Raw genomic sequence first — 72,089 nt, forward strand, 5'->3', positions numbered from 1 at the left:
AGAGACATTGGATTAACCTTGAGCAGCGTTTTTATTCCGTTGAACACAACTTTTGATCACAAAAGAGCCAAGGTAAGACCTAATTATTGTCATGGATTTGAAAACTGATGTTGTTTATTTGCTATGTTCTGGCTGCTAGCTCAGTGAATTATTGCCTGCAGTGATGGGGTGTATATACCCATGGATTATGTGGAATCTCAGCTTTCAATTGATGTGTTGTTTGTGCAGAAAATATTAATTATAAATGATTGTTTTTGTGAGTTATGAGCAGCAATAGCATTAGTCCGTCTTTGCTAAGGGCTCATTGAAAGGCTTCTTGTGGATTTTTTTTTTTCAATTTTTGAAAAAAAAATTGTGTGTCAGTTAGCTGAATTTCTTCCCGTCAGCTGGGTGTGGAACATTAATAGTTTCATAAATGACACTTCAGAGATCACACTAGTGCTAAAATATGTCGCATTTTCGGACCCTTCGGCGGGTCCGTGGGGTTTAACAGGTTAAGGGGAAACCCAAAAGGATAACTGCTTTGCCCGAATGAATCTATGCTAAGATGCTAGAAGAATTCAAGTGTCCAATAAAAAGACTGATACTTAGAGGCTATGAAATTAACTGTACAGACATAATATTTACATTATATTACTAGAATTGCTATAAAAAATCTGTTCGCACAGTGTTGGCCATTTACATATCCAGCGAGTCGTGCTTGTGTCCACCTGACAAATGTTTTTCCAACATTCACTCTTCCTAAGAAAGACAAGGTAAACTTAACTATGTGCATACAAAAAAAAAGAGGAATAGTTTCGGCGAAAACTAAAAAGGTACCATGGGGTCAGATTAGAATTTTCCAAAGGGGGGTTCGTTTAGCATGAAACAAGTGCCGGTCAAAGGTCTTCATTGTTATTATTGAGCTTTAAAACAAATGAATAACGACGATATAATGATATATAATCATCAAATACACGGAGCCTGTCTCTTTTTCCTCTCTTCTGACAGCGTCAGTGTCTGTCTCATGCAGCAGCTGATCCTGTAATGAGTGACCCGACAGTAAAAATGAACATATTTATAACTAGTTTAGGTAGTTTGAGAGGTAATTAAAATAGCTAAGGGTGATGATCTGACTTGAAGTGTGTGTTTTGCTCCCGCTGCATCACAACGGCAGGAGCTGCGTGTCTCCGTCCTGTCAGATTAGACTTCACTCGCGTTTATGTCCATATCGAGATAAAGATAAATAATCTGAATTCAAGGAGGAGCTCCTGTAGATGTTGCACAAAGAACTGTAGCATGGTCAGTAGCGACTGGAGCACGATAGCAACCCTGCGGGGGAGAGGCGGGGCTAATGAAAACGAATGACCGTTGAAGTAAAAGATATGATTCTACACTGTATTGAAGTAAACATGTATTATTTTGAATTGTATTTTAGTGAACATGTATCGTTTGAACTGTTTTATGTAATCACAACTCACTGACTTAGAGATTCTGTGTGTCCCACACCAACATCGCTTCTTATCATCCCTAAAAGCCAGATGCTGTTTTTAAGTCGTTAAAGACATCGTTAAATAGGTGAAGAACGCATGGGAAGGGAATGTGGTGTAGATAAGGTGGAGATAAACGTTGACTTTTGACCTGGTGAAATTTAGGATCTCACTCTCTGTTCGGAACTCTGATTGACCTCGACCAGAAGTGAATCCAGCCAATCAGGACACTTGGGGGAGGTGAGCAGTTTAAACAGCTCCTCCCCAGGGGCTCTCTAATTCGCTGTCGAATAAAAGGGGAAGGGAACAATTCAACACATCTCCGCCCCAAAATAGGGATATGAATACTGATGTTTTTGAGTGTAAAAATGCTTTTTGGTTTGGTGAGTTGGTTGGTCCCGATATCTGTGTCCGAATCGCATCACAAACCTGAAGTCCAATTTCTTTTTGGTTTGATGAGTTGGTTTGATCCCGTCGCATTTATCTGCATCGCATCACAAACCTGAAATCCCGGAGTACCCGGAGTACTCTGTATAACTTGTATACTTGTTCTATTTCCTACCAGTAAACTCAGATAATTGTTATAACTTTTGATTCCGGTGTTTTCAATTCCTTTCTTAATTTAATAGAGATCCAGCCTCATCCAACGAACGGCGCGTAGCAGAGGTGTTCTGCTCCAACACCGTATAGGCGACTCCACGGCCCCGTTGGACCCCCCCCAGAGCGCTCCGTTCCCAGATCTATCTGCGGGGTCTGTTTCTACGTTTCCCTTACGGCGTCGTCGAGCTTAGAGGGCTATACGCATGAGAAATATGCGGATTCAACCCGTTTTCGTCCTCGTGGAGCCGGGGCCTCAAGGACAAGTTAAACAAGAAAGTAGAAAGAAAGGGAGGTGATAGAAAACTATTTCTACTAAAAAGTTAGCAATGATTGAAAGTCAGTGCTAAACATTTCAGATGTGTGTATCTCACACTGCACTGTAACTTTTATTCATGTATCTTTGCTTTTAAATGAGTGTTTTTAAATGTCATTTCATAATATGTTTCTTAATGCTTAATTTTCTTGTTGGGAAAACTATGAGAATGAAGAGAGGTGATTGAAGATGAGAAATTATTGTATATGTATGTATAAATGTAAATGTAAGTAGGAATAACTTGCATAATGATTTAAAGGACATCATTGATCAAGTAAGGGGTGGGAATTAATAAGCATTTGCTTCCTCCTGCTCCCTTTCGGACACATATGATTTATTATTATTATTATTAATATGAAGACTTTTTTTTGTTGAATATATAAATATTATCATGAATGTGGATAAATACTGTATTTTAACAATACGGTATTCTGTTTTTCACATTTGTTATTTTTTATTTGTTATTTTTTTAATCTGTTAGAAATAAAGATTGAAATGAAAAAAATGAAATGAAATGAATGCTCTTAATGTCTTTCATTTTTGTAAAGCACTTTGAATTGCCTTGTGTTGAAATGTGCTACAGTATATAAATAAACTTGCCTTGCCTTCCTATAACTCTGTCTTTGGTCTCCACCATCTCCTCAATTAAACATCTGGCTCCTTAGCTGCTAAATGCCAATAAATCAAACAGAACACCCATCAAAGGAAAGTTGGAAACATTGCTGATGGACACGTTGCGCAGATAGTCCAGAGCCATGTCGATGCTCACTATTTTCTCATGTGTTTGATGCTAGGCAGTGTACAGAGTGTCTTTCTAGCCTTTTCACAGCCTTCACCTAAAAACAGCACTGATGAGATTACCAAGAGTAAACCAAATCAATACAGTAGTGTGCCTGAAGACAAAAAGCCTAAAGAATATAAACTGCGCTGTAAAGCTGAGAGGAATTGCAGAATTGGATGACAATAACCTGTTGATTAATCCATCCTTTTCACTTGCACTTGGTTATGTCATCCATTGTTAATTCAAATATATTGATTATAGCAGCTTTAAACCAATAAAAAACACTACGGTTTCAAAGTGTTGTGTTGACAACAGTGGCTAGAGAAACTTGTTCTCCAGGCCGTCAAAAACAACATCCCAGTCAGCCTATAGGCCCCTAACCAGTTTGCCATTATCGACCTGATTACAAACAATGACCCCACTTCACAAAGGGAGGAAATGAACAATCTTGCAGTGGTGATCAAATAAACAAGCTACTGCTTATTGTATAATACAATACATAATACTTGATTTCCTCAGAATCAGCATTACAATCCAGGACATCATGATCCTCCCACATCTCCATCTTCCATGGTGAACTATTTATTTGAAAAGGCAACATTCCCCTATACTGTATACCAAGTTATACACTTTTACAGAGGAGCAATATAACTCATTCTGACTGGGATCATTACAAACTAGCATGGGACGTGCACAGCGCAGGACGGGAGAGCTCTGCAGCGAGTGATTAAAACTGCACCGAACATCATTGGAATATCTACATTGAATCAGTGACTTTCAGGAGAAGAGGTGCCTGCTGAGAGCCCACAAGATATTAAAAGATAAACCAAACACGGCCACCGCCTGTTTACCTAGCTACCGTCTAGCAAGAGATACAGAAATAACCATTGCTGTAGCACCACACTACAGAGCAGCTTCTTTCCTTAGGATGACTTTATTTCCTCTTTCACTCCACACTATACAAATCAGTTTTGCTTTTGAGTTCTTCTTAAGAGGCGTACCTGTGTCATGGTACATTTCACAGCATTCAGGGCCAATGAAAACAAAACTAGTCTCTTACAGCCAGAGAAAAACAAATATTTGATACAGTGCAAAACAAACTGGGCTTTACCGAAATAGCAGCTTTATTGAAGGAAATGGCCATTTCTGCGCAGCGTAATGCACGAGGCCAACAAGCCTTTTGGTCACTTACTAATAAAGAAATAATTAATGATGGAACAGCTTTAACTAACTCACAAAAGGTTATGTATTAAAGGTGGGGTAGGTAATTCACTTCAGAAACACTGTTTGTTATATTCCATGGAATGCTCTTAACATCCCGATAGCAATGAATACATTAAATGCTTTGACAATAAATACATAAAAACATTTCATCTGTGGAAGCCGTGGCGCTGTAAAAAGCACGACCAATTATCTGCCTCGGCCCGCGGCAGATAATTGGATGGCCTACCTGCCTGTCAGCCTTCCATCTCGTGCACAAATTTATCTCGTGCCCTCATTGGTCATGTGCGCGTTCGTGTGTGTTGGAGGAGGGGCTCTGTAAGGAAGTCTGAAGGAAGGGGCAGATGTTTTCTTCGGTTGTGTACTTTCAAATTCTAGCGCACTCGAGCTAGTTTCTCCATTCTTACCTACCCTACCTTTAAGTGTATTTAAAAAAATAAAAACAACAACATTAGATGTACTGTTATAGGATTTTTTTTTAGATGCACTTCTCTTTGATGTCAAGATATATTTGATATTATTTTTATTCTGACCTGCTGTTATTTATGACAGAAATGACCTTTGAAAACACACATGTGGTAGAAAATTCAGTGCGACAAACTGGGTCATGACTGTGTTGCATGCACAGTAGACATTATTTTGAAGCTTCCTCTTGTAGTGTTATGTATTATAACACAACACGTTCACCATGAACTGAATAGAGAATGATATTACATACAGTGAGGCTAACACAGGCTAACTGAGCACACTGAAACCACTGAAACCTGAGGAAATTCAAAACCGCAACCACTCTGAAAACAGATTTCTTGTGAAATGCACATCCTGCAGTTCTTCAGTTTCATTCTGAAACATAATCCTTATTAACTCTGGGTGTGTGTGTGGGTGTGTTCCAGCTAGAGGTGGTGTTGGGTGTGCTGGGGAACATTAGAACGCTGCAGTGCGAAGACAACCAGACTTATTACTGGGAAATAAAGGATTTTGTTACGAGACGTGTCATGAGATGTTATCAGTAAAGGTGGGGTATATGTGATTACATTTAGTAAGGCAGAGGATCATTTAGAAGACTTTTCAGCAGAGGGCCAAGCTCATGTGATCTGTGCCAAAATGTCAACAACAACAACATATCTGGGATTTTCAAGAGACATTTATGGTTATGCTTCATTTCTATAATTCCCCATTCAACATAAAATGAGGGGTTAAACCTCTATCCTTCATTGTTAGTAAATACAAAAAATAAAAGGCTTGTGTTTTAACTGACAAAATATATCTAGTAGAAGTAAAACACTATATTAAAAACATCATAATCGCTCCTTCAGTAAAGAGCTGCAGATACACAAATTATAATAAAATGATCTGGAATTGAATATGCATCTGAAATTCAACACTGACTTCCATATTGAAATTCTCATTGAATTGTATTTACTGTTAATTAACTATTAGTATGACTCTAACTCAAGTCTCAAGTTATGTATTTCAGTGGAAAGCCTGATGTGAGAGCCGAACATTCCTCAGCAGATTTAAACTCATTTTGAAGCTCTTGAAGTCAAACAGAAAGGAGGTGAAAACAATAAAGAGTTGATATCTCCAAACAGACCTCTGCCTATATTGCTTCCCGCACCTTTCTAAATCCGGCAGCAGAATAAGTTCCAAGAGAAGTTTCCCTTCCACATATTTTCAGTTCTTTTTTCAATGATTGTAATATCTTTTCCACAGGTGCATAGCCTTCAGATTTAGGGCAACCAGATGATAGATGAACGTGTTAGAAGTCCTATTTTCTGCTGTTACAGGTGTGTGCAGATATGTTCTTGCTGTTCCTTGTCTTGTTCCGCCTTTGCTTCTGGGAATATGTGTGTCTGCTGTTACGTTTTGGCAGCTAAAACAGAGTTACAGTTTGTCCTGCCCACGCACAGCCAAGGTGCCAATCTGTTTTGAATCTGCTTTTTTCTCTCCAAGTGATAACTGACTTTGATCCCAAATCCTGGCATCTTGAAATATGAGTGTATGTTAGAAAGATATAGAAGGAGCAAGGGCTGATTTCAAACCCTCATCCGTCCTATTTAGTCTTATTCTGAGCATAGTATCGCTAAAACAGGATAACTCTGTGGGTTTCTTTGGCATAACATCATATATTTTTGTAATCTTTTACCAATTATATCAATAGGTTGCAATATGATTGAAACAGTACTTCTAAAGGGAAGCTGCAGCATGAAGCCTGTTAGTCTACAAAGTACTTTAGCAAAGTCTGCTCTACACTTGCCAGTAATTATATTTTTGGCCTCTAGAGGGGACTAAAGCTAAATGTTTTCTTTATGATCATGCCTTCAAACTATGTTATAATAAACTGATGACAAACACCAGTATAAATAGGCAGATTGTGTCCACTCTGACAGTGAGTGTATATGTTACAACATAACTTTACTTGTTAATAAATTATTGGAATAAACCTTTGATTCCAAATAAATTCAACATTTGATATCAGTCGTTTAGGTATTGGAATGAATGCCATTGTAACAGTCTCTAGTTAGAAGTAAAATTAGGTTATTTCAATGATGTCAGAGTTTTAAAAGGATATGCCACCATAACAAAGTCATAACGGCAAATGGAAAACATGTGGTAAGGGACTACTTTCTCTCTCTCCGCCCCCTCCCACCTCTCTCTTGTGTTCTTGTATTTTAAATGTGTTATTTTATACCTCGGGACTGTGGGAAACAGTATTTTGATCTTTCTGTGTGTACAAACACATTTTGAGATTGACAATACAGTTGACTTTGACTTTGACTACTTGTATTGAAAATAATTAATAATATTGTGCAAAGTCTGTCCCATGTATACAAAGAGAAAGAGAGAAAAAAGGAGCACTGTTTGAATAAAATGTCAACACAATATGTGGCCAAGACATTGATTGACTCCAGTTCCGTTTCTTTTCCTTATGATTTCTAATGAGGATCTTATTTTTTCTCAGTATTCTTTGTCAAAAATGGCATAAAATGTTAACTAGGAAGTTGAATTTCTATTTCATCATTCTCTCTTCTTCATAAGAGAACAAATCTTTTCATGCCCTCAAGCAAGTTCTTATCACTTTGTGTGCAGGCCCGGCTCTAGCTGCAACACTAATTGTTTCCCTCTGCTTTGTCAGCTGCTTTGCCTCCTTTAAGACATCGCTGTGCTGACATCGTACTGTAAGAAGTTCCATAGTGTTACTTTTTGAATACCCTACCACCACAGTGATAGTTTTACAGCTTATTTAGATTGACCATGTATTAATATTGATCAGAGGAGCTATAAAGGGCCGGTTTATGCGATGTGTGACTTTTCAAAATGCTACCTGGTTTACTTTCAATTCATGTGCGAGCATTAGTCTCCAAATGACAACCCCAATGGGTTTCATGACTATGTATTCATCGGGCACGATCAACGTCAGGAAAGTACAAGCAAGGCGGAGGAGATCAATCCTAACCGACAATAGGATCCCTTTTATTAAAAAAAACTTGTCTCCTTTCCTGAAGTACATCCAGAGCTGAGTCTTCTTTATATTGGAGTCTCCCTATACCTCACTGAGCGTGATTAAATAGCACAATATCCTTTCTTCTCTCCTCTTTTTGTGTCTCCCCCTCCCTCTTCTCTTTTTATATTCTATTACGTGTTAATATTTCTGATGTTGTTGTAACTTCTTTTGGTATCCACTTTGGTAAATTAAAAGTAAAAACAAACAAATATATTATTGGAGGGTATAGAAAAACCACAGAAACCTCCATAGACAGACAGGGGAAAGTTAAAGGTCACCTATTATGCAAAATCCACTTTTTCATGTCTCTTATACATTAACATGTGTCCCCTCCCCTCTGTGTAAAGAGAGTCTGAAAGTTTCAGGAAAAAAGATTTGCTCACTTTTTGTCCTGATCCATTTATATAAAAACCTGTCTGAAAATGAGCTGATTACCCTAACCCATGAGCCACTTTGTGATGTCATAACGATGTTTTGGCTTAGTAACCATTAGCCAATAACCAACCAAGGTAACCCCCCCCCCCCACCTTATCACCTGAATCTCCTCCTAGAGCAACATTGTGTTCTTTTTAACCAAATATCTCTTAGAGGGGCGTGGGGAGGGGCTCCTTATTTTCATCTAAAGTAACAGACAGAGAAGCAGCACTTTTGAAACAGAGGGGTTTATGGGATGCTGCAATGCATGAACTGTTTGGTATTTCGAGCCAAACACTTCACAGACATGTTTTGTATATATCTGAGACCTATAATATATTGATGTAAAACAGTATCATAGGGGACCTTTAAGTAAACTGTTTACCCTTGCTTTGTACCGAGTGTACCACTTGTAAGGAAAACTATGTCCTTGATTGGTCCTAAATGTGGCTTCGTCTCATAATAACCGAGCATGTCTCCCTCTGTTCCCAGTCCTGCGTGGAAGAACAGTAGAAACTATTTGTTTGGCTGTACCCTGCGAGACTGAAGTCATTGTTTCATCTGACAGGCCGCTTTGCTTGTTCTCCGTAACAACCTCCCCCCCACTCCTGTCTGCAGCAGGAGCCCTGTGTAATTACATCCAACCCGATCCGCTCTCTCTTACGCTTGATATCACTGCTGACATCGACTTGCACAGCCCCTCCTCTCTCTCTCTCTCCCTCTTTCTCTCTCTCCCCATCGAGTGTGCAGTCCAGCCTAGACTTCAGATGTGTGTAGTGCAGCCGAGCAGATGGAGAAGATGAGGGTGAGGCAGAGGCAGGGATGAGAGAAGGGGATCAAGTACGGTAGACAGCTGAAGAGGGAACTGTTATCCTTAAAAACGGAAAGCAGAGGAGGAAGCCTGACGGAGGATTTTAAATCAGAAGAGAAACTGTCGGCTGAGTCTGCGAGGTAAGTCAGCAACAAGTATGAATCTGAGGCTTTGCATGTGACAGCACAACAAATAAAAAATTAGTAAACATCCAGACAGTAGGACAGATGTTTTTCCTGTGACGTAATACGGCACTAAATTAAGTAATGATACACAAGGAGATCTGTAGTTGGGAGTGCTGCTTCCTCAGACACTCAGGGGAAGTTATAAATTGTTTGTGTTGAAAAACAATCCTCCTCAATCTTTAAAGGCTCCTCTCCGCTGGATGAAACACTCTTTATCAAATCCACCTGTCACACACAGCAGGGTTTCCTCTTAGGGTTGTGGGTCTATAAACTCCACTGAGGCAGGGAGATCTGATCAACAGACCCGACTGATTGATAACAGGTGAGAAGGGTCTGGGTGTGATAGTGCTGTCAAGGTTTCCAGACAGCTCAACGTAGACATGTTTGGTGTTTTTGTGGAACCCAGAGAGAAAGAGACAAACAGATTAAGAATTGACTGAGAGGGAGAATGAGGTAATTCAGTCAGGGACTCATCTCTGTGAATCACAAGCTTTTCCTCACAGGATGTGCCTGCACTCACGCTCTTCGCCACTTATGTATTATTTCAGAACAAAACCTCTGCAATGAGAACTAGGGCCACTTTACCACTGGGTTGTTTTCCAATTGCACATTAAGGCCAATTGTAAGTCAATATACAATATATCTGTCAATATTTGTTGAGTTGTATGCTAACTTTTGTATTTCTAACAGAATTGCATCCACTCGAGAAGAGAACGTTTTTACAGCATTAACAGTAATAGTAAACACAATTAAATGTTGGCGTCTTTATTGCATAGAGGAAATTGCACAGAGATGCTCTTTTGTTTTAAACCAATCCGTCTCAGCATGTGACCAAGACTCACTCTATAACTCAAATGTCAACATGAGAATATATTTGATCAATTCTCAAAATAAGTGATATATTTTCATTTTTAATCATTTGCAACTTCTATATTCAACTTGCCACAAATAAAGTAACCTAACAAATATTTTGGATTTTTAAATAAGCGCTGGCCACTGACAGGTACGGTAAACACTATTTGTCGTCTGTAGCATACGTTTATTGTAAACTTTATCGCACTAAAAGATTATGTAAATGTCTGGATATGCTAATTTACCAAATGGGAAAATAATGGGAGAGAATTTCAATGGTTCCTGAGATTGTGTTTCCATATTTGCATACGAGCCGCCTGAAGTGCAGATGATAATTTGAAGGGTTACAAAGAATTAGACCTGTGTGGTAGAGAGGGATAGTGCATTTAAAACAAAAGGCATGCAAAATCTGATTCAACACAGGATGTGGGCTTATTTTGGTGAAACACTAGTACACTAGTACACACTGCAAAGTGTGGGTGACTGCTGTGTGGTTGGAGGCTTGCACAGAACCAATGGGATGTTGGCCTGTACTGACCCCCACCTGTTTCCCATTAATCCCATTAAAGCATTGCCGTTTCCTAGAACTGCGTATTGTTTGTGTAAGTCTGTGATCAATTAGACTTAATTAGGAATATGAAGTGTACACATTTAAATAACAGGGCTTCTAAACCTGGACTTTGACACTAAATGGACACAAAACAAGCTAATAATGGCAGTGGTATTTCGGTTTTGCAGATTGCGTTTTTGCTTGAATAGGAATACAAATGTATTATTTTCTGTAGTATGTCTGATAATTGTAGAATTACATGTCTGAAATGATTCATTTCATTCATTGAAATGTAATTTAATGATTATTTACTGGTACAGGATATACATCCCCAAGACCAGACTCTCTAAGGAACTAAACAGAGGTGAAAATTGAAATGTCATACATTTTTTTAAATGGACTTTATGATACAAAACATCCTTTGTTGACCAGCATTTCTCCAATCTATTAGACCCCGTCTGTGACCTGATGTCTTTTTCAGTTTGGTCACTAATTTCAATTGACAGTAAAGCCTAAAAAATAAGCACTGAAAGGTTTCTGTGACTAGTTTGTCTTTGAACGGTTTCTCATCACCTGTTCAGATCTAGTTAAATAAAAGATCCTTGACGCAGCCATCTCTCTCTGCATGTGATGAATTTGTATATTTAAGGTTATATAGAATTAGTTAAATATGTTGTTCTGATGTCCCATCTCTGCTTGTGTTCAATTACTACCAAATGTTCTGTTTGTTCTTCTTTTACAGTTGGAATTGGGATCTTGTTATAGTGCAAAGGAGAGCAGTCAGCATTTCCAGAAACTGCTGCGGGGCTCATCTGTATGGTGGAGCGGTGGTGTGTCACCTTGAAGAAGCTCAAAAGAAAAACGGAGCCTGGAGGAGTGCACATCAATCTCTTAAGTGAAAGCTACAGACAGACTTTCCTGCTGTTGTCGAATCTAAATATTCAGCAAAACACAATGTGCATCCTGCCAAGGAACAGTCCCTTTCTACAGTTACAATACATATTGATTTTCCCGCCTCACATTAAGGTATTAAAAAACCTGACAGGAATACAGTAAGTTTAGTCCATCTGTGGACATGAGTAATCATAATCGAATGGATTCAAGCTTCTTCAAATAAGTATTAAATACGTTGTTGATGCTCCGTCTCATTTCATAACAATACACTATGGACATTATGGAACCAACTTGAGATCTAACATCTAAGTTGACCGACACTGCAGTCCAGGCCTTTACGATGGAATCTGAAGACAGCGTGACAGGACTGTCCACAGCTGCGTTGGTGGCCATCGTCTGCAACGCATTAGTTGCCATCCTCCTACTTCTTCTCTGTCTGATCCTCTACCGAGCCTGCGGGGTCCCCTCCAGCCCGGAGAGGCTGTCGGTGCTGGCTCCGATCGAGGGAGAAATCCAGCCGGGGAACGAGCACAAGTACCTGTTGACCTCCTGACTGCAGAGCGAAGAGTCAAATGTAGCAACAAGCGATCGTCTCGGTGCACACCTCCACTGGAGAGAGGACTGAGGGAGCAACGGGACCTGTTAGTGGTTCTTATTCAAATTAGCTTCTGGTCTGAGTGGCTGTGCATCACAAAAATGGCGAGGATGAATTATGGTGGAGTGAGGAGACACTTCTTTCAACCATCACTTATTCGATCATTTAGCATGGAGGAATGGCGATGCGTTCAACACACAGTTCGACAAAAATTGCATGGCCATAAATATGGATGCTTGATTCAAAAAGGCCAAAATAATGAAATGTTCCTTACACAAAGAGCGAATAGCATGTTGTTTTAGGTTTCTAAATATATCCTCTTATTCTCGAAAAAAAACAAGAACCCCAGTATATTGCTGAGAGCATGGACTTGAGCTTCTGTGTGTGTGTGTGTCATTGTCACTCATAAATACGTGCGGCATAGCGCCCTGCTGAGGGTGTTACATAAGGACTGGAGAGGCTTAGATGAGATTTGTTTCCTCTTCAACACGGCCCTCACACTGACATCTGCTTGTGGCTGTACGTCATGGCCCACTCACTCTGGACTGAATCACAGGACGGACACTTAAAGGGATCAATCATGTGGAATTCTACAGATGGCGAACAGAAGCTGTGCACGTTTTCCCACCACACGTATACTTAAGCATTTAATCACGATCACTGGAGATGCTACTTCAGACTCAACAAGGCATGTTGTAGAGTTAAAAAGATATTATGATGTGTATGTTAAACTTTACCTTCAAGGCTTTCAGCTAACTAGAGTTACACACTGATGCTGCAATTACCTTTGGAATTTGGAAAGCTGGGAATAAAGCAAACCCGAGATGACTGCGTTTCAGTAAAGTAAGTTGGAAAACAGAATTCAAGTTAGCTTAAATAGCAATACCAGATTATGACAATGAACTTACTCCAAATCTAAGACGATATCCAGTGTCGTATCACAATATTGATATATTATTGACATATTGCCAAAGCCTACTTTAAGAGGCGATCCAGGTGAAATGTCTCACTACCATGCAACACAACAAAAGCAAGCAAGTAGTACATATGTCTAATAAAGCTTCTGCTGTGTGTGTAGAGAAAGAAAATGTCCAACTTTGCCAGTCAGAGTGCCAACATTGCACTGTGACTGACAGCAAGGTACATTGCGTTATTACAAAAACATTCATCACTGAAATATTTCTACAGGTACACTCTGGGAATACTTCTGTTGTTGCCATGACATTGTGACCTCTGATTCTAACTACTGGACCAAATTTCCATTCAACCCAAATATGACAAAACAATCAACAAAACTTAAAATAAAACCAACAGTTATTTGCCCAAACCTGCATAATGCTTCTTATTACCACAGTAACAAGGTAACTGGTGCAGCTGAAATCTCATTTGAACCCCAATGCCAGAGTAATCTGTTACGCATTGTCTGTAAAAAATAAGGTGATGGAGCAGCCATCGAAGTAATGAATCACACTTAAGGGAGAGAGAGCTGCATGTGTTCGCAGGAAGATGTGAAGGGCAGAGGATTTCTCTGTAGCAGAGGGGGGAAGAAAGACAGCACTGTGGCAGCATTTGATTCCAGTTGAGCTTCAGAGCACTGGGTGGTGCTTTACTGAAGGACAAGATCATTAGGACCGAGAGGAATGGAGGAAAAGGCAAAATAAAGATAGAGACAGCCATGACTCAAAGCAAAGATGTAGATGGGATATTCAAAGGCTTCCAGCTGGACCGCTGCCCAGGACGGCGTGTGCCATCCAAGATAGTTTGTCTGGATATGTTCCATAAATGCTTAATCTATTACGCTCATTTATGTCTAACTCGCAGTAACTCACCCCCTTCACTTTTTAGCTTTATTAACTTGTACAATACATACTGAACGTGTTTAATACATCCTGCAGAAGAGGTCAATCAATGCATTGGAATTCTAACGTTGCCTGTTTGACATGTACTGCAGTATGAATACATGCATTATTAACTGAATATAATTAATGTATTGACAGCTTAAGAGAGATGACATGAAAACCTTTTTAATAAACTCATACAAATCGTTTTTTCTTGAAATGCTGTTTAATGTTGCACACACTGAGCAACTGAACCGTCTTTCTTATGAACGACACGACGACCGTGTTAAACTGTGCTTTGCTCCGGTTCCCTCAGCAGACTGAGGAGCTTCTCCATCTTGGCTACTTCCATTTCTGAATCCTTAGGCTGATCCTGACCCTTCTTGACCTACACACACACACACACACACGCACACACACACACACACACGCGCGCGCGTACACACACACACACACACACACACACACACACACACACACACACACACACACACACACACACACACACACACACACACACACACACACACACACACACACACACACACAGTGAAAGGCAGTTAAACAGAGGAGAACACAACACAATCAGGCAGATATTGAAATGGATGTAAGGTCAATGGCAGCAGAGTGGTTATATTACTCCATTATATAATCATTTCTGTCCACCACATTGTCAAATGTTCTTTTAAGACATGGCGCTACTGCCTAAAGGGCCCATCAAAGAGATGTTACATTGTGTGGTGTGTTGTGATTATTGGTGCATTACATACTCCTGTGTGTAGAAAAGCACATTTAACGGGCCGTTATCAAAGCTCATTTACTTTCGTTACAGGTTTGGACTTAGTTTTCTTGATCTTAATCAGGAACTGTTCAAAAGAGGCAACACGCATTACAGCTTGTACCACTGAATTACTACAACTTACTGGATATACTGTACAAATGTAATGGATTTGTAGTAATGCCATGAACAAGAAGGTTGTATTTACATGACTATAGCATTTGCAGAAGTAAGTTACCTATAATGAACATGATTAGATATTATTGTTTATGTAAACACAGAAAGGAAATTCTAAGGTAAAGAAAAGTAGAGTGAGGTGCAGAAGTCCAAATCATTCCAAAACTGCATGAAAATAGGCTATAGCACTCAACAGAAAAGTGGATTACCGTTTATGTAAACAGTGAATGTATTGGACTGCCCCGCTCTCACAAAGACATCCAACAAACAGGCTTTAGAATGAGAAAGGAAGCAGTCCACAGTTTATCATCCAACTGCTGAAGGGATGCATCAAGGTGATTCATGTGTGCTACATTCAAAGTCAGTGCAAGATTTAAACCAGGCTACTTGAAAATATTTGAATACATGTTAGTTAATACAAATCTCAAAATGTGTATTTGTGTTCTGATTTATTCTCTGAATTATTGGCTGGTCTGCCTACAGAGGCACAACAATGCCAGACTTGTTTTGTTAGAGTAAAGTAATGCACACAGATGGGAAGCTCCACCTGCGTTATGAGACCCAGAATGTAGCTCATTTTATAGCACTCATGAATACAAATGTTATGATAGATGTTATATAGACAATAATACTGTGTGTACAAAAGTGGTTCGTGCTAGTGTCGGGGGGGGGGGTCAGATATGACCTGCGTTTATTATTGAGCCTAAAAACGATTGATAGGTAGACTATATAAAGAATGACATCATCAAGATATGTAGATTTGTGTTTGATTGATTAGTATTCAATTAAAAACAAGCCCTGCCTTGTAGAGTAGTGCTTTAAGCTAAATAATACAAAAGCGTAAGCCGTAAATCTTAACAAGGAATTTGCAAAGTGTACAAGCCTGTGCCTGGCTTATAACATTTTAAATTAGGCGTGCTGCTGCCGCCGACATGAAATCAAGTGCTGTCACTTGTGCACTTGTAGCATCGATGAGAGGGGCTGTGGCCTTCAAATACACTTCAAATTGTGTTTAGGGGGAATTATAACGGAAGGGAATTAAATGTGTTGGACTTCAACACATTTTTCCTGTCAGAGTCAGGTATCTACCGGCAAATTGAAACACTGGAGTACTGGGAAATAACTGTTCAGTTCAATGGAGAGCCCTCAGAGCATTTCTGAATATATTTTGGCAATGTACATCTGTTTTCTGACACAAAGCTCAAAGAAATTCATTAAAACAACTTTTGCGGGGCACCACAGACACACGATGTCAAGCAGACTGGTCCGGTGAGTGTAAGCAAGTGAAGAAGCTGGACTGCCTCGTCAGAATGCCCTTCAAATAAGTGAGTACAACACAGTTGAATTGTTACAGTCTGGATTGCCAGGCCAAAGTTCTTGGTATATTAATGGGCCACCATGCCAATTGTGCAAGTTTTAGTGGGCTGCTGTGCCAATTGTATAAGACGTAATACTCATAATATTTGCTGTGGGTGTTTGTGCCTGATGCTTATTTGCCACACTGAGTTCCAAAATGCTGTGAGCGCTGTCAGTGGTGCTGAACTGTGCAATTATTTCCCAATTGTACGCTTGAGGGCTACAGTCTGAGGTCGCTAATGAGGTAGCACTGGATGTGTGTGCATGTGTTGCTGTGCTGTACTCATACAAACGGTGTTAATGTGAGTGGTGAGAATGAGAACCGTTTATGCGTGTTGCAGCCAGGCCCGGTAATGCCATGTATAACGCACACAGAATGTGTTGTGGGAATAAATGCATATTTCTCTAGTCATTAGAATTTCGTTTACTTTACATGCACCCATGTGACCAACACAAAGAGAAGCCGGAGAGGCTGCAGAGATGACTCTAAATGGGCCCTGATTAAAGTGTTGTGACTCAGTGTGCTATTTGGTTCCCCCTGTGTTTAGTAGGACTGCTGTGATTACTCCGCAGCTCATTAACCATGGTCATGAGTGGCAACAGAGCCTTCAGTGACTCATTGATTGTGAGTGGCTCGACCTCGATTTTAGTTTGACAGTATAGCTACAACTTGCTTTGAATACAAAATGTATTTGAGCTTTCTTTTCTCAAAGATGATCTTCTCCATTATCATCGTATTAATTGGCAGTTTCACAGTATGAGTGAAAGGGAATAGGGATGACTTGTGAGAAAGATCCATGGCCTGAGACTACCCACTGTGTAATCACTGGCAAACATGTTGATTTCCACTCTCATTTTGACAATTGATGTTCTGGCTCTCCTTCCACTGATCATTTCTAACAAGCTTATTCAATTACAAAGAACACTCAACTTCTCTTTGGCTTATTGCTAACTGGCCCAAAGGAGCGAGGGAGAGTAATGAGTTGAGGGGAGGGGGGGGGGCTTCATTCTGTTGTTATTTGGTGAAATTAGCTCGAGGTCAGGACAGTGTCAAGAATGAATCATGTGATCTGCTTTCATTGATGTGGAACAAGTGGGCGGTGGTGGCGAAGTCCATAGGGATTTGGCTTGGCAACTAGAAGGTCACCAGTTCAAGTCCAGGCAAGACCAAGGTGTCCCTGAGCAAGGCACCGTTCCCTACACTGCTCTCTGGCCGCCGTTCATAATGGCAGCCCACTGCTCCTAACACTAGGATGGGTCAAATGCAAAGAAACCATTTTGTTACATAGTACCTGTACTATGTAATGACAATAAAAGTGGCAGCCATCAACAATGCAAATGGGCAGATATAAATCAGTTCAGATCGTGTAATGATAAGGTGCTATATAAACCAAAATGTCACAACAAGAGTCGGGCTGGGCAATATATCGATATTATGTCGATATCTTTATATGTGACAAGATATTATTAAGTATTTCCCTGGGTTTCAAGGCTGCATTAAGGTACATTGATGTAATCTTATGAGTTCACCAGGCTGCTTTAGCGGTTCTATTATTTGTCTTTACCTGCTTAGTCATTAAGTCCAGATTAGTGATGATCTGTTGATCATTTATTCAATTCTCATTGTGTAAATACTTTGCAAGATCATTAAGAGTCGAAAGTACAATATCGTCATGATGTTGATGTATTTAGTCAAAAGTATTGTGATATATAATTGTCTTTGTATATCCTTTCCCTCGAGAGCAACACTCACAATGCAGAACACACTTATTCTGAAATTGGCATGATATTTGGTGTCAAATCTGTAACATAGACAAGCTCCATTTGTATGTGACAGTAGAGCCTGAATACAAAGAAGGAGCAGAAAGCGGAAGGGTAGGGCAGTTATATACACTATTAGTTTATTCTTTGTCACTTCTAGTCAGGCTCTGTATTTCAAAAGGGATCTTACCTTGGGTTTCTTGCGGAGGTTCGGGGAGAGTTTGAGGCTGATGACGTTGCCTCGGTCATCGCCCACTATGATGATAGGATGGATGGGATTAAACTCGATGTGAGTCAGCTTGGTCTTCTTTTTGGCCGCCACTAGCTGCTGGCAAATGGCCTCATATTTGTTGATGCTGAGGTCAAAGACATGGACCTGGAAAAGATGAGTAATCAAAAGAATGAATGTGTTGTTTATAAATACAGAACTGTGCTTTGGACAAGGTTCAACACTGGCTGAACAACATTTTCTTACTATACAGTTAAATGTAAAAAAAACAGTATGCATGATGTTCAGTAAACGACCAATAAAAATCGAAGTGTGTTTTTAAACGGAGCAGAAATAGAACTAGTCTCCCACTTCAAGTATCTTGCAGTCATATTGGACTCAAACTTGACTTTTAAGAAACATATCAAGAAAGTATCCATTAAATTCAACTTGCAAAATGTTAAACAAATTAGACCTTTCTTAACTGTCAATGCTGCAAAGTCATACCTCCACTGTATGATTCTATCCCACATTGAATACTGTTTGACAAACTGATCGTTTGCTTGTGCCACAAACCTGAAACCAGTAGAACAGCTGTACAAGAGAGCTATCAAGGTGTTTGACAGAAAGCCTTTTTCATACCACCACTGTACCATCCTTGAAAAACACAATTTCTTGAGTTTTGACCATTTTAAGTCTTTTAAAAGTATTTTTTTTTTTAAATAAATGTTTATATGCTGCTCATGCTCTTTCTGCATATCATGTATTTATTTTTGTTATGTATATAAATGTCATTTTCTTAAATGTTGTATGTCAGGGACTACGGATGGAAATTAGCTAAAAGCTCAAATCCGGCATATTTAGATTTGAAGCATTAATTGTTAAAAATGTTCATCAATGTGCATTGTCCCTCTTCAAATAAACGATTAAATGAAATGGAAATTAAACTATGAAATTACATTTTAGGATATTGGCTAACCAGCAGCACTGCATGGAGGTTTAGATCAAATCTGGTAAAAGCTGACACATCTTACTGACCGCTATATTTAAGCTGGAGAATGAACTTCTGAAGATGTTGCCAAGAAAGTGAAGGCTAAATCTGTTGACACAGACTGCCTTTTCATATTTTGTGTTTGTGTTATCTTTGATGTAAGAAGGAGACTGCTGGAGCCTCTGCAGGGATGCAGCCTGACCATCTGGTGCAAGGAAGGGTGTTCCCTGTACTTCAATGAGTGTTCAATTCTGTCCCTTCGTGCGCATATGTGTGTTTGTCTGTGCTGGCAGCCCAAACACTAAATCCTCCTCATCATCCTCACATCATTATCCAGAAAGATCCACATCACATGTATTCTTCTCTCACCTTTCATATGGACAATTTTCCGGCAACAGCACAGCACATCCCACTCCTTTCACCAGAACGATGAGTGTGCTCCGGCTGCGAGGGTTCACACTGAATATGTCCCAGCACCACACAAACCTTCGCTGTCATCACTCGCTACCAATCATCATTTTCTACCAGAGCATGACTTCCTGTAACCTCCACCACTTCAGCCATTATCTGCAGTGTTTTTGCTTTTTATATATTAGCACTAATGTAGCATTGGTACACCACAACTACATTTGAAATTCACACAATAAATTAGGATGCATTTTACTGCTGAAATGACTATAATATAAACACACTAAAGAAATGTAGTAATTGTCTTCTTTAAATTGGAGCCTTTAATGTTTAATAAATACTTTAAAAAATGTATTTACTGTGCAATTTTGTATTGTGTCAGTATACTGAGCAGCCCAGGCACTACAAATATAATGATATTGTTATTGTGATATTCAAAAACATAATTGTATATTTTCCGTGCATTGTGCAGACCTAATGATTTATCAAATTGATATTGCATTACATATTGTAATTTCATTTATTTTAACGTATTATATTTGATGAATTATTTAGGCAGATTTTATGACTTTAGGTTGATGTTTTTAAAGTTTCACATCCACAAAATCTAGTATGAACCGATGCAGGTATATTAACTGAATGATGAGCCAGTCCATGTTCAGGGGGTGCACAAAGAGAAAATATGGATTTCAGACTCATCACTGGAGGATAGGCCTGGGTCTTGCATTATTTCAACCTGACACTTGACAGTCAGCTCAGATGGAGAGGCAAGAACAGAGAGAACCAAGAGACATTTGATTTGTTTGCACTGCACAACTCAGTGTCATTCTTACACCTCAGCTTGCCAGGCACGTCATTATTCTTATGAACGCACACGCACACGCGCACACGCACACACACACGCACACGCACACACACACACACACACACGCACGTCATTGTGCTTCTGGCACTTTGTAATGTGGCAGAAGCAGGTCAGGTTTTCATCAACCGAAAATACACGTCAATGGGCGCACAGCTCATGAGTCACGCAGGCTCTAACAGACACGTGTCAGCAAACGACAAATGAACTGCAATCATTGGGAATAATTAGCTGATTACCATGAAGCACTGCTACCACACTGGTGAACGTGAGAATACTGAGAATATTCTTTAATTGTTCAATACAATGCAATTGTTTTTATAAGATGTGATCCCCACCACATGATGAGTATCGCTTCGCCTTGGACTGAATGTTAAACAGTTATTTAGTGAATACAGATCAGATCTCAAAATGTGACATTACAGTAAACACTAGTATAGCTAATGTCAACAGAAGTCTATTTTGCCCAAGCAAATCCTTGGCTGAAATGATAGTTCAGTGTTGAGTTTAGCACACTGATAAAAAATAGACCAGTCACGACGACCTTGATCGACTCCAATTAAATATCCTTGTCCTTCCTGCTGCTTAGAAAGAGTGGATATTGTGCTTGTAAAAATGTATGCCAACTGATGGGCTTTTAATGAGTTTTTTTAATAGCTGCTGAAAATTGCCTTTGATCCAGTTTCAGAGAATAACTCGCAACACAGGCCTGAGATTAAATATGCTTTCAAGCAAAGTCATTTAATTTGATTTTCTTCTGTAGAGGATGTTTACAATCAAACAAACCACTGGTTATATTCTGGATGCATTGCCAGTTATGTAAACTTGTTGAGTGTAAAGGGACATTTTATTTGTGGTTATGAATTTGTCTTCAACTCTGACATTTCCTCTATTGGTTGTGAAATCATTTCCATAAAAATGGGTACACTGCAGTATGAATTCTGCCTACGAGATTGAATTCAGGCATTTGGGAGTACGGAACACACACGCTATCACATAAGGTGTTTCTCAAATTTCCCAGCTCTCATTTCATTTTTGTCACTCTCACTCCACGTCTCTTGGCACACTGGACAGGATATGTGTCAGACACAACACTCTGGACTTTTATAGCCCGGTGCAGACTGGTGTGAAGACAAACAGAGGGGGACAGCTTGCAGCCATAGTAAGAAATGATGTGTAAATAAGCAACCCGGCATCCACTGCAATTACTCTTGGCTGGAATCAATAACCTCTTGGAGGGCAGGAAGCAGCTATTGTCACAAGAAACTAGACACAATTTCCTGAGGCTTAGCCTTCTGAATAAGGAAGGGTTTAGTCAGCTGGGGCTTTAACTATATTACAGGAATCATAATGAAGTGGGGGGCAGGTGGTGCAGCTGTGATTTCACGTGTTCCGTCAGGTGAGTGTCAAGCTCATGTTATCTTAGGTACACAGCAGATGTGCGTGGTGATAATCATAGTCTTCAGACAGAGCATCCTATAGGCCCTCTCATAGGTCTGAGACTGTTTGTACTGTCACCCTATATCACCTGGAGCCATGAAATATCTCAGATGTTGTTATATTTTTGATTCATTGTATTGATAAAGTTTATGAGTAATGTGTCTTTACTTCCTAACCTAGTCAAAGGAAAGAAACATTCAAGGTGCACTCTACCAAATCAGTTTTTTATAAATGAAAAACACTTGGATTCCAAATCAGTAATGTGAGATTCTTGTACTTTATAATAACAAATCCAAGCACAAATCATGCTGATTTGGGGTATTCCAAAAACCCAAACAGGCAAAAACGTCTAAATGTTTAAGTTGCAGTGGTGGGCTGCATGATGTGAGTTTAAACAGACACTTACCGTTGCGTCTGTTGTGACAGCGGCGAATACAGTGGAGGAGTATGGAGCCCAGGCAACATCACCAACTGCTGCTTTCAGATCAAAGGTGAACATGGGAGTGCTGAAAAACACAGAGATCGGCGGTCAGACAGGAAGTCTGTTACTTCTCATTATATTGCATTAAAAGCGAGGCAAAAAATGTGTATTTGAATAGGTATCAACTTTGGAAACACAGAAGGTCAGACTAGAGTGTGTACATTAACGCTAATGGCACTAGTTGTCTGTAGGTAATAGTGTTTGATATACGGGTGAATGCAGATAAAGCAGAGCTCAAGAGGCTCTATTCAGTCTACTGTGAGCAAGTCAACATGTAGCAATGTTGAAATATGTTATAAGGAGATCAAAATGGTGCTTTAACATTGTGTATGAATGAGATGAAATGTTGGGGGTCAAAGACATTCTTCTTCTTTCTCTTTGTCTCTTAACTTTCACTCATTCGTCTGGTCTCCAATGGTCGTGGCAATGCAGTGCAACCGGTGTCCCGAATGTGTATTTATCGTGTGTTTTCTTAGTGCCACACAGTCGTCAAAGAACGTTTTTGAAAGATTTACCATACAGTAATTTCCAGCGCATCGCACTTCAGCTTCAACCAGCGTCCTCTCAATGCCTCCTAAGCAAATGGATGTGCGAGGACTCAGTTATAGCAGCTTTCAGCTTCAATATTTCATTTATTGTTTCCTTGTAGCTCCATTACGCATTTATTTGAGGAGCATTGAAAACTGCTGTCCTTGAGGTTTATACAGAATACTTTTTTTACATAACACATTATACTCTCAAATATTCACACGGGTTGAAAGTATTTGGAAAACTGAACCTACAATTAGCAACACTTAACACTCTTTCCATTATTTGCCCACAGGCGGCTTCCATTATTGATTTTGCAAGTGCAAGATGAGCCTCAGATGACAGAGAAACTGTGCTCCATGCAAATATGTCTGTTTGATAAACAACATGCACTCTGGTAGGTGTAAAATATGTCTGAGATCAGGTGCAATGAGGTGATTCATCTCACTCAAGTGAGGGTTTTACAGCAGAATGACACTGCACATACTGGAAATCCAATTCATAAGTTATGTCCAAGTTTGACTCCAGGCCGAAGTGAAATTATCAAGCTGCCCTTTTGTGTCATTAAGAGACTCAATGCTTCTATTACTACTTCAGGTTTTTAAGGACTGGCTGATGCCATGTGACAGTTTTCCAGTATAAGTTGTTAGCCTCATCGGTAGCCGTTTCAGACTACAGTTTTGACGATATTTCTGAACTGCGTGGCAAAGTCTGTGGAAAGTTGTTGATCCAGTCAGACTCTTTCCTGGAAACAATATGTCCTCTATCTATGGGCAGTAATGGATCATTCTTGAAAACCCTGTCTCTCATAAGGGGAGGATGATTACTATCATTACTCAGTCAAGCTGCCTTTGCTGACAAGAAGTGGGAGGCACTGTGGGTTAGTTAAATGAGGAAAGATAATTAAGCTGGGTCCATGAGAATAAGAAGGTAATAAAGAATAACAAAGTGTAATATTGTAGAATGATTACAGGAATGTTAATGATCTCAGCCTGGATCGTGCATAGACATTTTGAACCCAGAACATAAGTAATGTAATGTCGGAAAACTACTCGAATGGAAATGCCGTTTCATGATGAAAACATAAATAATATTGTTAAGCTTCTACTGAAAGCTAGATCACACAAAGACAAAATGGAATTGAGTTTATGAGTTGTCTTACTTGATGGTATGGTCCCAGATTTTGACGGTCCAGTCTGAACTGCAGGAGATGAAAACCTTGGGGTGGAAGTGGTTCCACTTCACTGCATCCACTGTCATGCTGTGGGCATTATAGGTCTCCAGGAACTGGCTTGAGTAAGTCTTGGAGCACTAGGGAATACAGGAAAAGTCTGGATTTGGACCAAAGTTGATGTTATAAACACATTTTTCTTTCTTAATATTTTACTGTTTACATTACATTTGAATTTGGCTGATGCTTTTATCCAAAGCGACTTACAATAAGTGCCATAACCATAGAGATTCAAACTTGGAATTGGAACGTTGTGCTTATTTGTTGTAAATCAAAGCATTATACAGGTATTCAGCAACTGGTTGTATATTTAATAAGCTCTTCTACTTTCCTGCAAAACTAGAATGTGATAACTCACACGCCAAGTGTTTTTCTGGTAACACTGTTCCTGCTCAGCTTAATGAAATATTGACTGTATCCAAAATGTTTTGGTGTTTATATTATAATATATTTTCTAAAAATCGGAGAAAAATTGGGGTCGACATCACGCTGACTTAACAGGGGTCCCTGCAGTGCCACAGAAAACATTATACAACTATTTTAACAAGCAATGATAAGGACATGAGTTTAACATTTGTGAATTAAGGAAACACTTCAATCATCTTTTTTCTTAAGAATGTTTTATGTATCTGGACACATGACATTTTCCCACTGACAGCTAATGGAAAAAGTATTTTGGTTAAATTGTTTATTGTTGTTCAATGTTAAATAACCCTGTACATGTTCACAGTTTCTTTCCTGTTGACATATATATGAATGGGACAAGTAACCAGATGGACAGCTTGTGGGGACAGCTGGGGCCCTTTAAGCACTGACAGTTTGATTGTTGACCAGCAGGGAGGTGAAATATTCTTTATCTGTCCTCTCCTGGGGTTTCTGTGCGAGTAAACCTTGAGGTGACAGACAGAACATATTTCATAACACATATTGGGTGTTTGTCTGCAAGGAGGGTTAGGTAAGTTGAGTGATTTGACGGGAGTGCAGCAAAGAAGGCGTTTGTCACTATACACGATTTTAGCACGGATTAAACCAATGAATTGATTTCTTAAACAAGGTCGGGCTAATCATTTATGATTACTTTATTCAAGATTGTGTGATGGTTTGTCAACTGAAACGATTCATCCTATCTGTGATGCAATAACAAGATGTACGGTGGAGAGGTTCCAGTATATTTTAGTGACTTTTAAAGAGGATATTTGAGAATATTTTGGTGTTTATCAGGTTATTATCACAATGATTTTAGCCAGGACAATTATGACATGTATTTTCACATCATCCCATGTTGAGTAGCTAAGATACAACCATCATAGGAAGTAAACAAATCAGTCTCCTTCATCACTTGTGAGCTCTACTTAATCAATTTCTGCAAGGCACCAAGCCAACAACATGCAATCAAACTGCTGTTAAGTGTCTGATAAAAACAATGAGTAAGATAATCAGTTCTCATTGCATTTCAGAGTTTCTAAGCCAGACAATTTAAGGATAATTATTGTCTGAAATGAGAAAAAGGTGGTTTTACTGACAACACAAGACTATTGTCTACTAGATATTTGTAATGGTGCAACACATTGGTGCTTTTATATGAAGTACAATGTCATCCATTGCAATGATAGCTCTTTTATATTATGTGATATTGCAGGTCTTTCATTTCGAACAGCGACCCTAAATCTTCTTATTTCTCAACCAAACATTTTCCCTTATAATGATGTGTGATGGACTTAAAAGCCTCGGACCGTTTTAAAACCATCAGCCACCTTCAATAATGTGTGTATTAGTCAGTGGGCAGTTTTAACAATTTTGTGTTATTAAGTCAACAAAATGAGGGCACAGTAACCGCAAACCAATGAGGCTTTTACGAGAGTCTTTCTGTATACGGTAACAAAAACATGAGAAAAAAAAGCAGAGAGGAGGTGGGAGACCAGCCAAAAACGACCAGCTGTCTGATGTGGACAGAGGAGGACTCATTAAACACTTAATGCCAAGCCTCAGGGGCTCCCAACGCCACGCATACAGTAAGTTCACGTTCACATACACACTACTGCACACATACACCAACTGTTAATGGAAACTTTCTCTGGAGTGCTAGCCCAGCAAGATAAGTGCAACACAAACAAAATTAGCTCCGTTTTTCAGAGCAGATACTGGGAGACTGTGAAAGGGCCCAAGATGATCCTTATGTCATTTAGGGAGGGTAAAGAAAGAAAACACATCCAAGGGAAGAGGCTTCGTTGTACAAACTCAGCAGAATTCCTGTGATGAATTTTTTTAACTTGTCCTAAGCACCTAACTTTTAAAAAGTTTTTTGGATATGGAGTACCTTGTGGTCACTACAGTGTGACTATAAGATTTTACTGTTTTTTTTAAATCATGGATTCTAATGTCATTGTGCTAAATAAGATGGCAAAGTGTTATAAGATGTTGCCTTTAAGTTATTTTCTTGTGCATGACTTAGAAGATATGCCTCATACCAGTAGAGTTTTTAGATAGCTGCTATTTATAAATATTTAGATAGCAGAGAGCAGATCTTTGCTTGGGGAGAGAAGAATTTGAAAGATTATTAGGGTACATTAGAAGGTACATTATACATACTTAAAGTACATTAGGTCAGGGATAGTGAATGGTGTCTCCTGTCGGCAGTTTCCAATAACCTTGTTTACTAGTCAACTTCTCACCCTTGAAGACCCTCAGGATACGATATTGCTGGTGGGATTAGAGCTGGTAAGATGGAGGCAGTGGATGAAATAGTGGTCGTGGACATGAGGTGATGCCCTTGTGAGTCTATGGGAAACTTCTGATAGCCTGTATGACCGAGGTGAGATCAGCAGGCGAGTCCCCATGTACGCCAATACTTGCTGAGGTGGTCCACAAGAGCCTCAAAGACAGTAGGAGAGGCGTCACAATACCTTAAACTGGGCCTAACAATAAGTCAACTTACTTTTTACCATGAAGTACTTTTGGCATTTTTGACTGTGTATTACAAATTCCAGACTTGTTTGTCCTCTTTGTCTAGCTCCTTTGTCAGCAGTCATTCAAATGCACTGTGGGTAGCTCCACTGTTGTGATGCATATTAATACAATTGCATCAAGTGTTGCGGCTTATTGTTTATTTGGTTCTGCTTTAAAGCTTTTGAAGCTTTTGAAGCTTTTTTCTTTTTTAAATCGGATTGTCATCCAGGAGAAACTAAATCAGTATTACTGTATAATCAACAGTTTCAGGTGGATTTCATCTTTAATACCCTGTTCAAGTAGTGCACTTTACCATGCTACATGGATTAGGAGCACATAGAATTCACACAACTGTCATAGAACAGGATTATTTAAAGCAAGTTTCAAGTCTCTGCTGAAATGATCTGATATCCATAGCAACCTGTGTGTTTAAAAATCTATCTAGAAATCAATATAATAATGAAAATGATAAAAAGTAAACATGAGCCTTTTAAAGTATGTAATAAAGTAAATATTGCAGTACCCTATGTTGTTGTACAAACGATGTTGCCCTTTTACAGGCTAATGTTTTTGTTACACACATGCAGGGCCGTCCCTCCCTACAGGCCGATCATGCAGACTGCGTGGGGCCTCACCTCGCGGAGGGGGCCGCATCTTGCGGAGGGAGCCTCATCTTGCGGAGGGAGCCTCAACTGAGCCGAAAATTAGTGTGGCGCGGCACGGTTTCGCCGCTGCGAGGCTCCACTAGCTCCCCCCCTCCCCCCCATCGACGCTCGCGAAACAGAGGGCCTCATCATATAACTTTGCGTGGGGCGTCATGTTGGCCAGGGACGGCCCTGCACACATGTATATGTGTATGTTGTCATGCCTACAGGTTATGACGGGCATGTCATTTATAGTGTAATATAAGATGTTTCTATATTGTCAGTACTGTGGTCAATGTGAAGCGTCTTGTTATTATATCAGGAGTCATGTTGTGATTCTCTCTCCCCCCCTGGATATTTGACTGTCTAAATGAGTCACATCAACAACCGCCTAATCTTATTTTGGAAGTGGCTCATGTCATCCAGCAAAAAACAGCTAACTGGAATCGTAGATACATACCTTGTGTATTTTTCCCTCCTCGGTGCCAACAAGGAAGAGATAGTCGATCTGCTTATGGAAGTCAAACGAGGTACCACAGGCTGTGGACAAGAGCATTCAGCACTTCAATTAGACACACACTGTCACAGACACCAGCATGAACAAGACAGAGTCAAATCTGATCTAATATCAGGTATTATTTAACGTGTAGTACTTTTAGTAGTCAAATACATTGTATTATAAATGTGATGTTCTTAGATACATGCACAAGATGACATGCTGAGTAACGGAGACCTTACCGATGGCAGGCAGCTGATTCGGGCCCTCGGAGACAGCACCATTCAGTGACAGCCTGATAATATCTGTAAAGACCAGCTCATTCTGCAAGAATACAAACATACTGTGATGAAGTAATATGTATGGATTCATATATTGGATGCAAAATAATATTACAATTATGCACACACGCAAATACAAAAATAATAAATTGCAAATGTGAACAAACACACAGGAAGACATATAAAGAGTGCATCTCAAAAGTTTCATTATATTGGCATTTTGGTGAGACAACATAGAATAAGATAAATGGACCTTTAAAGGTCCCATGTCATGGCCATTTCTACTGATCATAATTCCATTGTTGAGGTCAATCAATAGATTTACATTGTTCAATGTTCCAAACTCACATTGGTTTTCTCATACAGCATCTCTGTATAGTATGTGTATTCACTCTCTGTCCTACACGGCTTGTTGGAGCTCCTGACCCCCCCTCCCTATGAGCCCACTGTGCTCTGATTGGTCAGCTCGCCCACTCTGTTCTGATTAGTCAACCACCGTTACAGCGGAACATCAGTGATTATGTGTTACAATGGCGTTAGCAACCAGAAAATGAAACCAGTAATGACAAACAGATGAGAATGCTACGTGGGGTCTGGGTGCCGTGTTGGCGGCACGTTGCGGGGCTCGCTGGTCCGCCCTGTGGGGCTCGAGGAGCGGACAGTGTGAGGTGGAATACTGGTGTCGTTTCCTGGTTGCTGCGTGGGGGTCTGCGTTCCATGCCAGCGGACACGAGCTCTGCGGTGTCTCGCCGGCACGGCAGTTGGTCTATATCCAACATCCAGGGAAACACAGCGGGAAATCCACCTCACACTGTCCGCTCCGGGACTCCTGAGCTGCTCGGGAGTCCACCCTGGCAGAGGGTGTGCCTATTGTTCTATAGCTGTGTGCCAATTGGTCCATTTGGACTTAGTGACGTCAATAGGCCCCGGAAGAAAAAAATAGAAAAAGAGAAATCTCCAACGAGGCGTTCTGGGGCAGCATAGACAGGTCTTTTCTGTGTTTTACTCGCTACAGGGGGTACTTTGAGGGTTTGTGACTTTGCAGACCGTTTACATGCAGAAAAAGCTACATGACACACAAGGGGACGGGTAATAACCGGAAAAGCATGACATGGGACCTTTAATACTATCATATAATGGAAAATGTTATAGTGAGAATATATATGAATAAATACAAGGTTGTGGCTAACCTTGACTAGAGTCCAGGACACAACTCGTCCATCAGATGACACTGAACAGAAATTGTGGTTATTGTCCATGTCATCGCTCTGCCAGCGCACCTGAATGAAAAAACGAATAAATACATCACTGAAAACAAAAACAATTGTTGGTTTTAGTGTAAGTGAAAGAGGTTCATGTGGATAAGAAAATGATATTTGAGTAAGAATTTACATTTTACATTCACATTTATGAGACATTCGATTTATTTGCCATCATATGAAATTCTCTGTTAGTGTTATGACTCCACATCGCAGCACGTTAGTGATATTTCATTCAAATTCCTCTACAAACTAACTGGTCAGGAATAGGTTTTAAAAAGTCCACGTAGATGCACAAATGGAGACCAAGTAATAGAGCAAGGGTGGAGTTCCTGGTAATAAATATATACAAACTGAATTCCTATCGCCTCTCCCTTGTCCCCTCCTCTCACCTCCCATACGGGGTCTGTGTGCTTGCCAGTCTTAGCTGTACTCTTATACATAGGCTCCGATCCATCCTTCTTCTTGTTGTTGTAGACAGCCACACAGCCGTCATAGAGGCCAACGGCCACCAGGTAGGAATGCTGCTCATGGATGTCGAGGCACAGGACGCCAGAAGGGGTGGGATAGATGTACGCTGGGTAGGAAGAGTTCTTCAAGGAGTAGTAGACTAGCATGCCACGCCCCTGCTTACTGAAGTCGTCTGATCGGCAGAGGAAAAGAGGAGAAGGGACCGGAGGAAAGACCAGGTCAAACACCAAATATGCATGATAAAATGGAGGCAATTCAATTCAGGTCAAATGAAAATAGTCTCAGAAATGTTAACATTACTGCTCACTCATCAATTCTTATTTTTATCATGCGTACTTACACGATCCCATTCCCACAGCAAAAAGGTCCTGATATTTCTTATTCCTGTTGAAGAAAGGATCATCCATCAGTCATCTAACACTAGATAGTGGGGCAGTTGCAGCTACTTATTCCACCCCAAAAAATTATAAACATCATTCTCATGAACATTAGCAGCAGAGGCGATGAGCAAACCTACCAGCAGAGGGCAGTGACAGACAGTCCCTTAGCTTTGTCATATTGAAACTTCCACAGAGGGAGAAGGGTGCCCTTCTGGCCCCTGAACTCATCAGAAGGGTCCTCAAAGTATTTGAAATCTGAAAGGGCATGAAAGGAGGGCAGGAAGAAAAGAAAAGGAGATAACAGAATCTGCAGCAAGCTGAATATCAAGTGGGATGCTGGTGTATTATTCTGTCGCTTGTAATGTTTATTAGAACATACCTTGAATTATGTCATCAAAAGTGTTCTGATTGACAATTCGTTCCATGATCTTGGCCGCCTTTCCCACTTTGGTGATGTCATCAGTCTATAACAGAAACACAGCAAATAAATACTTTACCTTAATAAATAATCATAGACTTATATGAAATGATGAATATGATGGTTCAGCTTTACCTTGAGCCCTGGTTAGTCATAGCTTTGAGGTTTAGACTCTATGATTTCTTAAACATTAACGATGTATTTTAAGGCAATTTATGTATGATTTGCATGGCAACAACATTAACCCTTGTGCTTCAGTTGAAAAGAGTTGTTTTGATGTCCTTTGAATATTATTTTACACTATATTTTATACTGAATTAAAACCTTTAAACAACTTCAACCCAGCATGGTCTCAATGCCAGATATTCAATAATGTTCAGACTGCTAACTCTTTACAAGCACATTTGATTATATTAAGTTACTTTTTTGAAGGAAAACAAACAAACAAAATGAAATAATTTCTATATGAAATGTAAGCAGGATTCTTTTTTGGCAAATTCCTGTACATGTCAAAGATTACAAACAACATTGATATCGATTCTTGATGATTTCTTTTGTTCACGAAACCCAGAACATAGCATGTTTTTGCATATGGCTCAATCTGGCAAATAGTAACGGTTTATTCAGATGTACCTAAGCTAAGATGCAAATATAAGACACAGGTTTAGCTTAGGCAGGATGTTTGGTAAGCACAATGTACCTGAGTCTCCATCAGCAGCGTCTTCTTTGTGCCTTTGTCATTATCTTTCTTTGATGCTACAGCCTTCTGCTTCTCTTTATTTGTTTCTTGTTTCTGCAGCTCCTCCACATACGCATCATAGATGCCCCACTGCAAGAGAATAGAGTTATTGCAGTCATCCCATGTGAGCAGATATACAGTATTCACAGATGCTCAAGAGTATGAGAACTGGGCTCAACAGCTGTATTACTAAAAAGTGAAGAGATCCAGTACCTGAGTAGCTGTGGCGGAGAAGGTGCCGCGTGGAGGAGGATCAGTCTGGCAGCTTCTTTCCTACAGGAACATTTAAATGACTCCACTGAAACTCTTGAGGCAGTCGGTTATGAATATTGTGTGGTGCACACATCAATATTAGTTTTTGGATACATTCCAATATTGTAAATGAGCTTTTTTTTTTAATGTAAGACATCTTAACTATTATACTTAATATGTGTTTTGAGATAAGGCATTAGATGCTCCTCTCTACTCCTTCCTACCCGCAGTGGGTTGTTGAGGGTCTGGGAGGCCCTCTCACTGAAGTTGAACTGGTTAGTAACTTTTGGCTCCTTCCTGTCGGTTTTAGAGGCGACACTGTCTGGTCTGTCCTCTTCTCCTGCTTCCTCCACTTCCCCTCCATCCTCTACGGGTGTATCCTGTGGAAATAAACAGGAGAAAGTGTTGAAGCTCAAGTTATACCCTTCACTTAATGGCCTTGCATCGAAATGTAGATAAAAAGACCATGTCATACATTGTTTAAAAATGAATATACTGTCCAACAAAAACCACTACTAAGATTTGATCTCAACACATTTTGTTACCGATGTTTCTGGTTCCTCCTCATCAGGTTCCACTCCAGTATCGACTGCCGCAGTTTCTGGACACATTGAAAATATGAAATCATAACTTCACTGTGTGGAAATTGAACACATCACTTGTTCTGTGTTAACCCTAAGCACGTGGACTCTAACCCCCTAACTCACTTTTCTGCCCATCCCCCATGCTACTGCACTGAAACTGTACTTTGAACACTTAAATAATATTATTAACACTTTAATCTGTATACCCCGGTTATCTAGGCCCTTTGTTTTGTTTAATGTATACCATGTTTATCTAGGCCCTTTTTGTTTTTTTGTTTTATGTATATAAGTCACACTGTAGGACTGCGGGAAACGATATTTCGATATTTCTGGATGTACAACATGTAGAATTATTGAAAATAAAGCTGACTTTGACTTTTTTGTCTTCATTTCTCCGGCACATGTTGAAAGTGACACCTTGTGGCACCTATAATGCACTACAACAGAGAGGAAAACAACTTAACGAGCTATACAATCACTCTGAAGCAATGTGGGCAGGTGTTGTGGAAGATAATCATTTACAAGCCTTGAATATCTAAAAAAAAAGTGTTACTGTGATCTGTAAACATAGAAGAGTATTGCAGCATGTTTCAGTAACTACCCTCAGGGAGACCCTCCTTGGCCCTCTGTCTACGAGCCTCATCAGAGTCTTCATGCAAAAGGTTGCCCTCCAAAACAAATTGAACAGCCATCTGATCCACAGCAATGGTAGGCTTGTAGGAACGTTCCTGGGAGAAACAATATGCAATCATGTTACGAATATTAAGCAGAGACACCTGTTTTATTTTGGTTGGAAAAGAAGAAAATAAACCACTTAAACATTAAAACACCTTTGAAACAAAACAACCCAGGGACATTGGTTTGGACAGCCATCTTTTAAATGTGAATAGCTCAGAGGGGAGCAATAATGTCTGCATTTCTCAGAAATGAATATGAGGTGGCTTCAGAATTGCAGTGTTGCATCTATAGTGAGTGATGTAAAGTAATAAGCCTGTATCAGAGTTCCCGTTAGCCGGTAATTACCGGACAATGACCGGTAAAATATGCGGAAGTCCGGCAAATCTAAATCTCTCCGGTCAACATGTCCGGTAAAAATATGTTGCCCTTAGCGCAATATAAAGTGTATTCAAATAAACAATAAATAGATTTTTGTTTTTGTTTGTTTAAATTAAATTAAATTATCTTTTGTGTTAATAGGCAAGCGCACTGTAGGCCACGGCGTAATGTGGAACGAACCCGTTACATTTGTTTCATTCAGTAAGATAAAGTGGGCGCACAATAACAACAGGACGACAGAGAGATGAGAAAAATCGGACATGGCAAAACAAGCTAAGCTTAAAAATTATTTCTTTAAACCAAGCAGGTCTAATGATGATAATACCGACAATGAGATGGCGATAACGCCTGCTGTCAATGAGACCGTAGATGCCTTGGCCCCGGACAGAAAAAAACAAAGATCCCGCGCGTTCAGACCCGTATGGAAAGATACATTCACCTGGCTGAGGTGCGACATTATAGATGGGGAAGAAATTCTGTTCTGCTCACACTGCGAGAAGTCGGGGAGAAAGAACGGGTTCACCAAAGGAGCAACAAATATGAGAACCTCTGCGCTTATTGAACAGTCAGAGCAATGAGCACATTTTGTCAGTGAACACAATACCACAACAAACCGCAATGAAAGGCCACTGCGAGAGGGCGAATGAAGCTTCCAACATGAAGCTATGTTCTCAGCTAAAAGTCGTGTTTCACATGGCTAAAAACGACATTGCAGGTAATCAGTATGCAGGGTTGACTGAGCTACTACGAGAAGTGAAGGCTCCTGATTTTGTCACAGGTGATGGAATTTACCGGCACGGTGATTCCGTTGATGACATGGAAAAGGCCATAGATGAAGTCCTGATTAAGCAGCTGGACGAAAAACTAAAGAAGAGTGACTTTATCGGAATAATCATTGACGAGACGGTTAATATCACTGTGGACAAAAAGCTGATAATATACGCCAAGTTGCAAATTAAAGGAAAAGTGGAGACGTGTTTTTTGGGAAACTATGACGTGCACTCCGGGACAGCACAGTGTATATTTGACAAGGTGGATGAGGTGCTCCGCGAGAGGGATGTGAAACTGTCAAGCGTCATTGGCCTGGGCTCAGAGGGGGCTAGTGTAATGATGGGCAAACGTGCTGGAGTTGGTGCTCTTCTGAAGAGAGAGAGTGCGTTTTGCATTCAGGTGCACTGTGTTGCCCACCGAGTTGCGCTGGCCGCGATAGATGCTGCAAAAGCTGTGGACCAAGTAGGAGTTTACAAGCGCACAGTATCCTCTGTGTACTCATTTTACAAGCACTCAGCCAGCAGGACCAATCGCCTCCGTCAAATGACAGCAGCGCTCGGGGATGAAGATGTGAAAAGCCTAAACAGCAGTGCGCTGTCCGCTGGTTATCCTTGCACAGGGCAGTGGAGGGTATCAAGCTAAACTGGCCTGCTCTGGTGATGGAGCTACATGAAGAGGCTGTTGGAGGAAATGCCCAAGCAAAAGGCATCCTTGGTCAAATCCAGCCATACTGCTTTATCGCCTGGACTCACGCACTGGCTGATGTGCTACCTGTTATGACCAAACTTAATTTGGTTTTCCAGAAAGAGGATGTCAATCTGGCCACAATCCGACCAATGGTTCACGCATCAGTTGCGGCATTCACACAGTTGAGGGATTCCCCCGGTCCCGAAGAAGAGAGGTTTCAGGCAGATTGCCAAAATGGCATGTACAGGGATGTGAATGTGACACACGCAGATGACCGGTCCCGGCAGGCTTTCAGTAATGTCCGCGTACGCTACATTACACATCTTATAGATGCTTTACACAACCGCTTTCCTGAAGAGTCCCTGAGTATTATCACTAGCTTTGACGTCCTTCTGAACCCATCCCGATACCCAAATGCACAAAGTGGTAAGTATAGGCCTTCCTAAAATTGTGTCACAAGTTATTTAAATGTGTTTATTTGCGTTACATAAAACAATTCATTATTTCTCCGTCCCTTCAGCGCTTCAAATATACGCTGAACCAGCCCTCAAAACCATTATTGGTCATTTTGGCCAAGGGATTGCCAGTGAGGATGACTCGGCGCAAGCCAGTGCCCCTCTCATTGATGCCACAAGCGCCCACAGAGATGCCATCCCCGTGATGACAGCGCTCCGCGGATACGGAGGCTTGCATTTCTTAACGGCTTGCGAAGTCCTCGTAAGAGATTTAGGCAACATCTATCCTGAGTGGGCCACACTGGCCAAGATAGCATGCGTGATCCCTGTCTCCAGTGTGCCGGCAGAGAGAGGATTCTCTCTACAGAACAGAATCAAAACAGCGCAGCGAAGTCGGCTTGGCGAGAACAAGGTCACACGGCTCATGCGCATTGCCAGTTGTGGAGAGACACTCGGGACCTTTGATTTTGAATCCGCAGCTACCCACTTCACAGGTCTGAAAAAGCGTAGAAAGTAGGCTAAAACATCATAAGCTAGGCATTTTGCTCTAGTTTTGTCAAAGAGTTTGTGTTACAATTTGTTTAAAGGCTATTTGATAACAAGTCGGCAGCTGCGAGCCTTTATTAAAATGCTCACGACGGGCCATACTCTTTTAGTTTGTGAACAAATAATAATTATTGTTTTATTTTATCCGACTATATGTAGGTCTACAGCTGAATAACATGGGTTTTTTGTTTATTATATTATGGCTTGCGTAATATAGGCTAGGCAAGGCTTTTTCTTGCTTGCTGCTTTGGTTGACTTAGCACCAGGTAAAACTACCTTCTGAACCGTTGACGCCTGTGTGAAAACAAATAAAAACCAGCAAACTTAACAAATGGTTAGTTGTGACATTAGAACAATTGAAAACACGTTAGGTAAACAAAAAGTTCCTGTAACTGTACTTTGTATACTTTATTTTAGTTGCTGTTACGTAGCATTATCACGTCGCTAGCGTTAATATAAGTTAGCTAGCGTTACTAACTAGCTAGCTAAAAAAGGTTTGCACTTACCTTTGTCATTATGCGGCAACGTTATTTGGCATTTAAAAAATGCTCGCTCCTCTACAGCTACCTGCTGCTGTATGCATGTTTCCAAGGCAACCTGCCGCCCCTGTCAGAGAGGGCTAATAAAGACAAGAAAACTCCATTCGTATTTTCCGTTGTTAGCAGTGGTGGAATGTAACGAAGTACATTTACTCAAGTACTGTACTTAATGTACTTAAGTAAAACATCGATGTACTTGTACTTTACTTGAGTATTTACACATTATGCTACTTTAAAAATTCACTCCACTACATTTTGGAGGCAAATGTTCTACTTTTTACTCCACTACATTTTTTTAAACAGATGTAATCACTTACTACTTTAAGGTTTAAGATTATTAATACAAAATATAAATTAACTAATACAATGATAGGTTATTATTATAGGTTAAGTTACTCAATAGCATACAAATAAATTAAAAAAAAACAATAAGTGCAACAAGTGATAATGTATAATGATAATACAAATATATGGTGCTTAAATGGGCCATTCTGCAAAATGGTACTTAAAGCATGGGCGTTGTTAGAAAAAGTGGTGGGGACAATTTCTCCGGATTTAACATCAGCATACTAGAAGACAAATGATGTTCCTCCCCTGGGTGTTGAACCTTAGGCACCTGCATGATAAACCAATGCATAGACCTCTGAACCACCAATGTGTTGGTAAAACAATAAACGCTCAACTAAAGGTCTGGCTGTGATGTGATTTTGAGTGAATTTGTACCTTTATGCACATAACGAGCACACAGCTATGGAGGACAGAACATGACATGAGTAAAAAGTCAACAAGTCAACAAGAGTAGAGTCAACAAGAGTACAGAGTACTTTTTGTGTGCACAAACTAGAGGGGCACAGCAAACACCTGTGTGATTTTGGTGACAGTACGACTATCTTGGACAAAGTTATAGTGGGGGTGCCAAATCCGGCAGCCCCAACGCCTGGTCTGCCACATGTGGAAGCCCCTCTTTAGTTTTTCACCTGCTGAGCCCAGAGTCAAATGCTTTTTTTTCAGTGCACAAACTAGAGGGGGACAGCAAACACCAGTGTGATTTTGATGACAGTACGACCACCCTGGACAAAGTTATAGTGGGGGTGCCAAATCCGGCAGCACCAACGCCTGTGCTGGAAGTGTAAAACAGAAGTTGGGACTTTCCTACATTGTATATAGGAATGTGCATTGATTAGACCTTTTTGGGTTAAAGTAGTAGAAGTCCTGAGTAGCTGGTCTGGCTCAGTCATCCCCTTGACTCCTGTTGTGTGTCTGTTGGGGGACAGATCTCAGATGCCACATGTTTCGAAAAGTGCTTTCTCTGTTATAATGGTTGCTTTGATTACAGCTTCAAAAATTAGATTGAGGCATTGGAGAATAGACAAGCCTCCACATATGAAGGAATGCATGGGTTAATGCTATGGTGGAGACATCATCCTATGAGGCTATGCTCACTAGGATGAAAGGCATTGAAAATGCTGAGGACAATCCTTGGGAGCGTTACTTTCTGGACACACATAAAGGCCTACAGAGACTCTATTTCATTTGAATGTTTACCAAGAATTGCACACTTTTTATTTTCCATTGCTGATATACCTAATTTTCTATTTTGTGATTTATTTATTTATTTTCATGCCATGTCTTTTAATGTCAATGCCTGGACCACGGGAGAGGGATTTGTTTATGCAGTGTACCGCCAATGTGTGTTTGTTCTGAATGGAAAATTCAATACAAATTTGAAATACAAAAAGAAAGAAACATACACAAAGGTACAGGACTTTTTATGTTTTCATTTTCTTTGAGAGTTTTAATGTTTTGAAGATGACATGTCCTTGCCAGCCTAAAGGGGAAACCCCTCACCTCCAAGGGGCGCAAAAAAAGTAATGGTTCACTTCGAATCAATCCCAATGCCATAGCTCAGTGGTCAGAGTAGTCCAAATCCAGATCAATGTGAGACGTGGGTTTGAATCCCCAGTCTGATAGAACATTTTGGGCTGTATATTTAAAAAAAAAAAAAAACATGACACATTTAAAAAAAGAAAAGGAAAAGTTGCTTAAAGAAAATTCAATAAAATGAAGCAAATGCAATAAAAAAAAAATCCTAGATGCAAAAGCCTTTATACCTTAAACAGATGTTATTAATGTAGTAAAACCAGGGGTAGTGTTAGGAGATGTTTGAAGGAATTTTGGTAGAACTTTACTTTATGAGAGGGACGTTATTTAATATTGCATTGCAGTCTGCTTACAGTCGCATATGACAGTCGCATATGAAAGACACCAATTGAAATGGAGCGGACTTGGAGCGGACTTGATGCTACAAGATTAAATGGTTTTAAAATTGTAAACACATTAATGGAAAATTAGAAAAGAAGATTTGTGCTGGTGGATGTATTTATTATAAATAAAAATGACACAATGACAATATTTATTACATCTTCTTCATAATTATCAGGCTTGTTTGAGATGAGCTGCGGCTCGCCTCGAAAGTAGACGAGAATAGCCGATTGCAGCCGGGGGAGGTCTCAAAAGCTCGCCTGAAGTCGGACAGCGGAGTCGGCTTCTTCTTCTTCTCTCGGTTTTTAGCGGATTGCAAACAGCTTTAAGGTGCATACCGCCACCTACTGTACAATAGTGTGTATCACCATATCATCCTATCACCACTTGTGGAATTATAACACTGTATTTACGTTGTCTTAAATTCTTCCAATCAATCCTGTTTCACTCAAATACTTAAGAATGGCCTTCCTGGTAGCTCTTACCCCCTCACCTTCTGTTCCCAGTATCAGGCTCCACTCCCTTCCTGCCTCTCTGACCCTGTCTCTTAGTTTTTCCCTCTCTGTTTTGTACATGTTGCAGTGTAATATGATGTGTTCCACATTTTCTTTCACTCCACTGCATTCTTCAACTTCGCTTTTTTCCATTATAAACAATGTGCCGTTTAATCCTGTATGATCCAATCTGAGTCTAGTGATGATGATATCCTCCCGTCTGTTCCTTTCTGTATAGATCTTTGTTATGACTGATTTCTGTAACTTGTGGTATCTCCTCCCTTTCGGATCTTCCTCCCACCTTTTCTGCCATATTTCCATACCCTTCTTCTTAATTATTGCTTTTCCTTCTCCTTTTCCAAGTGAAATGGTATTGCTATTTCCTTCTGTAACAAATCTTTTGCTAACTTATCAGCATGCTCATTCCCTTGAACCCCCTCATGTGCAGGCACCCAGCATAACTGCACATCTATTCCCCTTCTCTGAAGTCTCAATAAGCAATGGTTAAGTTCAATAATGAAATCTTCTCTAACAGTTATTGTCGACTGTATGCTTTTCAAAGCAGATAGTGAGTCTGTGCATATCACCACCCTATCAGGTCTGACCTGTTCAACCCATTGTAGCCCAATAATTGCTGCTAGTATTTCTGCTGTATAAACTGATAAGTTATGTGCAACTCGTTTTGAGATTGATATTTTGAATTCTGGTATATACACGCCTATCCCCACGCATTCTTGCTTCTTAGATCCATCTGTATACATTTTGAGGTAATTGTAATACTTTTCGTTCGGGTACATACTCGTTTTAATTCCCACTTCATTTATTTGCCACTCTTTGTTCCTTTCTATGATAGCCTCACATCTATATTAGCTTCTGGGAAAAGCCATGGGGGAACACTGCTAAATGGGCTTGCTTTGACAAACTTGATGGTCTCCACTCCATATGCCCTCGTTATCTCCTTACTTGTCCAGCCAAACCCACGCCCCTGGAACTTTGTATACAGCAATCCTGTAGTATTCTGTTTGTGATATTTTCCTCTCCACTTCCTTGTAGCCTGACCCAGTAGGCCTATGACAGAGCAAGTTTCTCTCTTCTGATCTCCAGAGGTGTCTCTCCTCTCGGAGTCGGCTTAACTCGGTTTGCATTCATAAAGAATGCACACATGTGTTTAATCGTTAATGTCAGATATGTACTAAGTAAATACATTTGTTCCTGCTCAAGATTAGGTTCAACTTTATTGTTATTGCACAGATTACAGGTACTGAGACAACGAAATGCAGTTTAGCTTCTAACAAGGAGTGCAAAAAGCAGTAAAGTGAAAAGTAATGTACACAATCTACAGAATAAAATATAGAATGAATTGAATGATGAATAAACAGTGAGGGGTATGAATACACTATAGATACAGTATACAGTAGCACAGTAGCCTATGAGCAGTATGAACAGTATTAACAGTGTGTATGAATATGCTAAGATATATAAAGTATGAAAACAGTAAGCAGTGCAAGTATAGTATAACATTTATATTAATTTCATGATGATAAACATTGTGGAACAATGATGAAAAATGTGAATGGAAGTGGCGACGTAAAACTGACACAAAACAACAACAAACTTTTGCGGAACCAATTGGAGAGTTTCATCACCAGCACGGGGTAAAAAACCACCAATGAGCGCTCAGCTCGATATACCAGCGAGTCGTTTCCATGGATGTATAAGAACGGCTTGTTAATGAACTATTAGTATGACTCTAACTCAAGTATCAAGTTATGTATTTCAGTGGAAAGCCTGATGTGAGAGCCGAACATTCCTCAGCAGATTTAAACTCATTTTGAAGCTCTTGAAGTCAAACAGAAAGGAGGTGAAAACAATAAAGAGTTGATATCTCCAAACAGACCTCTGCCTATATTGCTTCCCGCACCTTTCTAAATCCGGCAGCAGAATAAATTCCAAGAGAAGTTTCCCTTCCACATATTTTTAGTTCTTTTTTCAATGATTGTAATATCTTTTCCACAGGTGCATAGCCTTCAGATTTAGGGCAACCAGATGATAGATGAACGTGTTAGAAGTCCTATTTTCTGCTGTTACAGGTGTGTGCAGATATGTTCTTGCTGTTCCTTGTCTTGTTCCGCCTTTGCTTCTGGGAATATGTGTGTCTGCTGTTACGTTTTGGCAGCTAAAACAGAGTTACAGTTTGTCCTGCCCACGCACAGCCAAGGTGCCAATCTGTTTTGAATCTGCTTTTTTCTCTCCAAGTGATAACTGACTTTGATCCCAAATCCTGGCATCTTGAAATATGAGTGTATGTTAGAAAGATATAGAAGGAGCAAGGGCTGATTTCAAACCCTCATCCGTCCTATTTAGTCTTATTCTGAGCATAGTATCGCTAAAACAGGATAACTCTGTGGGTTTCTTTGGCATAACATCATATATTTTTGTAATCTTTTACCAATTATATCAATAGGTTGCAATATGATTGAAACAGTACTTCTAAAGGGAAGCTGCAGCATGAAGCCTGTTAGTCTACAAAGTACTTTAGCAAAGTCTGCTCTACACTTGCCAGTAATTATATTTTTGGCCTCTAGAGGGGACTAAAGCTAAATGTTTTCTTTATGATCATGCCTTCAAACTATGTTATAATAAACTGATGACAAACACCAGTATAAATAGGCAGATTGTGTCCACTCTGACAGTGAGTGTATATGTTACAACATAACTTTACTTGTTAATAAATTATTGGAATAAACCTTTGATTCCAAATAAATTCAACATTTGATATCAGTCGTTTAGGTATTGGAATGAATGCCATTGTAACAGTCTCTAGTTAGAAGTACATTTAGGTTATTTCAATGATGTCAGAGTTTTAAAAGGATATGCCACCATAACAAAGTCATAAGGCAAATGGAAAACATGTGGTAAGGGACTACTTTCTCTCCCCCCATTGCACCTCTCCCCTCTCTCCCTTCTTCTTTAACACCCCCCCCCCCCCACACACACACACAGACACAACAAATCCAGCACCTGTCACTTTTTATGCTGCTATGGACAATAGTTTGCACTCTCATTTGCACTATGTACACTATTTTTTGTTATATATATCCTGCTTACTTTTGAAGTAAACTGTTATTTTGTGTTTTTTTGTAAATTATTGAGTGTTCTTGTATTTTAAATCACTGAGCGTGATTAAATAGCACAATATCCTTTCTTCTCTCCTCTTTTTGTGTCTCCCCCCTCCCTCTTCTCTTTTTGTATTCTATTACGTGTTAATATTTCTGATGTTGTTGAAACTTCTTTTGGTATCCACTTTGGTAAATTAAAAGTAAAAACAAACAAATATATTACTGGAGGGTAGACAAACCACAGAAACCTCCATAGACAGACAGGGGAAAGTTAAAGGTCACCTATTATGCAAAATCCACTTTTTCATGTCTCTTATACATTAACATGTGTCCCCTCCCCTCTGTGTAAAGAGAGTCTGAAAGTTTCAGGAAAAAAGATTTGCTCACTTTTTGTCCTGATCCATTTATATAAAAACCGGTCTGAAAATGAGCTGATTACCCTAACCCATGAGCCACTTTGTGATGTCATAACGATTTTTTGGCTTAGTAACCATTAGCCAATAACCAACCAAGGTAACCCCCCCCCCCCACCTTATCACCTGAATCTCCTCCTAGAGCAACATTGTGTTCTTTTTAACCAAATATCTCTCAGAGGGGCGTGGGGAGTGGCTCCTTATTTTCATCTAAAGTAAAAGACAGAGAATCAGCACTTTTGAAACAGAGGGGTTTATGGGATGCTGCATGTCTCTGAAGTGTTTGGTATTTCGAGCCAAACACTTCAGAGACATGTTTTGTATATATCTGAGACCTATAATATATTGATGTAAAACAGTATCATAGGGGACCTTTAAGTAAACTGTTTACCCTTGCTTTGTACCGAGTGTACCACTTGTAAGGAAAACCAATGTCCTTGATTGGTCCTAAATGTGGCTTCCTCTCATAATAACCGAGCATGTCTCCCTCTGTTCCCAGTCCTGCGTGGAAGAACAGTAGAAACTATTTGTTTGGCTGTACCCTGCGAGACTGAAGTCATTGTTTCATCTGACAGGCCGCTTTGCTTGTTCTCCGTAACAACCTCCCCCCCACTCCTGTCTGCAGCAGGAGCCCTGTGTAATTACATCCAACCCGATCCGCTCTCTCTTACGCTTGATATCACTGCTGACATCGACTTGCACAGCCCCTCCTCTCTCTCTCTCTCCCTCTTTCTCTCTCTCCCCATCGAGTGTGCAGTCCAGCCTAGACTTCAGATGTGTGTAGTGCAGCCGAGCAGATGGAGAAGATGAGGGTGAGGCAGAGGCAGGGATGAGAGAAGGGGATAAAGTACGGTAGACAGCTGAAGAGGGAACTGTTATCCTTAAAAACGGAAAGCAGAGGAGGAAGCCTGACGGAGGATTTTAAATCAGAAGAGAAACTGTCGGCTGAGTCTGCGAGGTAAGTCAGCAACAAGTATGAATCTGAGGCTTTGCATGTGACAGCACAACAAATAAAAAATTAGTAAACATCCAGACAGTAGGACAGATGTTTTTCCTGTGACGTAATACGGCACTAAATTAAGTAATGATACACAAGGAGATCTGTAGTTGGGATTGCTGCTTCCTCAGACACTCAGGGGAAGTTATAAATTGTTTGTGTTGAAAAACAATCCTCCTCAATCTCTAAAGGCTCCTCTCCGCTGGATGAAACACTCTTTATCAAATCCACCTGTCACACACAGCAGGGTTTCCTCTTAGGGTTGTGGGTCTATAAACTCCACTGAGGCAGGGAGATCTGATCAACAGACCCGACTGATTGATAACAAGTGAGAAGGGTCTGGGTGTGATAGTGCTGTCAAGGTTTCCAGACAGCTCAACGTAGACATGTTTGGTGTTTTTGTGGAACCCAGAGAGAAAGAGACAAACAGATTAAGAATTGACTGAGAGGGAGAATGAGGTAATTCAGTCAGGGACTCATCTCTGTGAATCACAAGCTTTTCCTCACAGGATGTGCCTGCACTCACGCTCTTCGCCACTTATGTATTATTTCAGAACAAAACCTCTGCAATGAGAACTAGGGCCACTTTACCACTGGGTTGTTTTCCAATTGCACATTAAGGCCAATTGTAAGTCAATATACAATATATCTGTCAATATTTGTTGAGTTGTATGCTAACTTTTGTATTTCTAACAGAATTGCATCCACTCGAGAAGAGAACGTTTTTACAGCATTAACAGTAATAGTAAACACAATTAAATGTTGGCGTCTTTATTGCATAGAGGAAATTGCACAGAGATGCTCTTTTGTTTTAAACCAATCCGTCTCAGCATGTGACCAAGACTCACTCTATAACTCAAATGTCAACATGAGAATATATTTGATCAATTCTCAAAATAAGTGATATATTTTCATTTTTAATAATTTGCAACTTCTATATTCAACTTGCCACAAATAAAGTAACCTAACAAATATTTTGGATTTTTAAATAAGCGCTGGCCACTGACAGGTATGGTAAACACTATTTGTCGTCTGTAGCATACGTTTATTGTAAACTTTATCGCACTAAAAGATTATGTTAATGTCTGGATATGCTAATTTACCAAATGGGAAAATAATGGGAGAGAATTTCAATGGTTCCTGAGATTGTGTTTCCATATTTGCATACGGGCCGCCTGAAGTGCAGATGATAATTTGAAGGGTTACGAAGAATTAGACCTGTGTGGTAGAGAGGGATAGTGCATTTAAAACAAAAGGTATGCAAAATCTGATTCAACACAGGATGTGGGCTTATTTTGGTGAAACACTAGTACACTAGTACACACTGCAAAGTGTGGGTGACTGCTGTGTGGTTGGAGGCTTGCACAGAACCAATGGGATGTTGGCCTGTACTGACCCCCACCTGTTTCCCATTAATCCCATTAAAGCATTGCCGTTTCCTAGAACTGTGTATTGTTTGTGTAAGTCTGTGATCAATTAGACTTAATTAGGAATATGAAGTGTGAGTACAATACACATTTAAATAACAGGGCTTCTAAACCTGGACTTTGACACTAAATGGACACAAAACAAGCTAATAATGGCAGTGGTATTTCGGTTTTGCAGATTGCGTTTTTGCTTGAATAGGAATACAAATGTATTATTTTCTGTAGTATGTCTGATAATTGTAGAATTACATGTCTGAAATGATTCATTTCATTCATTGACATGTAATTTAATGATTATTTACTGGTACAGGATATACATCCCCAAGACCAGACTCTCTAAGGAACAAAACAGAGGTGAAAATTGAAATGTCATACATTTTTTTAAATGGACTTTATGATACAAAACATCCTTTGTTGACCAGCATTTCTCCAATCTATTAGACCCCGTCTGTGTCCTGATGTCTTTTTCAGTTTGGTCACTAATTTTAATTGACAGTAAAGCCTAAAAAATAAGCACTGAAAAGTTTCTGTGACTATTTTGTCTTTGAACAGTTTCTCATCACCTGTTCAGATCTAGTTAAATAAAAGATCCTTGACGCAGCCATCTCTCTCTGCATGTGATGAATTTGTATATTTAAGGTTATATAGAATTAGTTAAATATGTTGTTCTGATGTCCCATCTCTGCTTGTGTTCAATTACTACCAAATGTTCTGTTTGTTCTTCTTTTACAGTTGGAATTGGGATCTTGTTATAGTGCAAAGGAGAGCAGTCAGCATTTCCAGAAACTGCTGCGGGGCTCATCTGTATGGTGGAGCGGTGGTGTGTCACCTTGAAGAAGCTCAAAAGAAAAACGGAGCCTGGAGGAGTGCACATCAATCTCTTAAGTGAAAGCTACAGACAGACTTTCCTGCTGTTGTCGAATCTAAATATTCAGCAAAACACAATGTGCATCCTGCCAAGGAACAGTCCCTTTCTACAGTTACAATACATATTGATTTCCCCGCATCATATTACGGTATTGAAAAACCTGACAGGAATACAGTAAGTTTAGTCCATCTGTGGACATGAGTAATCATAATCAAATGGATTCAAGCTTCTTCAAATAAGTATTAAATACGTTGTTGATGCTCCGTCTCATTTCATAACAATAAACTATGGACTTTATGGAACCAACTTGAGATCTAACATCTAAGTTGACCGACACTGCAGTCCAGGCCTTTACGATGGAATCTGAAGACAGCGTGACAGGACTGTCCACAGCTGCGTTGGTGGCCATCGCCTGCAACGCATTAGTTGCCATCCTCCTACTTCTTCTCTGTCTGATCCTCTACCGAGCCTGCGGGGTCCCCTCCAGCCCAGAGAGGCTGTCGGTGCTGGCTCCGATCGAGGGAGAAACCCAGCCGGGGAACGAGCACAAGTACCTGTTGACCTCCTGACTGCAGAGCGAAGAGTCAAATGTAGCAACAAGTGATCGTCTCGGTGCACACCTCCACTGGAGAGAGGACTGAGGGAGCAACGGGACCTGTTAGTGGTTCTTATTCAAATTAGCTTCTGGTCTGAGTGGCTGTGCCTCACAAAAATGGCGAGGATGAATTATGGTGGAGTGAGGAGACACTTCTTTCAACCATCACTTATTCGATCATTTAGCATGGAGGAATGGCGATGCGTTCAACACACAGTTCGACAAAAATTGCATGGCCATAAATATGGATGCTTGATTCAAAAAGGCCAAAATAATGAAATGTTCCTTACACAAAGAGCGAATAGCATGTTGTTTTAGGTTTCTAAATATATTCTCTTATTCTCGAAAAAAAACAAGAACCCCAGTATATTGCTGAGAGCATGGACTTGAGCTTCTGTGTGTGTGTGTGTCATTGTCACTCATAAATACGTGCGGCATAGCGCCCTGCTGAGGGTGTTACATAAGGACTGGAGAGGCTTAGATGAGATTTGTTTCCTCTTCAACACGGCCCTCACACTGACATCTGCTTGTGGCTGTACGTCATGGCCCACTCACTCTGGACTGAATCACAGGACGGACACTTAAAGGGATCAATCATGTGGAATTCTACAGATGGCGAACAGAAGCTGTGCACGTTTTCCCACCACACGTATACTTAAGCATTTAACCAATACCAATACTTAAGCATTTAATCACGATCACTGGAGATGCTACTTCAGACTCAACAAGGCATGTTGTAGAGTTACAAAGATATTATGATGTGTATGTTAAACTTTACCTTCAAGGCTTTCAGCTAACTAGAGTTACACACTGATGCTGCAATTACCTTTGGAATTTGGAAAGCTGGGAATGAAGCAAACCCGAGATGACTGCGTTTCAGTAAAGTAAGTTGGAAAACAAAATTCAAGTTAGCTTAAATAGCAATACCAGATTATGACAATGAACTTACTCCAAATCTAAGACGATATCCAGTGTCGTATCACAATATTGATATATTATTGACATATTGCCAAAGCCTACTTTAAGAGGCGATCCAGGTGAAAGTTCTCACTACCATGCAACACAACAAAAGCAAACAAGTAGTAAATATGTAGCTTTATTAACTTGTACAATACATACTCAGGGTTCCTGCAGGTTTCGCCAACTCAAATTTAAGACTTTTTAAGACCTTTTTAAGACCACTTCGAATAGAATTTAAGACCTATTTCACGGCAAGAAAGTATGAAGGAAAATTGCTATGAAAGAAGAAATACGTCCCATAATTACTTACAAATCAAATGTATTCATGTTCAACATAAGAACAATGACTGAACATAACAGCATAACAGTACAGAACTGTGTTAGCCAAAAAGTGTGTATGTGTCTCTGTGTGTGCTTGTGTGTGTGTTAGGGCTGTGCAATTAATCGTATTTTAATCGCAATTACGATTTTGGCCTGCCACAATTACAAAAACATAATCGGTTGCTAGGTTGTGACAGTGCACTACAACATATTTGATCTAATTAATTTTAGTCTAATTTATTTTTATTTATCATATTTATATATGTTTAGTAGCTTGTGGAAGTGCACTCCAAAATATTTGTTGATCTTGTTTATTGGTATTTATTATTTTGATATTATTTATTTAAATATATCATTTATTTAATTTATTTTTGTATTGGTTTTTCAGTTGAATTATACGTTCAGGGTAATCAACAGTTAAAAAGATACTGTTCAAATTATTATTTGTTTTAAAGTTCAATAAATGGATGTTTTCAAAGTCAATGAATAATCTTATTTAATAATCGTGATATCAATTATTGACCTAAATAATCGTGATTATGATTTTTGCCATAATCGAGCAGCCCTAGTGTGTGTGTGTGTGTGTGTGTGTGTGTGTGTGTGTGTGTGTGTGTGTGAGAGAGAGAGAGTAACAAGAGCTATATTCAGAGCTCTGCTGCCTTGGCTACAATCTTTCATCGTTGCTGTTGTATGATTGGTGTTTAACTACGGTATTTAGCGTATACACTACAGCACCTCCGCTTTTAGGGTTGACGTCGAAGACCCAAACGTCGCCCGGAGGTCCAACGGTGTTGTTGCGGGAGCTGCTGCACTAGCTAACGCTGCACTAGCTAACGCTACATTAGCCAAACAAACGCTAATTTATTTTGCAAAAGGTGCAGCAGGCTTCAAACACGTTCCCCTCCACTGGTTTCAACCAAGCACTAAATTCGATGTTTTCCAACCAAATACGGTTGAACTTACACTTCCCCATATTTATTTGTAAGTAGATTCGAAGAGACATGAGTTTCTGACTGCCGCTTGGTTGCTAGGTTACTAGCTGGGTGTTCTCCGTTAAGGGGCCGGGGGAAACAGAGTTAGTGATTACTGGTTCCATGTTGATTTATTTCAATACAAATTGTTGGGGGGAACTGAAAGGCTCTTACCGTTACTTTGCAGCCCGGACATTTCCCCCAAAACACATTTTAGACGCGATCGCAACACAGAAGTACCTTTCAAATCCCATCATTTTTAAGACCTTCTAAATCATATTTAAGACCTTTCTTATTTTTTTGGTCATATTTAAGACCTTTTTAAGGCCTTAAATTCAGATTATCAAATTTAAGACTTTTTAAGACTTTTTAAGACCCCGCGGGAACCCTGATACTGAACGTGTTTAATACATCCTGCAGAAGAGGTCAATCAATGCATTGGAATTCTAACGTTGCCTGTTTGACATGTACTGCAGTATGAATACATGCATTATTAACTGAATATAATTAATGTATTGACAGCTTAAGAGAGATGACATGAAAACCTTTTTAATAAACTCATACAAATCGTTTTTTCTTGAAATGCTGTTTACTGTTGCACACACTGAGCAACTGAACCGTCTTTTTTATGAACGATAAAGAAAGATTGTACCATGTTGCCGTGTTAAACTGTGCTTTGCTCCGGTTCCCTCAGCAGACTGAGGAGCTTCTCCATCTTGGCTACTTCCATTTCTGAATCCTTAGGCTGATCCTGACCCTTCTTGACCTACACACACGCGCACACGCGCACACGCACACACACACACACACACACACACACACACAGTGAAAGGCAGTTAAACAGAGGAGAACACAACACAATCAGGCAGATATTGAAATGGATGTAAGGTCAATGGCAGCAGAGTGGTTATATTACTCCATTATATAATCATTTCTGTCCACCACATTGTCAAATGTTCTTTTAAGACATGGCGCTACTGCCTAAAGGGCCCATCAAAGAGATGTTACATTGTGTGGTGTGTTGTGATTATTGGTGCATTACATACTCCTGTGTGTAGAAAAGCACATTTAACGGGCCGTTATCAAAGCTCATTTACTTTCGTTACAGGTTTGGACTTAGTTTTCTTGATCTCAATCAGGAACTGTTCAAAAGAGGCAACACGCATTACAGCTTGTACCACTGAATTACTACAACTTACTGGATATACTGTACAAATGTAATGGATTTGTAGTAATGCCATGAACAAGAAGGTTGTATTTACATGACTATAGCATTTGCAGAAGTAAGTTACTTATAATGAACATGATTAGATATTATTGTTTATGTAAACACAGAAAGGAAATTCTAAGGTAAAGAAAAGTAGAGTGAGGTGCAGAAGCCGAAATCATTCCAAAACTGCATGAAAATAGGCTATAGCACTCAACAGAAAAGTGGATTACCGTTTATGTAAACAGTGAATGTATTGGACTGCCCCGCTCTCACAAAGACATCCAACAAACAGGCTTTAGAATGAGAAAGGAAGCAGTCCACAGTTTATCATGCAACTGCTGAAGGGATGCATCAAGGTGATTCATGTGTGCTACATTCAAAGTCAGTGCAAGATTTAAACCAGGCTACTTGAAAATATTTGAATACATGTTAGTTAATACAAATCTCAAAATGTGTATTTGTGTTCTGATTTATTCTCTGAATTATTGGCTGGTCTGCCTACAGAAGCACAACAATGCCAGACTTGTTTTGTTAGAGTAAAGTAATGCACACAGATGGGAAGCTCCACCTGCGTTATGAGACCCAGAATGTAGCTCATTTTATAGCACTCATGAATACAAATGTTATGATAGATGTTATATAGACAATAATACTGTGTGTACAAAAGTGGTTCGTGCTAGTGTCGGGGGGGGGGGTCAGATATGACCTGCGTTTATTATTCAGCCTAAAAACGATTGATAGGTAGACTATATAAAGAATGACATCATCAAGATATGTAGATTTGTGTTTGATTGATTAGTATTCAATTAAAAACAAGCCCTGCCTTGTAGAGTAGTGCTTTAAGCTAAATAATACAAAAGCGTAAGCCGTAAATCTTAACAAGGAATTTGCAAAGTGTACAAGCCTGTGCCTGGCTTATAACATTTTAAATTAGGCGTGCTGCTGCCGACATGAAATCAAGTGCTGTCACTTGTGCACTTGTAGCATCGATGAGAGGGGCTGTGGCCTTCAAATACACTTCAAATTGTGTTTAGGGGGAATTATAACGGAAGGGAATTAAATGTGTTGGACTTCAACACATTTTTCCTGTCAGAGTCAGGTATCTACCGGCAAATTGAAACACTGGAGTACTGGGAAATAACTGCTCAGTTCAATGGAGAGCCCTCAGAGCATTTCTGAATATATTTTGGCAATGTACATCTGTTTTCTGACACAAAGCTCAAAGAAATTCATTAAAACAACTTTTGCGGGGCACCACAGACACACGATGTCAAGCAGACTGGTCCGGTGAGTGTAAGCAAGTGAAGAAGCTGGACTGCCTCGTCAGAATGCCCTTCAAATAAGTGAGTACAACACAGTTGAATTGTTACAGTCTGGATTGCCAGGCCAAAGTTCTTGGTATATTAATGGGCCACCATGCCAATTGTGCAAGTTTTAGTGGGCTGCTGTGCCAATTGTATAAGACGTAATACTCATAATATTTGCTGTGGGTGTTTGTGCCTGATGCTTATTTGCCACACTGAGTTCCAAAATGCTGTGAGCGCTGTCAGTGGTGCTGAACTGTACAATTATTTCCCAATTGTACGCTTGAGGGCTACAGTCTGAGGTCGCTAATGAGGTAGCACTGGATGTGTGTGCATGTGTTGCTGTGCTGTACTCATACAAACGGTGTTAATGTGAGTGGTGAGAATGAGAACCGTTTATGCGTGTTGCAGCCAGGCCCGGTAATGCCATGTATAACGCACACAGAATGTGTTGTGGGAATAAATGCATATTTCTCTAGTCATTAGAATTTCGTTTACTTTACATGCACCCATGTGACCAACACAAAGAGAAGCCGGAGAGGCTGCAGAGATGACTCTAAATGGGCCCTGATTAAAGTGTTGTGACTCAGTGTGCTATTTGGTTCCCCCTGTGTTTAGTAGGACTGCTGTGATTACTCCGCAGCTCATTAACCATGGTCATGAGTGGCAACAGAGCCTTCAGTGACTCATTGATTGTGAGTGGCTCTACCTCGATTTTAGTTTGACAGTATAGCTACAACTTGCTTTGAATACAAAATGTATTTGAGCTTTCTTTTCTCAAAGATGATCTTCTCCATTATCATCGTATTAATTGGCAGTTTCACAGTATGAGTGAAAGGGAATAGGGATGACTTGTGAGAAAGATCCATGGCCTGAGCCTACCCACTGTGTAATCACTGGCAAACATGTTGATTTCCACTCTCATTTTGACAATTGATGTTCTGGCTCTCCTTCCACTGATCATTTCTAACAAGCTTATTCAATTACAAAGAACACTCAACTTCTCTTTGGCTTATTGCTAACTGGCCCAAAGGAGCGAGGGAGAGTAATGAGTTGAGGGGAGGGGGGGGGGGCTTCATTCTGTTGTTATTTGGTGAAATTAGCTCGAGGTCAGGACAGTGTCAAGAATGAATCATGTGATCTGCTTTCATTGATGTGGAACAAGTGGGCGGTGGTGGCGAAGTCCATCGGGACTTGGCTTGGCAACTAGAAGGTCACCAGTTCAAGTCCAGGCAAGACCAAGGTGTCCCTGAGCAAGGCACCGTTCCCTACACTGCTCTCTGGCCGCCGTTCATAATGGCAGCCCACTGCTCCTAACACTAGGATGGGTCAAATGCAAAGAAACCATTTTGTTACATAGTACCTGTACTATGTAATGACAATAAAAGTGAAAAAAGTGGCAGCCATCAACAATGCAAATGGGCAGATATAAATCAGTTCAGATCGTGTAATGATAAGGTGCTATATAAACCAAAATGTCACAACAAGAGTCGGGCTGGGCAATATATCGATATTATGTCGATATCTTTATATGTGACAAGATATTATTAAGTATTTCCCTGGGTTTCAAGGCTGCATTAAGGTACATTGATGTCATCTTATGAGTTCACCAGGCTGCTTTAGCGGTTCTATTATTTGTCTTTACCTGCTTAGTCATTAAGTCCAGATTAGTGATGATCTGTTGATCATTTATTCAATTCTCATTGTGTAAATACTTTGCAAGATCATTAAGAGTCGAAAGTACAATATCGTCATGATGTTGATGTATTTAGTCAAAAGTATTGTGATATATAATTGTCTTTGTATATCCTTTCCCTCGAGAGCAACACTCACAATGCAGAACACACTTATTCTGAAATTGGCATGATATTTGGTGTCAAATCTGTAACATAGACAAGCTCCATTTGTATGTGACAATAGAGCCTGAATACAAAGAAGGAGCAGAAAGCGGAAGGGTAGGGCAGTTATATACACTATTAGTTTATTCTTTGTCACTTCTAGTCAGGCTCTGTATTTCAAAAGGGATCTTACCTTGGGTTTCTTGCGGAGGTTCGGGGAGAGTTTGAGGCTGATGACGTTGCCTCGGTCATCGCCCACTATGATGATAGGATGGATGGGATTAAACTCGATGTGAGTCAGCTTGGTCTTCTTTTTGGCCGCCACTAGCTGCTGGCAAATGGCCTCATATTTGTTGATGCTGAGGTCAAAGACATGGACCTGGAAAAGATGAGTAATCAAAAGAATGAATGTGTTGTTTATAAATACAGAACTGTGCTTTGGACAAGGTTCAACACTGGCTGAACAACATTTGCTTACTATACAGTTAAATGTAAAAAAAACAGTATGCATGATGTTCAGCAAACGACAAATAAAAATCGAAGTGTGTTTTTAAACGGAGCAGAAATAGAACTAGTCTCCCACTTCAAGTATCTTGCAGTCATATTGGACTCAAACTTGACTTTTAAGAAACATATCAAGAAAGTATCCATTAAATTCAACTTGCAAAATGTTAAACAAATTAGACCTTTCTTAACTGTCAATGCTGCAAAGTCATACCTCCACTGTTTGATTCTATCCCACATTGAATACTGTTTGACAAACTGGTCGTTTGCTTGTGCCACAAACCTGAAACCAGTAGAACAGCTGTACAAGAGAGCTATCAAGGTTTTTGACAGAAAGCCATATTCATACCACCACTGTACCATCCTTGAAAAACACAATTTCTTGAGTTTTGACCATTTTAAGTCTTTTAAAAGTATTTTTTTTTTAAATAAATGTTTATATGCTGCTCATGCTCTTTCTGCATATCATGTATTTATTTTTGCTATGTATATAAATGTCATTTTCTTAAATGTTGTATGTCAGGGACTACGGATGGAAATTAGCTAAAAGCTCAAATCCGGCATATTTAGATTTGAAGCATTAATAGTTAAAAATGTTCATCAATGTGCATTGTCCCTCTTCAAATAAACGATTAAATTAAATGGAAATTAAACTATGAAATTACATTTTAGGATATTGGCTAACCAGCAGCACTGCATGGAGGTTTAGATCAAATCTGGTAAAAGCTGACACATCTTACTGACCACTATATTTAAGCTGGAGAATGAACTTCTGAAGATGTTGCCAAGAAAGTGAAGGCTAAATCTGTTGACACAGACTGCCTTTTCATATTTTGTGTTTGTGTTGTCTTTGATGTAAGAAGGAGACTGCTGGAGCCTCTGCAGGGATGCAGCCTGACCATCTGGTGCAAGGAAGGGTGTTCCCTGTACTTCAATGAGTGTTCAATTCTGTCCCTTCGTGCGCATATATGTGTTTGTCTGTGCTGGCAGCCCAAACACTAAATCCTCCTCATCATCCTCACATCATTATCCAGAAAGATCCACATCACATGTATTCTTCTCTCACCTTTCATATGGACAATTTTCCGGCAACAACACAGCACATCCCACTCCTTTCACCAGAACGATGAGTGTGCTCCGGCTGCGAGGGTTCACACTGAATATGTCCCAGCACCACACAAACCTTCGCTGTCATCACTCGCTACCAATCATCATTTTCTACCAGAGCATGACTTCCTGTAACCTCCACCACTTCAGCCATTATCTGCAGTGTTTTTGCTTTTTATATATTAGCACTAATGTAGCATTGGTACACCACAACTACATTTGAAATTCACACAATAACTTAGGATGCATTTTACTGCTGAAATGACTATAATTTAAACACACATTTAATGATATTGTTATTGTGATATTCAAAAACATAATTGTATATTTTCCGTGCATTGTGCAGACCTAATGATTTATCAAATTGATATTGCATTACATATTGTAATTTCATTTATTTTAACGTATTATATTTGATGAATTATTTAGGCAGATTTTATGACTTTAGGTTGATGTTTTTAAAGTTTCACATCCACAAAATCTAGTATGAACCGATGCAGGTATATTAGAGGAAGAAGAAGAAGAAGAAGAAGAATAGGGAGGGATGAAACCCTCTTTAATGGTCACACATGCAGAGCACACAGCACACACAGTGAAATTTGGCCTCTGCTTTTAACCCATCCTAGTACCAGGAGTCTAGTACTAGGAGCAGTGGGCAGCTATTGTACAGCGCCCGGGGAGCAATGGGAGTGGGGGGGAAGGGGGGTGTCCGGTGCCTTGCTCAAGGGCACCACGGCAGGGCAGGAGGTGAACTGGGACCTCTCCAAGTAGAAGTCCACACTCCATATTTAGGTCTGGTCGGGGACTTGAACCAGCGACCCTACGGCTCCCAGTCCAAGCCCCTACTGACTGAGCCACTGCCGGATATTAACTGAATGATGAGCCAGTCCATGTTCAGGGGGTGCACAAAGAGAAAATATGGATTTCAGACTCATCACTGGAGGATAGGCCTGGGTCTTGCATTATTTCAACCTGACACTTGACAGTCAGCTCAGATGGAGAGGCAAGAACAGAGAGAACCAAGAGACATTTGATTTGTTTGCACTGCACAACTCAGTGTCATTCTTACACCTCAGCTTGCCAGGCACGTCATTATTCTTATGAACGCACACGCGCACACGCACACGCGCGCACGCACGCACGCACGCACACGTACGTCATTGTGCTTCTGGCACTTTGTAATGTGGCAGAAGCAGGTCAGGTTTTCATCAACCGAAAATACACGTCAATGGGCGCACAGCTCATGAGTCACGCAGGCTCTAACAGACACGTGTCAGCAAACGACAAATGAACTGCAATCATTGGGAATAATTAGCTGATTACCATGAAGCACTGCTACCACACTGGTGAACGTGAGAATACTGAGAATATTCTTTAATTGTTCAATACAATGCAATTGTTTTTATAAGATGTGATCCCCACCACATGATGAGTATCGCTTCGCCTTGGACTGAATGTTAAACAGTTATTTAGTGAATACAGATCAGATCTCAAAATGTGACATTACAGTAAACACTAGTATAGCTAATGTCAACAGAAGTCTATTTTGCCCAAGCAAATCCTTGGCTGAAATGATAGTTCAGTGTTGAGTTTAGCACACTGATAAAAAATAGACCAGTCACGACGACCTTGATCGACTCCAATTAAATATCCTTGTCCTTCCTGCTGCTTAGATAGAGTGGATATTGTGCTTGTAAAAATGTATGCCAACTGATGGGCTTTTAATGAGTTTTTTTAATAGCTGCTGAAAATTGCCTTTGATCCAGTTTCAGAGAATAACTCGCAACACAGGCCTGAGATTAAATATGCTTTCAAGCAAAGTCATTTAATTTGATTTTCTTCTGTAGAGGATGTTTACAATCAAACAAACCACTGGTTATATTCTGGATGCATTGCCAGTTATGTAAACTTGTTGAGTGTAAAGGGACATTTTATTTGTGGTTATGAATTTGTCTTCAACTCTGACATTTCCTCTATTGGTTGTGAAATCATTTCCATAACAATGGGTACACTGCAGTATGAATTCTGCCTACGAGATTGAATTCAGGCATTTGGGAGTACGGAACACACACGCTATCACATAAGGTGTTTCTCAAATTTCCCAGCTCTCATTTCATTTTTGTCACTCTCACTCCACGTCTCTTGGCACACTGGACAGGATATGTGTCAGACACAACACTCTGGACTTTTATAGCCCGGTGCAGACTGGTGTGAAGACAAACAGAGGGGGACAGCTTGCAGCCATAGTAAGAAATGATGTGTAAATAAGCAACCCGGCATCCACTGCAATTACTCTTGGCTGGAATCAATAACCTCTTGGAGGGCAGGAAGCAGCTATTGTCACAAGAAACTAGACACAATTTCCTGAGGCTTAGCCTTCTGAATAAGGAAGGGTTTAGTCAGCTGGGGCTTTAACTATATTACAGGAATCATAATGAAGTGGGGGGCAGGTGGTGCAGCTGTGATTTCACGTGTTCCGTCAGGTGAGTGTCAAGCTCATGTTATCTTAGGTACACAGCAGATGTGCGTGGTGATAATCATAGTCTTCAGACAGAGCATCCTATAGGCCCTCTCATAGGTCTGAGACTGTTTGTACTGTCACCCTATATCACCTGGAGCCATGAAATATCTCAGATGTTGTTATATTTTTGATTCATTGTATTGATAAAGTTTATGCGTAATGTGTCTTTACTTCTTAACCTAGTCAAAGGAAAGAAACATTCAAGGTGCACTCTACCAAATCAGTTTTTTTATAAATGAAAAACACTTGGATTCCAAATCAGTAATGTGAGATTCTTGTACTTTATAATAACAAATCCAAGCACAAATCATGCTGATTTGGGGTATTCCAAAAACCCAAACAGGCAAAAACGTCTAAATGTTTAAGTTGCAGTGGTGGGCTGCATGATGTGAGTTTAAACAGACACTTACCGTTGCGTCTGTTGTGACAGCGGCGAATACAGTGGAGGAGTATGGAGCCCAGGCAACATCACCAACTGCTGCTTTCAGATCAAAGGTGAACATGGGAGTGCTGAAAAACACAGAGATCGGCGGTCAGACAGGAAGTCTGTTACTTCTCATTATATTGCATTAAAAGCGAGGCAAAAAATGTGTATTTGAATAGGTATCAACTTTGGAAACACAGAAGGTCAGACTAGAGTGTGTACATTAACGCTAATGGCACTAGTTGTCTGTAGGTAATAGTGTTTGATATACGGGTGAATGCAGATAAAGCAGAGCTCAAGAGGCTCTATTCAGTCTACTGTGAGCAAGTCAACATGTAGCAATGTTGAAATATGTTATAAGGAGATCAAAATGGTGCTTTAACATTGTGTATGAATGAGATGAAATGTTGGGGGTCAAAGACATTCTTCTTCTTTCTCTTTGTCTCTTAACTTTCACTCATTCGTCTGGTCTCCAATGGTCGTGGCAATGCAGTGCAACCGGTGTCCCGAATGTGTATTTATCGTGTGTTTTCTTAGTGCCACACAGTCGTCAAAGAACGTTTTTGAAAGATTTACGATACAGTAATTTCCAGCGCATCGCACTTCAGCTTCAACCAGCGTCCTCTCAATGCCTCCTAAGCAAATGGATGTGCGAGGACTCAGTTATAGCAGCTTTCAGCTTCAATATTTCATTTATTGTTTCCTTGTAGCTCCATTACGCATTTATTTGAGGAGCATTGAAAACTGCTGTCCTTGAGGTTTATACAGAATATTTTTTTTACATAACACATTATACTCTCAAATATTCACACAGGTTGAACGTATTTGGAAAACTGAACCTACAATCAGCAACACTTAACACTCTTTCCATTATTTGCCCACAGGCGGCCTCCATTATTGATTTTGCAAGTGCAAGATGAGCCTCAGATGACAGAGAAACTGTGCTCCATGCAAATATGTCTGTTTGATAAACAACATGCACTCTGGTAGGTGTAAAATATGTCTGAGATCAGGTGCAATGAGGTGATTCATCTCACTCAAGTGAGGGTTTTACAGCAGAATGACACTGCACATACTGGAAATCCAATTCATAAGTTATGTCCAAGTTTGACTCCAGGCCGAAGTGAAATTATCAAGCTGCCCTTTTGTGTCATTAAGAGACTCAATGCTTCTATTACTACTTCAGGTTTTTAAGGACTGGCTGATGCCATGTGACAGTTTTCCAGTATAAGTTGTTAGCCTCATCGGTAGCCGTTTCAGACTACAGTTTTGACGATATTTCTGAACTGCGTGGCAAAGTCTGTGGAAAGTTGTTGATCCAGTCAGACTCTTTCCTGGAAACAACATGTCCTCTATCTATGGGCAGTAATGGATCATTCTTGAAAACCCTGTCTCTCATAAGGGGAGGATGATTACTATCATTACTCAGTCAAGCTGCCTTTGCTGACAAGAAGTGGGAGGCACTGTGGGTTAGTTAAATGAGGAAAGATAATTAAGCTGGGTCCATGAGAATAAGAAGGTAATAAAGAATAACAAAGTGTAATATTGTAGAATGATTACAGGAATGTTAATGATCTCAGCCTGGATCGTGCATAGACATTTTGAACCCAGAACATAAGTAATGTAATGTCGGAAAACTACTCGAATGGAAATGCCGTTTCATGATGAAAACATAAATAATATTGTTAAGCTTCTACTGAAAGCTAGATCACACAAAGACAAAATGGAATTGAGTTTATGAGTTGTCTTACTTGATGGTATGGTCCCAGATTTTGACGGTCCAGTCTGAACTGCAGGAGATGAAAACCTTGGGGTGGAAGTGGTTCCACTTCACTGCATCCACTGTCATGCTGTGGGCATTATAGGTCTCCAGGAACTGGCTTGAGTAAGTCTTGGAGCACTAGGGAATACAGGAAAAGTCTGGATTTGGACCAAAGTTGATGTTATAAACACATTTTTCTTTCTTAATATTTTACTGTTTACATTACATTTGAATTTGGCTGATGCTTTTATCCAAAGCGACTTACAATAAGTGCCATAACCATAGAGATTCAAACTTGGAATTGGAACGTTGTGCTTATTTGTTGTAAATCAAAGCATTATACAGGTATTCAGCAACTGGTTGTATATTTAATAAGCTCTTGTACTTTCCTGCAAAACTAGAATGTGATAACTCACACGCCAAGTGTTTTTCTGGTAACACTGTTCCTGCTCAGCTTAATGAAATATTGACTGTATCCAAAATGTTTTGGTGTTTATATTATAATATATTTTATAAAAATCGGAGAAAAATTGGGGTCGACATCACGCTGACTTAACAGGGGTCCCTGCAGTGCCACAGAAAACATTATACAACTATTTTAACAAGCAATGATAAGGACATGAGTTTAACATTTGTGAATTAAGGAAACACTTCAATCATCTTTTTTCTTAAGAATGTTTTATGTATCTGGACACATGACATTTTCCCACTGACAGCTCATGGAAAAAGTATTTTGGTTAAATTGTTTATTGTTGTTCAATGTTAAATAACCCTGTACATGTTCACAGTTTCTTTCCTGTTGACATATATATGAATGGGACAAGTAACCAGATGGACAGCTTGTGGGGACAGCTGGGGCCCTTTAAGCACTGACAGTTTGATTGTTGACCAGCAGGGAGGTGAAATATTCTTTATCTGTCCTCTCCTGGGGTTTCTGTGCGAGTAAACCTTGAGGTGACAGACAGAACATATTTCATAACACATATTGGGTGTTTGTCTGCAAGGAGGGTTAGGTAAGTTGAGTGATTTGACGGGAGTGCAGCAAAGAAGGCGTTTGTCACTATACACGATGTTAGCACGGATTAAACCAATGAATTGATTTCTTAAACAAGGTCGGGCTAATCATTTATGATTACTTTATTCAAGATTGTGTGATGGTTTGTCAACTGAAACGATTCATCCTATCTGTGATGCAATAACAAGATGTACGGTGGAGAGGTTCCAGTATATTTTAGTGACTTTTAAAGAGGATATTTGAGAATATTTTTGGTGTTTATCAGGTTATTATCACAATGATTTTAGCCAGGACAATTATGACATGTATTTTCACATCATCCCATGTTGAGTAGCTAAGATACAACCATCATAGGAAGTAAACAAATCAGTCTCCTTCATCACTTGTGAGCTCTACTTAATCAATTTCTGCAAGGCACCAAGCCAACAACATGCAATCAAACTGCTGTTAAGTGTCTGATAAAAACAATGAGTAAGATAATCAGTTCTCATTGCATTTCAGAGTTTCTAAGCCAGACAATTTAAGGATAATTATTGTCTGAAATTAGAAAAAGGTGGTTTTACTGACAACACAAGACTATTGTCTACTAGATATTTGTAATGGTGCAACACATTGGTGCTTTTATATGAAGTACAATGTCATCCATTGCAATGATAGCTCTTTATATTATGTGATATTGCAGGTCTTTCATTTCGAACAGCGACCCTAAATCTTCTTATTTCTCAACCAAACATTTTCCCTTATAATGATGTGTGATGGACTTAAAAGCCTCGGACCGTTTTAAAACCATCAGCCACCTTCAATAATGTGTGTATTAGTCAGTGGGCAGTTTTAACAATTTTGTGTTATTAAGTCAACAAAATGAGGGCACGGTAACCGCAAACCAATGAGGCTTTTACGAGAGTCTTTCTGTATACGGTAACAAAAACATGAGAAAAAAAAGCAGAGAGGAGGTGGGAGACCAGCCAAAAACGACCAGCTGTCTGATGTGGACAGAGGAGGACTCATTAAACACTTAATGCCAAGCCTCAGGGGCTCCCAACGCCACGCATACAGTAAGTTCACGTTCACATACACACTACTGCACACATACACCAACTGTTAATGGAAACTTTCTCTGGAGTGCTAGCCCAGCAAGATAAGTGCAACACAAACAAAATTAGCTCCGTTTTTCAGAGCAGATACTGGGAGACTGTGAAAGGGCCCAAGATGATCCTTATGTCATTTAGGGAGGGTAAAGAAAGAAAACACATCCAAGGGAAGAGGCTTCGTTGTACAAACTCAGCAGAATTCCTGTGATGAATTTTTTTAACTTGTCCTAAGCACCTAACTTTTAACAAGTTTTTTTGGATATGGAGTACCTTGTGGTCACTACAGTGTGACTATAAGATTTTACTGTTTTTTTTAAATCATGGATTCTAATGTCATTGTGCTAAATAAGATGGCAAAGTGTTATAAGATGTTGCCTTTAAGTTATTTTCTTGTGCATGACTTAGAAGATATGCCTCATACCAGTAGAGTTTTTAGATAGCTGCTATTTATAAATATTTAGATAGCAGAGAGCAGATCTTTGCTTGGGGAGAGAAGAATTTGAAAGATTATTAGGGTACATTAGAAGGTACATTATACATACTTAAAGTACATTAGGTCAGGGATAGTGAATGGTGTCTCCTGTCGGCAGTTTCCAATAACCTTACTAGTCAACTTCTCACCCTTGAAGACCCTCAGGATACGATATTGCTGGTGGGATTAGAGCTGGTAAGATGGAGGCAGTGGATGAAATAGTGGTCGTGGACATGAGGTGATGCCCTTGTGAGTCTATGGGAAACTTCTGATAGCCTGTATGACCGAGGTGAGATCAGCACGCGAGTCCCCATGTCCACCAATACTTGCTGAGGTGGTCCACAAGAGCCTCAAAGACAGTAGGAGAGGCGTCACAATACCTTAAACTGGGCCTAACAATAAGTCAACTTACTTTTTACCATGAAGTACTTTTGGCATTTTTGACTGTGTATTACAAATTCCAGACTTGTTTGTCCTCTTTGTCTAGCTCCTTTGTCTAGCTCCTTTGTCAGCGGTCATTCAAATGCACTGTGGGTAGCTCCACTGTTGTGATGCATATTAATACAATTGCATCAAGTGTTGCGGCTTATTGTTTATTTGGTTCTGCTTTAAAGCTTTTGAAGCTTTTGAAGCTTTTTTCTTTTTTAAATCGGATTGTCATCCAGGAGAAACTAAATCAGTATTACTGTATAATCAACAGTTTCAGGTGGATTTCATCTTTAATACCCTGTTCAAGTAGTGCACTTTACCATGCTACATGGATTAGGAGCACATAGAATTCACACAACTGTCATAGAACAGGATTATTTAAAGCAAGTTTCAAGTCTCTGCTGAAATGATCTGATATCCATAGCAACCTGTGTGTTTAAAAATCTATCTAGAAATCAATATAATAATGAAAATTATAAAAAGTAAACATGAGCCTTTTAAAGTATGTAATAAAGTAAATATTGCAGTACCCTATGTTGTTGTACAAACGATGTTGCCCTTTTACAGGCTAATGTTTTTGTTACACACATGCAGGGCCGTCCCTCCCTACAGGCCGATCATGCAGACTGCGTGGGGCCTCACCTCGCGGAGGGGGCCTCATCTTGCGGAGGGAGCCTCATCTTGCGGAGGGGGCCTCATCTTGCGGAGGGAGCCTCATCTTGCGGAGGGAGCCTCAACTGAGCCGAAAATTAGTGTGGCGCGGCACGGTTTCGCCGCTGCGAGGCTCCACTAGCTCCCCCCCTCCCCCCCATCGACGCTCGCGAAACAGAGGGCCTCATCATATAACTTTGCGTGGGGCGTCATGTTGGCCAGGGACGGCCCTGCACACATGTATATGTGTATGTTGTCATGCCTACAGGTTATGACGGGCATGTCATTTATAGTGTAATATAAGATGTTTCTATATTGTCAGTACTGTGGTCAATGTGAAGCGTCTTGTTATTATATCAGGAGTCATGTTGTGATTCTCTCTCCCCCCCTGGATATTTGACTGTCTAAATGAGTCACATCAACAACCGCCTAATCTTATTTTGGAAGTGGCTCATGTCATCCAGCAAAAAACAGCTAACTGGAATCGTAGATACATACCTTGTGTATTTTTCCCTCCTCGGTGCCAACAAGGAAGAGATAGTCGATCTGCTTATGGAAGTCAAACGAGGTACCACAGGCTGTGGACAAGAGCATTCAGCACTTCAATTAGACACACACTGTCACAGACACCAGCATGAACAAGACAGAGTCAAATCTGATCTAATATCAGGTATTATTTAACGTGTAGTACTTTTAGTAGTCAAATACATTGTATTATAAATGTGATGTTCTTAGATACATGCACAAGATGACATGCTGAGTAACGGAGACCTTACCGATGGCAGGCAGCTGATTCGGGCCCTCGGAGACAGCACCATTCAGTGACAGCCTGATAATATCTGTAAAGACCAGCTCATTCTGCAAGAATACAAACATACTGTGATGAAGTAATATGTATGGATTCATATATTGGATGCAAAATAATATTACAATTATGCACACACGCAAATACAAAAAATAATAAATTGCAAATGTGAACAAACACACAGGAAGACATATAAAGAGTGCATCTCAAAAGTTTCATTATATTGGCATTTTGGTGAGACAACATAGAATAAGATAAATGGACCTTTAAAGGTCCCATGTCATGGCCATTTCTACTGATCATAATTCCATTGTTGAGGTCAATCAATAGATTTACATTGTTCAATGTTCCAAACTCACATTGGTTTTCTCATACAGCATCTCTGTATAGTATGTGTATTCACTCTCTGTCCTACACGGCTTGTTGGAGCTCCTGACCCCCCCCTCCCTATGAGCCCACTGTGCTCTGATTGGTCAGCTCGCCCACTCTGTTCTGATTAGTCAACCACCGTTACAGCGGAACATCAGTGATTATGTGTTACAATGGCGTTAGCAACCAGAAAATGAAACCAGTAATGACAAACAGATGAGAATGCTACGTGGGGTCTGGGTGCCGTGTTGGCGGCACGTTGCGGGGCTCGCTGGTCCGCCCTGTGGGGCTCGAGGAGCGGACAGTGTGAGGTGGAATACTGGTGTCGTTTCCTGGTTGCTGCGTGGGGGTCTGCGTTCCATGCCAGCGGACACGAGCTCCGCGGTGTCTCGCCGGCACGGCAGTTGGTCTATATCCAACATCCAGGGAAACACAGCGGGAAATCCACCTCACACTGTCCGCTCCGGGACTCCTGAGCTGCTCCGGAGTCCACCCTGGCAGAGGGTGTGCCTATTGTTCTATAGCTGTGTGCCAATTGGTCCATTTGGACTTAGTGACGTCAATAGGCCCCGGAAGAAAAAAATAGAAAAAGAGAAATCTCCAACGAGGCGTTCTGGGGCAGCATAGACAGGTCTTTTCTGTGTTTTACTCGCTACAGGGGGTACTTTGAGGGTTTGTGACTTTGCAGACCGTTTACATGCAGAAAAAGCTACATGACACACAAGGGGACGGGTAATAACCGGAAAAGCATGACATGGGACCTTTAATACTATCATATAATGGAAAATGTTATAGTGAGAATATATATGAATAAATACAAGGTTGTGGCTAACCTTGACTAGAGTCCAGGACACAACTCGTCCATCAGATGACACTGAACAGAAATTGTGGTTATTGTCCATGTCATCGCTCTGCCAGCGCACCTGAATGAAAAAACGAATAAATACATCACTGAAAACAAAAACAATTGTTGGTTTTAGTGTAAGTGAAAGAGGTTCATGTGGATAAGAAAATGATATTTAAGTAAGAATTTACATTTTACATTCACATTTATGAGACATTCGATTTATTTGCCATCATATGAAATTCTCTGTTAGTGTTATGACTCCACATCGCAGCACGTTAGTGATATTTCATTCAAATTCCTCTACAAACTAACTGGTCAGGAATAGGTTTTAAAAAGTCCACGTAGATGCACAAATGGAGACCAAGTAATAGAGCAAGGGTGGAGTTCCTGGTAATAAATATATACAAACTGAATTCCTATCGCCTCTCCCTTGTCCCCTCCTCTCACCTCCCATACGGGGTCTGTGTGCTTGCCAGTCTTAGCTGTACTCTTATACATAGGCTCCGATCCATCCTTCTTCTTGTTGTTGTAGACAGCCACACAGCCGTCATAGAGGCCAACGGCCACCAGGTAGGAATGCTGCTCATGGATGTCGAGGCACAGGACGCCAGAAGGGGTGGGATAGATGTACGCTGGGTAGGAAGAGTTCTTCAAGGAGTAGTAGACTAGCATGCCACGCCCCTGCTTACTGAAGTCGTCTGATCGGCAGAGGAAAAGAGGAGAAGGGACCGGAGGAAAGACCAGGTCAAACACCAAATATGCATGATAAAATGGAGGCAATTCAATTCAGGTCAAATGAAAATAGTCTCAGAAATGTTAACATTACTGCTCACTCATCAATTCTTATTTTTATCATGCGTACTTACACGATCCCATTCCCACAGCAAAAAGGTCCTGATATTTCTTATTCCTGTTGAAGAAAGGATCATCCATCAGTCATCTAACACTAGATAGTGGGGCAGTTGCAGCTACTTATTCCACCCCAAAAAATTATAAACATCATTCTCATGAACATTAGCAGCAGAGGCGATGAGCAAACCTACCAGCAGAGGGCAGTGACAGACAGTCCCTTAGCTTTGTCATATTGAAACTTCCACAGAGGGAGAAGGGTGCCCTTCTGGCCCCTGAACTCATCAGAAGGGTCCTCAAAGTATTTGAAATCTGAAAGGGCATGAAAGGAGGGCAGGAAGAAAAGAAAAGGAGATAACAGAATCTGCAGCAAGCTGAATATCAAGTGGGATGCTGGTGTATTATTCTGTCGCTTGTAATGTTTATTAGAACATACCTTGAATTATGTCATCAAAAGTGTTCTGATTGACAATTCGTTCCATGATCTTGGCCGCCTTTCCCACTTTGGTGATGTCATCAGTCTATAACAGAAACACAGCAAATAAATACTTTACCTTAATAAATAATCATAGACTTATATGAAATGATGAATATGATGGTTCAGCTTTACCTTGAGCCCTGGTTAGTCATAGCTTTGAGGTTTAGACTCTATGATTTCTTAAACATTAACGATGTATTTTAAGGCAATTTATGTATGATTTGCATGGCAACAACATTAACCCTTGTGCTTCAGTTGAAAAGAGTTGTTTTGATGTCCTTTGAATATTATTTTACACTATATTTTATACTGAATTAAAACCTTTAAACAACTTCAACCCAGCATGGTCTCAATACCAGATATTCAATAATGTTCAGACTGCTAACTCTTTACAAGCACATTTGATTATATTAAGTTACTTTTTTGAAGGAAAACAAACAAACAAAATGAAATAATTTCTATATGAAATGTAAGCAGGATTCTTTTTTGGCAAATTCCTGTACATGTCAAAGATTACAAACAACATTGATATCGATTCTTGATGATTTCTTTTGTTCACGAAACCCAGAACATAGCATGTTTTTGCATATGGCTCAATCTGGCAAATAGTAACGGTTTATTCAGATGTACCTAAGCTAAGATGCAAATATAAGACACAGGTTTAGCTTAGGCAGGATGTTTGGTAAGCACAATGTACCTGAGTCTCCATCAGCAGCGTCTTCTTTGTGCCTTTGTCATTATCTTTCTTTGATGCTACAGCCTTCTGCTTCTCTTTATTTGTTTCTTGTTTCTGCAGCTCCTCCACATACGCATCATAGATGCCCCACTGCAAGAGAATAGAGTTATTGCAGTCATCCCATGTGAGCAGATATACAGTATTCACAGATGCTCAAGAGTATGAGAACTGGGCTCAACAGCTGTATTACTAAAAAGTGAAGAGATCCAGTACCTGAGTAGCTGTGGCGGAGAAGGTGCCGCGTGGAGGAGGATCAGTCTGGCAGCTTCTTTCCTACAGGAACATTTAAATGACTCCACTGAAACTCTTGAGGCAGTCGGTTATGAATATTGTGTGGTGCACACATCAATATTAGTTTTTGGATACATTCCAATATTGTAAATGAGCTTTTTTTTTAATGTAAGACATCTTAACTATTATACTTAATATGTGTTTTGAGATAAGGCATTAGATGCTCCTCTCTACTCCTTCCTACCCGCAGTGGGTTGTTGAGGGTCTGGGAGGCCCTCTCACTGAAGTTGAACTGGTTAGTAACTTTTGGCTCCTTCCTGTCGGTTTTAGAGGCGACACTGTCTGGTCTGTCCTCTTCTCCTGCTTCCTCCACTTCCCCTCCATCCTCTACGGGTGTATCCTGTGGAAATAAACAGGAGAAAGTGTTGAAGCTCAAGTTATACCCTTCACTTAATGGCCTTGCATCGAAATGTAGATAAAAAGACCATGTCATACATTGTTTAAAAATGAATATACTGTCCAACAAAAACCACTACTAAGATTTGATCTCAACACATTTTGTTACCGATGTTTCTGGTTCCTCCTCATCAGGTTCCACTCCAGTATCGACTGCCGCAGTTTCTGGACACATTGAAAATATGAAATCATAACTTCACTGTGTGGAAATTGAACACATCACTTGTTCTGTGTTAACCCTAAGCACGTGGACTCTAACCCCCTAACTCACTTTTCTGCCCATCCCCCATGCTACTGCACTGAAACTGTACTTTGAACACTTAAATTATATTATTAACACTTTAATCTGTATACCCCGGTTATCTAGGCCCTTTGTTTTGTTTAATGTATACCATGTTTATCTAGGCCCTTTTTGTTTTTTGTTTATGTATATAAGTCACACTGTAGGACTGCGGGAAACGATATTTCGATATTTCTGGATGTACAACATGTAGAATTATTGACAATAAAGCTGACTTTGACTTTTTTGTCTTCATTTCTCCGGCACATGTTGAAAGTGACACCTTGTGGCACCTATAATGCACTACAACAGAGAGGAAAACAACTTAACGAGCTATACAATCACTCTGAAGCAATGTGGGCAGGTGTTGTGGAAGATAATCATTTACAAGCCTTGAATATCTAAAAAAAAAAGTGTTACTGTGATCTGTAAACATAGAAGAGTATTGCAGCATGCTTCAGTAACTACCCTCAGGGAGACCCTCGTTGGCCCTCTGTCTACGAGCCTCATCAGAGTCTTCATGCAAAAGGCTGCCCTCCAAAACAAAGTGAACAGCCATCTGATCCACAGCAATGGTAGGCTTGTAGGAACGTTCCTGGGAGAAACAATATGCAATCATGTTACGAATATTAAGCAGAGACACCTGTTTTATTTTGGTTGGAAAAGAAGAAAATAAACCACTTAAACATTAAAACACCTTTGAAACAAAACAACCCAGGGACATTGGTTTGGACAGCCATCTTTTAAATGTGAATAGCTCAGAGGGGAGCAATAATGTCTGCATTTCTCAGAAATGAATATGAGGTGGCTTCAGAATTGCAGTGTTGCATCTATAGTGAGTGATGTAAAGTAATAAGCCTGTATCAGAGTTCCCGTTAGCCGGTAATTACCGGACAATGACCGGTAAAATATGCCGAAGTCCGGCAAATCTAAATCTCTCCGGTCAACATGTCCGGTAAAAATATGTTGCCCTTAGCGCAATATAAAGTGTATTCAAATAAACAATAAATAGATTTTTGTTTTTGTTTGTTTAAATTAAATTAAATTATCTTTTGTGTTAATAGGCAAGCGCATTGTAGGCCACGGCGTAATGTGGAACGAACCCGTTACATTTGTTTCATTCAGTAAGATAAAGTGGGCGCACAATAACAACAGGACGACAGAGAGATGAGAAAAATCGGACATGGCAAAACAAGCTAAGCTTAAAAATTATTTCTTTAAACCAAGCAGGTCTAATGATGATAATACCGACAATGAGATGGCGATACCGCCTGCTGTCAATGAGACCGTAGATGCCTTGGCCCCGGACAGAAAAAAACAAAGATCCCGCGCGTTCAGACCCGTATGGAAAGATACATTCACCTGGCTGAGGTGCGACATTATAGATGGGGAAGAAATTCTGTTCTGCTCACACTGCGAGAAGTCGGGGAGAAAGAACGGGTTCACCAAAGGAGCAACAAATATGAGAACCTCTGCGCTTATTGAACACAGTCAGAGCAATGAGCACATTTTGTCAGTGAACACAATACCACAACAAACCGCAATGAAAGGCCACTGCGAGAGGGCGAATGAAGCTTCCAACATGAAGCTATGTTCTCAGCTAAAAGTCGTGTTTCACATGGCTAAAAACGACATTGCAGGTAATCAGTATGCAGGGTTGACTGAGCTACTACGAGAAGTGAAGGCTCCTGATTTTGTCACAGGTGATGGAATTTACCGGCACGGTGATTCCGTTGATGACATGGAAAAGGCCATAGATGAAGTCCTGATTAAGCAGCTGGACGAAAAACTAAAGAAGAGTGACTTTATCGGAATAATCATTGACGAGACGGTTAATATCACTGTGGACAAAAAGCTGATAATATACGCCAAGTTGCAAATTAAAGGAAAAGTGGAGACGTGTTTTTTGGGAAACTATGACGTGCACTCCGGGACAGCACAGTGTATATTGACAAGGTGGATGAGGTGCTCCGCGAGAGGGATGTGAAACTGTCAAGCGTCATTGGCCTGGGCTCAGACGGGGCTAGTGTAATGATGGGCAAACGTGCTGGAGTTGGTGCTCTTCTGAAGAGAGAGAGTGCGTTTTGCATTCAGGTGCACTGTGTTGCCCACCGAGTTGCGCTGGCCGAGATAGATGCTGCAAAAGCTGTGGACCAAGTAGGAGTTTACAAGCGCACAGTATCCTCTGTGTACTCATTTTACAAGCACTCAGCCAGCAGGACCAATCGCCTCCGTCAAATGACAGCAGCGCTCGGGGATGAAGATGTGAAAAGCCTAAAGCAGCAGTGCGCTGTCCGCTGGTTATCCTTGCACAGGGCAGTGGAGGGTATCAAGCTAAACTGGCCTGCTCTGGTGATGGAGCTACATGAAGAGGCTGTTGGAGGAAATGCCCAAGCAAAAGGCATCCTTGGTCAAATCCAGCCATACTGCTTTATCGCCTGGACTCACGCACTGGCTGATGTGCTACCTGTTATGACCAAACTTAATTTGGTTTTCCAGAAAGAGGATGTCAATCTGGCCACAATCCCGACCAATGGTTCACGCATCAGTTGCGGCACTCACACAGTTGAGGGATTCCCCCCGGTCCCGAAGAAGAGAGGTTTCAGGCAGATTGCCAAAATGGCATGTACAGGGATGTGAATGTGACACACGCAGATGACCGGTCCCGGCAGGCTTTCAGTAATGTCCGCGTACGCTACATTACACATCTTATAGATGCTTTACACAACCGCTTTCCTGAAGAGTCCCTGAGTATTATCACTAGCTTTGACGTCCTCTGAACCCATCCCGATACCCAAATGCACAAAGTGGTAAGTATAGGCCTTCCTAAAATTGTGTCACAAGTTATTTAAATGTGTTTATTTGCGTTACATAAAACAATTCATTATTTCTCCGTCCCTTCAGCGCTTCAAATATACGCTGAACCAGCCCCTCAAAACCATTATTGGTCATTTTGGCCAAGGGATTGCCAGTGAGGATGACTCGGCGCAAGCCAGTGCCCCTCTCATTGATGCCACAAGCGCCCACAGAGATGCCATCCCCGTGATGACAGCGCTCCGCGGATACGGAGGCTTGCATTTCTAACGGCTTGCGAAGTCCTCGTAAGAGATTTAGGCAACATCTATCCTGAGTGGGCCACACTGGCCAAGATAGCATGCGTGATCCTGTCTCCAGTGTGCCGGCAGAGAGAGGATTCTCTCTACAGAACAGAATCAAAACAGCGCACGCGAAGTCGGCTTGGCGAGAACAAGGGTCACACACGGCTCATGCGCATTGCCAGTTGTGAGAGACACTCGGGACCTTTGATTTTGAATCCGCAGCTACCCACTTCACAGGTCTGAAAAAGCGTAGAAAGTAGGCTAAACATCATAAGCTAGGCATTTTGCTCTAGTTTTGTCAAAGAGTTTGTGTTACAATTTGTTTAAAGGCTATTTGATAACAAGTCGGCAGCTGCGAGCCTTTATTAAAATGCTCACGACGGGCCATACTCTTTTAGTTTGTGAACAAATA

The 72,089-nt window shown here is 40.3% G+C and overlaps 3 protein-coding genes across 3 annotated transcripts; 1 reads left to right on the plus strand and 2 right to left on the minus strand.

The window, feature by feature from the left end:
• Positions 1-12,157: 12,157 nt before the first annotated feature.
• On the minus strand, positions 12,158-34,232 carry LOC117486483 (dynein intermediate chain 1, axonemal-like). Its single transcript, XM_034134935.1, has 17 exons — positions 34,215-34,232; positions 33,321-33,495; positions 32,681-32,736; positions 32,360-32,515; positions 32,097-32,156; positions 31,845-31,973; positions 31,106-31,190; positions 30,864-30,981; positions 30,687-30,730; positions 30,268-30,518; positions 29,807-29,896; positions 28,578-28,659; positions 28,300-28,379; positions 24,181-24,329; positions 22,416-22,515; positions 18,291-18,476; positions 12,158-14,416 (listed from the first exon to the last, which is right to left on the minus strand). Exons 1-17 carry the CDS (start codon positions 34,230-34,232, stop codon positions 14,315-14,317), a joined length of 1,881 nt encoding a protein of 626 aa, XP_033990826.1. The 3' UTR covers positions 12,158-14,314.
• Positions 34,233-35,416: 1,184 nt separating this feature from the next.
• Positions 35,417-36,542, plus strand: LOC117486557. The gene is made up of 2 exons (XM_034135064.1): positions 35,417-35,659; positions 35,754-36,542. Exons 1-2 carry the CDS (start codon positions 35,473-35,475, stop codon positions 36,203-36,205), a joined length of 639 nt encoding a protein of 212 aa, XP_033990955.1. The 5' UTR covers positions 35,417-35,472; the 3' UTR covers positions 36,206-36,542.
• A 12,975-nt stretch (positions 36,543-49,517) lies between these two features.
• On the minus strand, positions 49,518-69,959 carry LOC117486484 (dynein intermediate chain 1, axonemal-like). The gene is made up of 17 exons (XM_034134936.1): positions 69,942-69,959; positions 69,048-69,222; positions 68,409-68,464; positions 68,088-68,243; positions 67,826-67,885; positions 67,574-67,702; positions 66,835-66,919; positions 66,593-66,710; positions 66,416-66,459; positions 65,997-66,247; positions 65,536-65,625; positions 64,305-64,386; positions 64,027-64,106; positions 59,860-60,008; positions 58,095-58,194; positions 53,746-53,931; positions 49,518-49,966 (listed from the first exon to the last, which is right to left on the minus strand). Exons 1-17 carry the CDS (start codon positions 69,957-69,959, stop codon positions 49,865-49,867), a joined length of 1,881 nt encoding a protein of 626 aa, XP_033990827.1. The 3' UTR covers positions 49,518-49,864.
• Positions 69,960-72,089: the final 2,130 nt, after the last annotated feature.

Source organism: Trematomus bernacchii, unplaced genomic scaffold (assembly GCF_902827165.1).
Source record: "Trematomus bernacchii unplaced genomic scaffold, fTreBer1.1, whole genome shotgun sequence".
Classification (NCBI taxonomy): domain Eukaryota; kingdom Metazoa; phylum Chordata; class Actinopteri; order Perciformes; family Nototheniidae; genus Trematomus; species Trematomus bernacchii.

Excerpts from the sequence above, each read along its gene's own strand:
- LOC117486484 (XM_034134936.1), bottom strand. Across the intron at positions 66,248-66,415 it reads TGCTGTGGGAATGGGATCGT|ACGACTTCAGTAAGCAGGGG; the intron begins GTAAGTACGCAT and ends TCTGCCGATCAG. Across the intron at positions 64,387-65,535 it reads TGTCCTGGACTCTAGTCAAG|AATGAGCTGGTCTTTACAGA; the intron begins GTTAGCCACAAC and ends GTATTCTTGCAG.
- LOC117486483 (XM_034134935.1), bottom strand. Across the intron at positions 32,737-33,320 it reads CAAGGAGGGTCTCCCTGAGG|AAACTGCGGCAGTCGATACT; the intron begins GTAGTTACTGAA and ends CAATGTGTCCAG. Across the intron at positions 28,660-29,806 it reads TGTCCTGGACTCTAGTCAAG|AATGAGCTGGTCTTTACAGA; the intron begins GTTAGCCACAAC and ends GTATTCTTGCAG.
- LOC117486557 (XM_034135064.1), top strand. The coding sequence starts at position 35,473 with ATGTACAGGGATGTGAATGTGACACACGCAGATGACCGGTCCCGGCAG. Across the intron at positions 35,660-35,753 it reads ATACCCAAATGCACAAAGTG|CGCTTCAAATATACGCTGAA; the intron begins GTAAGTATAGGC and ends CCGTCCCTTCAG.